Raw genomic sequence first — 72,089 nt, 5'->3', positions numbered from 1 at the left:
CTCCTCGCCGCGGGCAAGCAGTTGGAGCCGTATTTCGATACGTATGCAGTACACAAGTCAAAGTTAGCCATGGACATTATGGAAGATCTGCGAATCGGTAATCTGCATCCGGACGATATGAAAGTAGTGCAGAAGAAAGCGAGTGATGATCCGTGCTTTAACGATCCGCGACATCCAGCTTTGAAAGTCAACTCAGAAAAACCATTCAATGCTGAGTCACCAGCAGAACTTATAGCAGACAGCTATCTGACCCCAAATTCGCTATTCTTTGTTCGTAATCATCTTGCAGTGCCTAAGATTGACATGAAATCGTTTAAATTGACAGTAGACGGGGAAGGCTTGAAGCGTCCGATCAACTTCACAATAGCGGATTTAAAGAAAAAGTTCAAAATTCACACAATTACTTCAACGGTGCAGTGTGCAGGGAACAGGCGTAGTGAGATGGCAAGCACAAAACCTGTCAAGGGCCTCTCCTGGAGTACCAATGCCATCAGTACTGCAGAATGGACCGGAGTGAAGCTATCGGACGTCTTAGCATATGTAGGAGTTGCGGAAGACTCTGTCAATCATGTTCACATGCAAGGACTTGATAAAGATATGGAGGGTATGCCGTACGAAGCGTCAATACCGGCTGCGACCGCGTTTGATCCGCGTAAGGATGTCCTGTTGGCATGGGCGATGAATGGAGAAGACATCCCGCTTGATCACGGGTATCCACTACGAGCTGTGGTTCCGGGTGTAGTTGGTGCGCGTCAGGTGAAATGGTTATCGAAGATTGTATTGAGCAAAGAAGAAAGTCAAAGTCACTTTCAGCAGGGCGACTACAAAACTTTCAACCCGTCTATTGATTGGAACACTGTGGACTTCAGTAAATCTGTTGCTATTCAAGAATATCCTGTACAGTCGGCGATATACGAGCCACAGCACGGTACCACTTTAGAAGACTCGGAGACGAGGTAACGGTCAGAGGTTATGCTTGGAGCGGGGAGGTCGCGGCATCATACGCGTGAGAGCGTCTCCGTGAGACGGCGGTAACACTTGGGTAGATGCAGAACTAATTAAAGATGAAAAACAGCCTCTACATCGAGAGTGGGCTTGGACGCTGTGGGAAGTCACCGTACCTGTGCCTGAAGGTCATAAGGGAAAGTTGGAGATTGTGTGCAAGACGCTGGATACGTCTCATAATGTGCAACCAGACACACCGGCTGGGATATGGAATCTGAGAGGTTTAGTTCATAATGCATGGCATAGAATTCAAGTGAATGTTCCCAAGTAATAGATGTTCCCTGAAACAGGGATGCAAGTTTTCAGGCTTTTGCCTGAATTCAGGCTTTTCTGTAGTCCAGATTTACGTCAGGGATGAAATCAAAACTCGACCGGCGGTTCCGTCTGGTTGCCATTGTTTAGAACAATAGCTACCGGATGGAACCGGACGGAACCAGCGGTCAACCGTCGGTCGAGTTTTGATTCCATCCCTAATTTCTTTTATTATTAGCCCGTTTTAGGGCCATTCTGGTCATTGTCATACTGTTTTCAAGCTTTTTGTCTGAAGTGGACTTGCATCCCTGTTGAAAACGGGTTGATTTAGTGTCTTAAAGGCAGGCCAGGCTAGATTCTCGTAAATGAGTACACGGCAAAGTTCAGGTGAGACTGAGATATTCCAGTTGAAATCTATACACCCCTTTGGTGACCTAACAATGTAATCTCCCACACAGGGGATCTGGATTTCAAATGGAATCCCCCTGGAATCCAGGGAACCCAATATGAAATTCACATTGCCTTTTAAGGTCATGTCTTCCATATTGGGGTGTTTGGATTTCAACTGGAATAGCCCAATCGAACAACTAAGTGCAAAAATTTTGAGTTTTAATTCTCTCACCGTGCAATGAAATTTTAACCCTGGCAAATTATTTAGCAAATTTGGTATCATTGTTGCCTGTCCAACATTTGCATTTCAATGAAGAAAATCATTTTGGATCATGTTGATATTTAGTGCCTTCCAAGACCCCCTGCCGGGATCGCAAAATTGCAATTGTACCTTTTATTGGAGCCCCACCGTACGATTCAATGTGCAATGAAATTCTACCCCTGCCTGGCACATTCTGAGATTTTGAGTTCAAATTTTTTAGCAAATTTTGTTTCATTGTTGCCTGCCGAAAATACACATTTTAATGAAAAAAATCATTTTAGATCATGTTGTCATTTAGTGCCTTCCAAGACCCCCTGTCGGGATCGCAAAATTGCAATTACACTTTTTATTGGAGCCCCTCCCCCCCCCACACACACACCACTCCATGCATGTTTGAATGATCTGTATTCTGTAAGGTTGAGTTTGTTTATGTAATTGTAAATACAGTTGCTACCACGGAAAAACAGCACTGGCTGATGCGTGCGCCCTGTTTTAAATATCGTGTTAAAAGAACCAGGTCACGCTAGGGTCACATGATTCTACGCGACTTCGTTCAGCAAATTCGTAATGGAACTCAATCAGGGCCGTGTTTATGCTGCGCATGCTCAGTCTGAGAATGTCAACAAGTGCTGTTCTTCTCTGCAAGCAATTGTAACATGATGCCTGCAATATTGTGTATCCATGTTATGGTACTGTGTTTGATGAAGCTTGATTTTATCAGTCAACAGGTATTTTCACAGCAGCTTATAGGTGTAAAGTATTGTGAAACTATCCATAGCTCTTACTTTATGTTTTGTTTGTAATTGCTATGGAGCAAGCAGATAGACTGCAATGCATGATGGGATACCCCCTTCAGCTGCTGTGGGTATTGTATGAAACTTGATTTTAAATCAAATTTTGTTAGACTCGTCTTCCAATTTTGTGCAATATTTAAATGAAAATTATGTCCAAAGTGATGTTGATACTTTCTTTTTTTCTTTAAACACCTAAAATCAAGTTTCTAAAATTTGATAGGTGACATATGGTGTAGGCCTATATGTACTTATAAAGTTTAACCCACCATATTTGCATTTGGTAGGTACATACACAATGTATATTGAGTCAATATCGGCCTGTATACAATGTATATCAAGTCAATATTGACCTAAACTTTGTGCATAGAACAAAATAGTTTATTTTAGCACAGATTCTATAAGTATATTTTGGAAGGTTTATTGTACTTAGCCAATAAAATAATAGCTAGATCTGCCAATGAGATTGGCAATTGAAGGGAACAAAAACGAGATAAAAAGCAGAAACAAAAATTCTTTATACTGACAATGAGTTTAAAGATCCATTCAGTGATTCCAGCGCAAGTGTAAAAAAAAAAAAAAGTTTATAAATTGCTCAAAGTGAAGGATAAGTCATTCAAATTGTCATTTGGTATTTTTTTAATGAAAAATTGGGGCAAAAAACGAAAAAAACAGCAGCATTGACGAAGTTAATTGAAGCCCCATTCAAATATACATGTAGCTAATTTACATACTGGGCTTACTGGCAGTATATGAATTACAGATTACATGCAAATGCCTTATTTCATCTACTAAAATACACAGCTTTCGACTGAACCACTAGCAGGCTATGTTTTAGCACGTCTATGACATTTGAATTTTGATGATTTTTATGATCGTCCAGATTAGCAAATCACTGAATGAGCCTTTAAGTGTCACACAGGTATGTATTCATTTCACTAAAAACGTGCAGTCATATGTGACCATCCACCACAAACTGGTCGTAAAGTCGGCATTTACCATTTTGAGATACAATCAAAAACAATATATGGATTTCTATGTAAAATATATAAGAAATTTGATTTGATGAACCATAACTTCACTTCCAGATGTCAGATGAAGCTGGTGTCATTCTAAAGCTGAAAGTACATTGTTACAAAATCTGCAATAAACAGAAAATGGTCTAGAGCCGACTTTACTACCACTTTGTGGTGGGTGGTCACATATTGAATATATAGTTAGTATTAATTGATGTTTGATGGGATCATGTACATTGTAACCTGATGCAACTTGATTCTAAAAATACTCTCTGTGAGATAAAAACCCATAAAACAAAATCATACTGTTTTACTGTATTTGAAGCTCATCAACCAATCACTTGAGTGTAGACAAACAGAAGTATTACATCAAAGATCAACATTTAATTTGCATACAACTACTGTAACAGCAATATAATGTTGTTGGGCAGGAAAAACCTATGTGTTTGTGGCCCCTGAACATGTTTAAAACAAAACTGCCAACCAGTTACATACATATGTAAGGGGTTTTGCTTTAAAAAGATGTTCAGGGGCCAATGACACATGTTTATAACGACAAGGTTATTAAAGATGATAATATGTGACATGATCCAAGGGAATGAGTCACATGTCGACCCTGGTCGAAAATGAGTTTGACTTAAATGTTTCTAATGAAGACTTTTAAAGCTTTCAGAAACTGAAAACCCCATGTTGATACAACTTTTCTTTGTTAAAAGTTACGTCAATTTATCAATCGCTGAAAACAATATAAAAGTACAAAAGAATTTTAACACTTTCTTAATATCTCAAAATCAATATTAGCGACATCGGACTCATTTCCCTTGATCGTGTCACATATTGTTGCAAGATAAAGTGACTTTGACCCAAGTGGAGATCTAGACCATGTGAAATAACTAAGAATATTTCACTTTTACGTCATTTCATTGATGTTTAAAAAAAATTCAGTTCAGCAAAAGCGAACTGTTTTAAAATCTTTAAATCATTTTTTAAAATGCAGAAAGTTGGGAAAAAACTTTTTCAGGAATTCCAAAGTTACGGTTGGTAATTTGTTTCTGCATAAAAAACATAAAAAAACTACTCTTGTCTAGTTTTCAAATATGTTGCAGGTGGTGAAGGACAACTATATGACTGGGTTTTTGTTTTTTTATTTTTGTTTCCATTTTTGTTTCTTTTTTAAAAGTGAAGTGCACCTCATTTCACATACTTACGAGGTATAGTGCAAGAAGGCTGCATTGTCAATTTTAGCTGCCCTATAGACAATTGGATCATTTTTGCATTCTACATATTGTATGCATCTAAAAACTGACACATGGCAGCTATTGCATATGGGTCTCCTTGCACCAAACACCTAATATGATTCAGATAAAGTTAATTTTTTTTATTTCTTCTGTGGTAGAGGTACGCGTTGGTGTTCGGCGATCATGTAATGGCAAGTAGCGAGGTCTCCTCGCCTTTGGTAAATCCAATGGCTAAATCATCTTGTTGTCAAGACTACAACTCTGGCGGAAATTCGTTGCCACACCAGCATGTTCTGGTGTTAAAAGCACGCAATCGAAGCTAAATATGTGATAGTTCCGTATTATTTTGTATAATAGTTGCAAATGCACATTCAGATTACACTTGCCCCTTCCCCACCCCCCATTTTCCAATGTTGGGAGACTGTAATGTAGAAATGATGACGATTTTGTCCAAATCAACATTGCAATAGGGGAGCGGGGAAGGATGTTGGCCAATTAACGCTCAGGTGTGGCAACATTTTTCGCCAAGGTTGTAGTTGACCAGCCAGTCAGCATGATTATCGCCTGTGTGTTTACGCTCGTGTACGCGATACGCACAGCTCCGACCACGGAATAAATAACAAATTAAGTGTAATGTTATGAAATTGTGTTCAATATGTATACACTGTATGGCAGGAAATTTTCTTGGTGGTTTCATTTTCGCGTTCTTTGCTGTCAAACAGGTAGCCGCGAATGTTTACCCCGCAAAAATATTTATTACACATAGTACTTTATGTGAATATATTTGGAAATGTAAATTAAACACCACTGAACTGTCCAGAATTGATAATATCATGACAAATTAACCCAGCAAAAACATCCCACTACATACAGGCTTGGTCATCATAAACAAGTAAGTGGCAGCTATCTTCGGAAAACGTCCATGAAAATGTCTATTTACAATTTATTATAATTGTATGATTTGATTGTATAAGTGTATGTTTATTTTATAAAAGCATAGGTTAGACCGTAAAGAAATATTTTTTATATTTCTTTAAAAGAATTATTTCTTTTCTTTACGGTCTATAGCAGATTCATAACCTCATTAATATACGCAGCAAATTAAAAGAAGAAAATGTGACGTAACTTGGATTAAAAAAAAAGTGAAAAGTGACGGTTATGAATGAGGTTAATGACTTGGCATTAGTTATTTTTCGGGTATTGTGAAATATCTAAACATTGTGCTTTGGACCTCGGAATATCCCTCGGGGCTGCGCCCCTCGTGATATTCCTCGTTTCCAAAGCACATTGTTTAGATATTTCACAATACCTTCAAAACAACTGAAGCGCAATCATTAAGCAAAGATAGCAATATTTTGTTATATATTTGAATCTAAGTGATAATATCATGTATTCGATATCATGTATACAATATAATACATGCAAATGTGTGACCTATGTAGCAATGTTTGATTTAGGTGATTTAACTTCAACTTTATAACATGAGTGACAGGTGTGGTACAATAATAAATAGATGGGAATCAGTGTTATCAATATTAATGTTCAACAGCACCACCATATAATTCTGTCAATATCAGAGGTCAAAATACACAATAAGGCAAAGAGATAAAAAATATACCAACAAAAACCCCCACCTTGTTTTACAGGCCATACCTACGGTACACAATTTTTGCATTCTGAGGACTTTTTAAATCTTTGGTCGGAACATGCAACTACTTGTAAAAGCAGCTGTTTTTTTGGCTCAAAGCAGGAAATTTTTTAATGTGTTTGCAAAAATTTGTTTCAGATTTTTTCAAGATTTTTTAAGGTAATGTAATTAGCCTCTTTCAGGAAAAAAAGTCAAGAAAGAAAAATCCCGAGCGGCCATCGACCCTACTAACAAGTCCGTCCACCCGTAGAACTTTTCCACAACCTTACAAGGTGGAATGTATGCACAAGAAATAATTAATGTTAATATTTTAAATATTAATTATTTTTCACTCCGATAAAACAACGTTTCTAAATTAAAGGCCTTCTAGTTTTTGTGCTCTATGTAGAACCCTCAAGAAAAAAGGTTTGTTGATCTGAAAGCAGGGGCTTAACAAGAGCCTCTGGGGCCCATGGACAAGGAGCAGCACAGTGCCCTTTGAACAACTCATTTTCCCCCCTTATTTACCGTTTTAGGTTTTTAACATATGTGGCCGGGTTTAGAATACGTTTGGTTCAGGCCTCGAAGTAAGCCAGAATTTCTGAGGGCCATTTGGGCCCTTGATCTTAAATGTTTGAGGGCCCTCACAAATTTTTGTGGGCCCGAATTTGGGCCATTGGTTTTAACCTATGAACCCCACAAAATAGTGAGCAAATTGCCACAAATTTTGCGGGCCATTTGGGCCCGCCGGATATGTCTTTTGTGGACCCTCACTGATTTTTGGGGGCCTTGGGCCCTCCTTATTTCGAGCCCTGGTTTGGTTCCTTACAGAACAGTAGGGAACACATTTTAGAATCCCGGATTCAATTAGAATCCTTTGTTTTAGTGTACAGTTATTTGTGCTTTTAATGAAGAAAAATATATTTTATTTTGTACTCTTCACTTCCATTTCATGTGATCATCATAAAATGCTTGACACATTTTTTTAACACTTTTATTAAAATATTCGTATACATATTTATTTTCTTGGGATTAAATTCTAATATTGGTAACATTTCAGTTTATTTTTACTATGCAGATATATACATGATACATAATATAATTTAAATGATTAAGATACATAAGCATAGTGGGTAGACCATACAGAGCAATAGCTTGACTTAAATGGTAACTAGTTTATTTTGTTTTATATACTTCATTAATATATTCTTGTTCATTGATTGGTTAAAAGTGGATCATATGATCAAAAATAGTTCTACCATCGGTACTCCTATCTGTAAATAGTACCTCTAAGCCTTAAATAGTATTTTCAATGTCCCGGATGAGCCGTAAATAGTACCTCCAAGCCGTAAATAGTACTTTTGACCATGCCTTCCGCGTAGCCATAGCATGATTTCGCGCTGCTGTAATTGGTTAGCTCGATTTTATCCTATTCGATTTTTTTGAAGGGCAAAATATAGGTTGTGCTTAAATTGGTCGTGCTGTTCACTCAGGATAGAAGCTGGAGAGTCAAAACGTCAAATAAATTTCTTTTAACCAACCAATGAACAAAGAACATATTAATGAAGTATATAAAACAAATATATACTGCCTTTATTCGAAGTTCTGGTTAAAACTATGGTCCCTCGTTGAGATCAATTAATACTATTGATCTCACCTCGGGCCCATAGTTTTAACCAGAACCTCTCATGGCAGTATATATTTGTATAGTATTTACTAAAGGGGCATTCCATGTATTGCGCTAGCCCAGTTGAAATACATACCCCACCCAAGGAAGACATGACCTTCTACACAGGGAGTGCAAGTTTCAAATGGGGTTACCTGAATTGGTGACTCCAATTGAAATCTACACCCCCTGTGTGGGAGAATAAGGTCATGTCTTCATTGGTAGTGTATGGATTTCAACAGGAATAGACCATTACAAGACAGGGTGTATCAAAATGATCATTGTGACTTGATCTGATCCACTCAGACTAAAGTTGGAAATTATGACAATTGAGTAATTACCATTACTAATTTGCTCAGTGCCTAGAAGCTAAGTGGTACTGACATCTCTGGCATCCTTGGTTGAAAGGTACGGTAATTAACTGCTTATTTTTCTTTTTTCTCTTTTTTTTTTGCTCCATTTTTTTTTTCAATTTCATTAATGCCAACTTTGGGCTGATAGGATCAGATCAAGTCATTTATTTGAAATAAGTTTTCAAAATGTATAGTCATAATGGTGCATGAAGTTTATTTTCTAGATTAATTGTAAGTAACATGTATCTATTAATTTGTAATTTAACAAAAACTATTTGATGTTAAAAACATACACTTTTTAAATGTACTGCATACGTACATGTATTATTATTATTATGCACGTTTTAACCAACAATGGATTTCTTATCATCATCATCCTTCCATTTCAAGTATTTTATCTATAATTAGGCTAAAAAAAATTGTTATGTCTCAAAGCCCATGGCAGTTTCAAAAACGAATGCGTGGGCTTTTAGACATAACAATTTATTTTAGCCTTATTACATTCGGCTGATGACAGGCAAACTCAATAGTGAGTGGTTGAAAACTCTAAATTAAAGGGATGTCTCAACACAAACACACACGCACCACTGTGTTTGCCGACAACCGCGGACACTGTTTATTGCGGATGTGTGTGTGGTGTTTTCATCGCCTAATCATGGACTAAAATGGCAGATTTTTTTGTGTTCAATGTACGGGGGGATGTATTGGTTATAGTACAAGTGCATTGTGTCTAGTCTCTTATTGAAGAGCTCTGGTATGAGCATTTGGACAGTATTTTTTGTGGGACATGAGAGCACATCAGATATGTCGAATTGCACTCTGAATATGAAGAATGTTCTGATGTCAAATAATGTTGTTTTTTAAATTGCAATATAATACAAATTTTATGACAAATTATTAAAATTTCATGTTTTTTACATATTTTTCCCAAAGAGACCTAAATTTTTTTTGCTGTTTTGGGGAAAAAAATCGATATCTTCAATATGAAAGGTCAAAATGTTCAATTGATCGTCGGCTTTTCATCCCAGCTACATACACTTTATGTACATATCATATTTTTAGACTTATAAAGTTTACTTCGAGGACTGTTAAATATCAAAAATATCAATTTTTAATCATTTGCCATAAAATGTGTATTATATCGTGCAAGATATAGGATTATCTGCAAACATGGCTCGAAAAAGTGGAGAATTTGGGAAGCTTCTTCCCAGAATTTTAGGAAATGTTGATGTTTGGAGGGAAATTTTGGTAAGTGGAGGGAAATGGTGTCTTTTTAGTATATATAAAAACATGCTATAAATTCTGGGAAATTTCACTTGCTTGCCGGGAAATTAAAATTTTTTCAAGCTCTGTCTGCAAACCTGATTGAAAGTGTGTGATCATTTTGTCTTCTGCTTGTATATATTGTAGCAATAACATGGGCTAATTTAAGGCCAAGGCCACAAAAAACACCTGTTCTACGGCCCTGACCAAGCCAGATTTTGGGATATTTCTTAGAGCTGTATGAAATTAAAAACAGTTGTTTTTTGGGTGAATTACATTGATTTTGACTGAAAATTTTTGAAAAAAATTCAGAAAATAGTTGAAATATCAATTAGTAGGTTTTTTAGCGGGTTCATTGTCGGACAAGTTTAGAACTGTCAAGCTTTCGTCAGGAGTAGCTCTGACTTCTTCAGGACAAAGTACCTAAGAATGAGACATGTAGACCGCCCTTGTCTACTGATGACTCTGAAAAGAGCCGTTTGCTGAAGACTGCCCCTTGTCAACAGAAACTAGCAGATCTCGCCTATCTGCTGATTTTGTAAGTTTTGGTGGCTCTGAAAAGAAACGTTCAATGAAGACTGCCCCTTGTCTACAAAGAACTAGCAGATCTCGCCTATCTGCTAATATAAAGGTTTTGGTGGCTCTGAAAAGAGCCGTTTGCTGAAGACTGCCCTTGTCTACAGAAACAAGCAGATCTCGCCTATCTGCTGAATTTGTAAGTTTTGGTGGCTCTGAAAAGAGCCGTTTGCTGAAGACTGCCCCTTGTCAACAGAAACAAGCAGATCTCGCCTATCTGCTGATTTTGTAAGTTTTGGTGGCTCTGAAAAGAGCCGTTCACTGAAGACTGCCCCTTGTCAACAGAAAACAAGCAGACCTCGCCTATCTGCTAAATTAAAGGTTTGTTCGCTCTGAGGAAGAGCTGTTCAATGAAGACTGCCCCTTGTCAACAGAGAACATGTAGACTGCATATACTGTAATAGAAGTATACGGCTTACCAGGAACCGTTTGGCCACTCATGGACCAATTGATTGATTGTATGCACGATGAGCGTTTATATCACTTAATTGCGGACGTGGTACAGATTAGCGGCTCTGTGATTGGTTGTTTGAAAATAGAGAGCGCCACATACGATGTGATATGAGTAGCGGCGCTGTGATTGGTTGTTTGAAAATAGCGCCACATACGACTGATGTCTTTGCCGTCATTTCTATTGATAGTAGAAGTTTCATTAACTCTGATTTCCAACGCTTCACGGGTCAACCTCATCCCCAAGTGAGAAACTTGTGCCAGTTTTGTTGTTTCGTCCCACAGAGGTTCATGGCCTTCTTTGCAAGCATGTTCAGCTAATGCCGAGCCTTCTTCTTTCTTTTGTCTTGTGGCTCTTGATGTTCAGATATTCTGACCTTTAGTGGTCGGTTGGTTTGGCCTATGTATTGCTCACCACAACTGCAAGGTATAGAGTACACACATGGTGCACGATCCTTGGGCAGAGGATCTTTTGGGTGGCTTAGGATGTCTCTTAATTTGGCCGACCTAGAGTAGAATGTTTTGACCCCTGATCGGTTTAGAAACCGACAGATTTTGTCTGATACACCTTTGATATATGGCATGAAGGTAACGCCTTTGTGTTCATCGTCCACCAATTCTTCTGATCGTTCTCCTGTCTGTTTCTTGATTGCCTTGTGAATGAGGTTTGAGGGATAGCCATTCTTGTTCAACGCTTTTTCAATGTGTTTGAGTTCATCTTTTCGATGTTCTTCATCACACAGAGTCAGTGCTCTGTGAACCAGTGTATTGACAACACTGTTCTTGGCAGACATATGGTGACTAGAGTTAAAATGAAGATATTGATCAGTATGAGTGGGTTTTCGGTATATGGCGAAACTCAAGCTAGTGTCTGATCTCTGCACTTTGACATCAAGGAAAGGTATGCCACCCGCCTCTTCAATCTCCATTGTGAACTGGATACACTTGTGTTGATTGTTGAGATGACTTAGGAATTTGACCAGTTTGTCTTTGCCATGTCGCCAGACGACGAATGTGTCATCAACAAATCTGAACCAAGCAACGGGTTTCAAAGGATACGTATCTAGTGCTTTGGTTTCAAAGTGTTCCATGAAGATATTAGATGTTATTGGGGAGAGGGTGAACCCATTGCCTGACCCTCTTTTTGTTCATAGAATTTCCCTTGCCATTTGAACGGTTCTTTTCAGAGCCACCAAAACTTACAAAATCAGCAGATAGGCGAGATCTGCTAGTTTCTGTTGACAAGGGGCAGTCTTCAGCAAACGGCTCTTTTCAGAGTCATCAGTAGACAAGGGGCGGTCTACATGTCTCATTCTTAGGTACTTTGTCCTGAAGAAGTCAGAGCTACTCCTGACGAAAGCTTGACAGTTCTAAACTTGTCCGACGGCGAACCCGCGAAAAAACCCCACTAATTGTTATGAATTCCCGTCGTAAAAGCCTATCCCACAATTTAGTTGAAATATGTTTACAAAAAAAAAAATAAATAAATAAACGACTTGGCAATAGACCATGGGACAAGGCTTGCTAAGTGCTTCAGAAAGTAGTTTTCGTTCTCCCTTTCTGGGTAGAGGATGGTTTATACATGAAAATATAGCTATTATATCACTGATCAATAATATAACATTTCCCACTTTCAAAAGTTGCAAGTTACTGTGTCATTTAGGAGTTATTTGGGGTTAAAAATGTGTTTTTTTTTTTTTTTTTCCATTTTTGCCCAAAAATGTCAAATATTAAAATAGCTGTAACTTTAAAAAGAAATTGAGTAGAAATTTCATTTCTATTGTAGATGTTACATGTCATATGGATTTCCAACACTGGTGAATAAAAATGTCATAGCACAACTCTAAAATATAAAATAAATGGCAAAAACCATATTTTTGTGCTATTTTGGCCATTTTGACCTAAAAATGTAATTTTTGCATGGGGAAAGAAATAAATATAAATTTTATTGATTTAAAAAATATGTCATTATGTCAACCTAGTTATTCTGAACAAAAAAGTTAATGATGGTGAATGTCTGTGACCTATAGTTTTTGATCTATGGCCCTTTCAAATTCATATATGGACTAAAATAGCATGTTTTTGTTCAATATTTCCAATATTACGCCAAAAATGGTCTTTTATGGCCATTTTAACTAACTTGTTAGTTTTTGGAAAGTGGGAACTTCACTTAATAATATGAACATGTAATTGTACTTTAATGTTAAGCTATTTCAAGATCCACTAGTATGCCCACTACCGTGGTAGCAGCATTTTTATCTACTTTCAATGCAGTAAAATGATGACTAAAATGATTTTGCTGCATTGAAAGTAGTAAAATTGACGATATAATTGCTTCTGCCATGGAAACCGAGCTACCAGTGGATCTACAACTAGCTTAAAATGAAAGTACTATAATATATCCATAATATATGTGAAGTTCCCACTTTCCAAACACTGAAAATTTTGTTAAAATTACAAAAAAGTACCATTTTCAGCCTAATATTGGAAAAATTGACAAAAACATGCTATTTTAGTCCATATGTGAATTTGAAAGGGCCATAGATCAGAAACTATAGGTCACAGACAGTCACCATCATTAGCTTTTTTGTTCAGAATAACTAGGTTGATATAATGACATATTTTTTAATCAAGAAAATATATATTTATTTTTTTTCCCATGCAAAAATTACATTTTTAGGTCAAAATGGCCAAAATAGCACAAAAATATGGTTTTTGCCATTTTTTTATATTTTAAAGTTGTGCTATGACATTTTTATTCACCAGTGTTGGAAATCCATATGACATGTAACATCTACAATAGAAATGAAATTTCTACTCAATTTATTTTGAAAGTTACAGATATTTTAATATTTGACATTTTTGGGCAAAAATGGAAAAAAATCACTAAAAAACACATTTTTAACCCCAAATAACTCCTAAATGAGTAAAGTAAAACGTGGGAACTTTTTGGATATTAATTCAGACATATATTTACTCTTGATTTGTTATGTTTTTATGTTCTGCCCAAGAGTGGACTACGGAAGTGAAAGATAAATGCCCATGTCCCATAGTCTACAAGTCTGTCCGCTCGTAGGGCAGGTGTTTGTTTTCTTGGCTTGTAAGTGTGGCATGTGCAAGGAACCTTTGTAAGGGGCAAGCTTAAAGAACCATGTCCACTATGGTTTAATTTCTGGCCTTCTGATAAATGATAAGGTGCATTACTTTGGTTCCTTGGCATCACAGTCCAATATACTGTAAAAATTTACCTAATGATGCGCATGGCTCCCTTAATATAACTGGAATTTCAGGCACAAACTAAAAGTGCCCTCCCATAAAATTCCTGTACCAGCAAATAAGGACATGGATCCTACATTCTTGTTGGGATTTTCAGTGTAGGGTGCTCCCTATTTGTACGCGAAATTGACCCTATGAGGCAAAGGAGCCCATGTGCGGCATTAGGCGAATCTTTACAGTATAGTATTATTGAGGATTTAAGGGAACAACCCAAAAAATTGATGATGCACTATGAGATGAGGATCATCATTCATCTGATATGTGGGGTTTGCTGTAAATAGTCACTCTGTGCAGAGACACGCTCGAGTCCTGATGGGCCCCGGCTCAAACAGTATACTCGGTATTCTCAGTTTTTTGGTCAAAATAATGGAAATTGTAAATCCAATCTCAACTGCCGCTAATCATGCTGAGGTTTGTGTTAGGGGTTGTCATTGTCTTTGTGAGGGGGATCTCAAATTATGCAGGTCATAATTATTTGACGCTTTCCTTTACTTGCAAAAATAGGGGCTGTGCAATAATTGTGAGGGACAAGAATTTAGTGGCCAGCCAAAGGGGGGGGGCAGTTTTTGGCATGCAGAGAGGGGAGGGACAAGCGACTTTTGGCATACATTCACGGGGCGCCTTTTAAATAAAACACTTAAAAAAGGTTTAGGTAAATGGTGCAGAAACGCTTTAATATTTGCACACTCACTTTCATGCTCGCTGCTCTCGCAATATAAAATTATCTAGACCATTTAGGGTTTGCAAATTGGGATCCTAAATATTTGGCAAGGGGAAGGGGGACAAATATTTTGGCAGGACGAGGGGGAAGCATTATTTGATATTCTGCTTGGAAATTCCCCCTGGCTCATAATTATTGCACAGCCCCTTAAAATGAGTGCTAGAAGAACTCTCCTTGTGCCTTCAAAATGCCTAAAATGAGCTTTCAGGTGCTTTCCTCACTTGAAACAGCATCGTTTTGTTTTATATTGTGCTAAATGGGGATCATAAAAATTATTGATGTCAGTTGCGGATCACCAATCATTGACAGTGGTCACTGATATACTTTGGGACCCCAACCAAAGAAATGACAGTCCCCTTTATCAAACCCCTACTCTATTATCTACATGTATATATGAGTCTGAGATTCGTACAAAGTATTTGTTAGTTCAGCAAAAATATTTTTATCCGTCTTTATTTTACTATACTTATAATCAAACACAGATTTACAAACATGTAATGTTACTTAAAGGTTTAAAATATATTAAAGTGTTATATTATTATTTCATGATTTACAATGTGTCTTTTATTGTAATTGTTGTCTTAAGTAGAGCAGATGTTTTAAACCTCATGAGTGCTACATGCTGATTGGTTAAAAGAAGACTATTATGACTTATTGAGCCAATCAGCAACATGGTAAAAATGGTGGTAGGACTGAAGAGCTTTAACCCCATGAGTACTACCGGCCGGCTGATTGGCTCTCCAGCTGACTGGTAGTACTACAACAAAGAGCTGAAGAAACTTGACCAGTCAGAATGTCACAAAAGGTACCATTCTTACGTTAACAATATGACAAGAGCTTTAGCTCAAACTCCAAGACTCCTGGTCCAGATGGCATAACGTCAAGACTTTTAACTGAGGTTGCAGATGAGATTGCACCTGCACTGGTACTTCTTTTCCAAGCAACCCTGAATTAAGGTTGCATACCAGCTGTTTGGAAGGAGGGATTGATAACACCTATCTTTAAGAAAGGAGATCGTGGCACTGCATCAATATGCTGCAAAATTCAGGAGCACATCATCCATAGTAACATTATGGCCCATCTAGATACACACAAGATCTTACCAGATGATCAACATGGTTTTCGCAAGCGCCGCTCCTGCGAGACTCAGCTCATACTTACTCTGAACGACCTTGCAAACTCCAAACAGCAGATTGATGCAGTACTACTTGACTTTTCCAAGGCTTTTGACCGAGTTCCTCACCAACACCTACTTCTGAAGCTGCATTTCTAGTTTCTACGGTATCCGTGGCCAAGTATTCCTCTGGATCAGAGACTTTCTCACTGGCCGCACCCAGCATGTCCTAGTTGAGGGTCAGTCTTCAACCACTTCAAGTGTTACCTCTGGCGTACCACAGGGCACAGTCCTGGGCCCTCTGCTGTTTTTAGTCTTTATCAATGACCTCCCTTCGATGGCTTCATCTACTACCAGAATGTTTGCAGATGATTGCATTATGTATTGCACCATTCATGATACTTCTGATGCTGCAGCCATGCAAGCAGACTTGGACAACTTACAGAAGTGGGAGCAGGACTGGCTGATGGATTTCAACCCAAGTAAATGCGAAGTCATCACCATCTCCAACAAGAGAAACTGCATCTCATTTCTATATACCATTCACAATGAAACTCTCGAGAAAACAGACTGTGCCAAATACCTTGGTGTAAACATTACCAGCAACTGGTCTTGGAGCACCCATGTAGATAAAATCTGCAAGAAAGCCAACAAGCACTCAAGCATTTCTTCAGCGAAACATCAGAAGCTGCCCACAAAAGATCCAGATGTTATACTACACTTGTCAGGCCATTGCTTGAATTCTCCTCAGCTGCATGGGCTCCTCATAAATCTGACATCAATAAGCTGGAATCAGTTCAGAGGCGTGCAGCCCGTTTTGTGATGAGGGACTATCACCGCACGAGCAGTGTATCAAACATGCTCAGTCAGCTTAACTGGCCAACTCTCCAGCAACGCAGAGACACGTTCAAGCTTGTGATGTTGTACAAGAGCTACAATGCCACCTTGTGCTGCTCTCATCACGTACAAGAGGTCACAGCCTAAGATTTGTGATCCCTCAAGTCTCCATCTTGGTGTACCAACATGCATTCTTTCCCAGTACCATCCGGATGTGGAAGGCTCTTCCAGCTTCCTTGGTCACCGCTCCATCCTGTGAGGCATTCAGAGGAGGCCTGGCCAACATCATCCCTTAAGCATCGTGGGAGTTTTTAGCCGCACTGTACAGCACCTTCATCTATTTCCTGCACCTTTTGTGTTTTTCTGCACCACACTTGCTCCGTGGATGTGATAATACTCGGCCACCGAGGGATACATCTCACCACAAAGAAGAATACGAATAAGTAATGTCTTCTTTAACCAATCAGCCGGTAGTACTCATGGGGTTAAGCCTCTTTAGTCCTACTTACCAGTCTTAATGTCTTCCTTTAACCAATCAGCAGGTGTTACTCATCATGCTCATGGAGCTTAACCCCTCAATTTTGCCCTGGTCAAAACCGATAAATCGGCAGTACTTCGAAAAAATTGTGTCGCGCACATTGAATTATAATTTTCACAAAGGCAACATTGCATTTTGTTTTTGCATTGTCAACAAAAGAGTTTGCAGTACTCCTTTCCAGTGCCGCCGAGAGCCATTACGGGCCCGGGGGCCTTTGTCAGTGATGACGGTGCAGGACTTCTCAGGTGGGGTGTGTGTGGGGGAGTAAGGAAGTAGTAATAGTAGTAGTAGTAGTAGTAGTTTTTAAGCCAATTTGAAGCTAAGATGATCCTAGTATGAACCGTTGAATATTGAAACAAACTCCGTGCGAAGCGCGGAAAAATTGCCAATTTTAAGGTAAATAATAAACTGAAGGGCACCATGCGCGCGAAGCGCGTGAAAATTGTATTTTGTATTCCCACGATTAAGCTGCACTTCCCCGATTTCTCGAAGATTTCATTGTATCGACTTATCGAGGATGATCATTTTGGCAAAAGTAAACATGGTAAATTCAAGTGAAATATTTATTAGAGTGTGTGCTTCAAAGGCTATCTTGGTTTTTTTTTCTTTGTTTTTTACGGGCCCGCTACTTTTGTTTGCTTTTTATGGGCCGTAAAAGAGCAAAGAAAACAGACCTTATAATGGACCGGTAAAGGCAAAGAAAAGAGACCGTAGTGGTAGTGGGCCCGTAAAAAGCAACGAAAAGATACCATAGGCCCGTAAAGGAAAGAAAAGAGACCTTAGTGAGTGTGTAAAAAAGCTTAATAAGCAAAGACAATATACCTTAATGGACCCATAAAAAGAAAAAAAAAGAGACCTCGAAGGGCCCGTAAAAAGCAAAGAAGAGATACCTTAGGCCTAATGGACAAGAAAAGAGATCTTTGTTGGCCCGTATAGTAAAGCAAAGAAAATACGCCTTATTATAAGTTATCTTTTCTCTACCTTTTACGGGCCCCTGAGGTCCCTTTTCTTTGCTTTTACTGCCCCATAGTAAAGTATGTATTCTTCACTTTTTACGGGCCCCTATAGGACCCCGGGGTAACGCACCCGGTTACCCCCCCCCCCTTGTCGGCGGCACTGCTCCTTTCAATCTAATGGTAACACGGGCATTATTGAAAATGATGTAAAAATTAAAGTTCACAAGATTTGATCGTCATATTTTCCAGAATGAAACTTTATTAGGACTGCCTTTCATTCTTACCATGCTGCTGATTGGCTCAAGAAGTCATTCATGTCTTATTTCAACCAATCAGCCGGTAGTACTAATTGGGTTAAGCCTCTTCAGTCCTACCACCATTCTTACCATGTTGCTGATTGGTTCAATAAGTCATAATAGTCTTCTTTTAACCAATTAGGACTCAGGTAGTACTCATCATGCTCATGGGGGTTAAGAACAATCGGCAACATGGCAAGAATGGTGGTAGGGCTGAAGAGGCTTAACCCCATGACTACATCATGCTGATTGGGTAAAAGACTATTATGACTATTATGAGCCAATCAGCAACATGGTAAGAGTGAAATCTTTTTGAAATCTTACTTATTTTCATGTAAATTGCCAACATGTCGATCGTTTTGAATTAAGTGATCCACGAAAAAGCTTATTTCTAGAATTTCACTTGATTCGGACACTGACTTTCTGAGTGACGTATATTGCAATTCAATTACAGTTATCCACTGCCGGCAGATAACTCGAACCACTATATCTACTAGCTTTCACTAGAAAGGTACACACAAACCCGGACACAAACATGCAATCTTGGGTTTCTGATGCTATAAAAATCTCAAATTTATGAAGTAATTTGGGGAGGTGATTAGGCTGTGACTCACAAAGTGCATCTATAGTGTAACGACACTACCGGTATAGTTTATATAACCACATTGGTGGAGGCGGTTGATGATGTTACGATAGTCTCTTTAACCGACTTAGATGTACGCTTTTCTTTTTGAGATGACACTACAGACGCGATCGTATACAGATAGGGATTGATAGACGAGTTGATGGGTAAAATAAACACCACCGACCACGTGTACATTTGTAATGGTATTACAACAGCACCTGTTTGAGATAAAATTCCCATAAGGATAACCGGCACCCAACAACAAAAATCGGTACCGACTATGGCCGCCATTTTAAGCGCCATTTTGATGTCTTCATCAGCTACATCTGACCGGTTCACTTGTTTTTAGACTGTTTGACGGTCCAAAAGATCTTTACGTAGCACAGGAAAATAGCAACAAAACAAAATAAATTCAAACCGAGAAATATCGCAATTGAAAAATACCAAGCAGGTTTTGAATCATTTGGGACGGACAGAGAAAATGCGTCATCGGAGAGATGATTTCCGATATCGCTTTCTAGAATCTGGTAACTTGATGGACGTGTTATAAGAGGGAGACCAATACACACATCCGATAGATCATACAAATCAGATTCAGGACCAGCAAATATAACCGGTACAACACTGATAACTACCGCAATACACCACAATATACCCACGACAATCCTAGTAGTTGATAATCGCAAACGAAAACGACTGAATGGAAACTGGAGACAAATAAATCGATCGATAGTTATCAATGTGATTAAGAAAACCGATGCCTCACTTGAAAGGAGAGACAGGAATCCCGCAACTCTACAGGCAATACCAGAACGCCAGCCATCAGAATAGAGGAAATATTCTTCACCAAAATAAACATCAGCACCCGCAATCATGACCATATAAACACCCATCATAAAATCAGAAACCGCCAAATTGCCGATCAAAAAGACTGAATCGCTGCGACTTTAGATTTGGTTGTTTCTCGAAAGCGCCACAAACAAACGCCAACATTTCCAACGAGTGCGCTGATACCGAGAATCCACATAGACACTCGTAGAAGTGAATTCTGCATTAGACTGCCACACATAAAAAGCGGTGGTTGTGGTTCCAAAGTGATGCAATGCTCTAAGTTATGAAAATGACAGCACAAATGGTGATCGTCAACGTACCTGAAAAAAGGAGAGAAAGATAGAAATTCAGTCCAGGTCGCGGCAGCCACTCACCCATGTAGCGTGGAAACTTTCAATATTCTGCACACTGGGCATGCGGGCGATTCGCTTACAAAAGCGATCGAGTATAGAGCTGAACTATTACATTCGATCGCTTTGGCAGAAAAGAGAATTGCGCGCTGCTCAGTATGCACCAATGACGTCATTCGCTTTTCTGCCAAAAAAAAAAGAAGAAGAGCGAGTGGGCATTCATTCTGGGACCGGATCAGTGCATAGGACAATTGAATACCTGAGTGTAAGAAGGGCCCAACTCCAATTTTTACAAAAATGAGTTAGACCCATCATTTTATTGCCAGCAGACTGTTCTTCCTTGTGTGTGAAAGATGAGACAAAATACATGCTCTAAATAGTCTTCCAAGTACACTTAATCATGGAAGAAAGGCCCAACTCCATGGAGTAGGGCCCTTCTTCCACAAATATTGGGTTTAAAGATGAATTTTGTTCATCAATGAAATCTGCTTTTCACTACAATAAACTTTCTTGCTAACATCTGCTTACGGAACTGGTACTTGCAGTATATTAGTGGAAGAAGGGCCCAACTCCAGCTCGTATTAAGGCCTGTACCGTTGCCATGGAAACATCATATTTAATTTCGAATGTATGTAATATTGTATGTTCATGTATTGAAGGTGCCCTGAAGATGAAAACATTCTGTCTATAAAAAATTTCAAAATATTAAGTTTTTTCTTAATATCTCAAAAACAGTTTTGATGGAGTTGGGCCCTTCTTCCACTCAGGTATTCAATTCCCTCCATCAAGTCGTGACCTTGAATATTGCCTTACGCTTTACGGTGAAAACCGAGTATTCTTTGATGAAAGTGGTAGTGCTGAGGACATCTTGAAACAAATGCTCCGAAAGACTGTCACGCTTGTTTGATCAAGCATGTAAAACTACATAATTTTAAAGAAAAGTTGAACACTGATGGCGCTATTTATCTTGTTTTCATATCTACAGGGGGTAGACACTGGTAGAAAAAGAGTAACAAATAGCAACATTTTTTAATGTAAGGAATAACATATATTATTTGGCTAAATTAAATTTAAAATATATGTAAATAGCGCCCTCAATTTGCACACAAATATACAGTTTATGATAGTTGAAAAAGAAACGAAAACCTATGTTTAAAACAGCTGGAAATATATGTGTACATATTAGTGTGATAGTTGTTGGTATTGTCCAGGTCTAAAATTGATCATAATAAAATTTAATTGTGGTCACATTACAGAAACAATTGTATCTGAAAATATGGAGCTATATGGTAGCCTCTTAATATTATTCGTACGGCGTACTTACAGAATTTCAAGTGATTCGAGTGCGTCCACAGCCGTGTCTTCAATCATAAGTCTCTCTAAATCATCTTGATTGCGTACTAAGATACTAAAATACAAAATAAAAAAGCCTTTTTGTCGTACGATATTTGACATATTCCAAAGGAATATACCATAACTAAGCCTAATCATGATAATATACACTATTATATCGATTGAATTGTAACATCTTAAATCATAAAATATTTCATTTTGTTCAGTAAACTTAACATACACAAAGAACGAATACGGCTAAAACAGCGCTGAAAGATCCTTGATTTTGATAATTTCAGCTCTACGATACCCCCAATTGCCAATACCTCTAACCTTTAAGTTTTGTCAGGCGATTTTTAACCAGAAAAAAAAATCACCAACAAATCTCTGACAGTTATGCAAAGAAAACACATTCAAAAGTGATGATAGTTCATTTTGGTTACATCCAAGAAAGCAGTGTCATGATGGTATAGCAAAGATACAATGCTGGTTATCTTGGTTATTCAGTCTTCTGGTGTAATGCATCGTCATAAACGACGTCATTGATTTCGTACTTCCTCAACAAAATACTATGTTTATTGGCAAGTTCTATAATACTATACAATCAGTATGTTCTATGTATTACCATATAGCCTACTTACAGTGTTTTAAGCTGCTTCAAACCGACAAAAGCGTGTGATAGAATTCTCGTCAGTGGCATATCGTTCATGAATCTAAACAAAAAGTCAAGTGATCAGAAAGATTATTTACATGCGATATACATAAAAGCTGGGTGGAATCTCCAGGGTCGGATCTACCTTTTGGGGGGGGCCTGGTCCAGGACAAAATTTGGAGGCCCAAAACTCACCATCTGAGTAAGGTATGTGTACGAAGGTGGCCAAGTTTAGGTTTAAGTGTAAGATCGACAGTGGTGGCGGAAGCATTACAATTTAGAGGCAGATGAGCTTACACTTTACCTGTAAATTTGCGTGCGAAACGCGTGAAAAAATCTCAATTTCAGACTATTTAGCCCACAATGAAGCGCAAAATGTTGCAATTTTGCCCTATTTCGGCTCGTGAGTGACATGGTGTTTTTGGCTAAAATGATGCAGAGTGCAATTTTGGGGGCCCCAAAAATTTTGGGGCCCTGGGCCCGGGCCCATTTGGCCCAATGGTAAATCCGGCCATGTGAATCCCGTTTTCTCGTCATCAGTGGAGTGTAGGCTGGTTCTGAGAAAAATCCACTCATTTTGTGAATTTTAGTAGTAAATACTTTTTATGCAAAATGTTACTAATTTTCAATCAAGTTTAGAAGGTGTACTATACGGGCCAACAAATGTCTCTTTTCTTGTTCATTAGGCCTAAGGTATCTCTTCTTTACTTTTTACGGGCCCTCCGAGGTCTCTTTTTTCTTTTTATGGGTCCATTACGGTATCTTTTCTTTGCTATTAAGCTTTTTACATACTCACCATACTCACTAAGGTCTCTTTTCTTTCCTTTACGGGCCTATGGTAGGCTTTTCTTTGCTTTTTACGGGCCCACTACGGTCTCTTTTCTTTGCCTTTACGGGCCCGTTTACGGGTCCATTATAAGGTCTGTTTTCGTTGCTCTTTTACGGCCCATAAACAGCAAACAAAAAGTAGCGGGCCCGTAAAAACAAAGAAAAGATAGCCTTTGAAGCACACACTCTAATTAAATATTTGAATTTACTGTTTGCTTTTGCCAAATTGGTCATCCTCGATATAATGAAATCTTCGAGGAATCAGGGGAGTGCAGCTTAATCGTGGGAACACAAATTGTAAATTTTCGCGCTTCGCGCGCATTTGCCCTTCAGTTTATTATTTGATCATTTACCTTTAAATTGACAAATTTGTCTGCGCTTCGCGCGCACTGAGTTTGTTTCAATAGATCCAATCTGGGAGCAAAAGTCGCTAATTCGAATTACAAATTTTCGCACGCTTCGCGCGCATTTGTCAAATTCAACGGTTCATACTTGGATCATTTTAGCTTCAAATTGGCAAATTGTTTGCACTTCGCGTTGAAGCACACACTCTAATTAAATATTTGAATTTACTGTTTGCTTTTGCCAAATTGGTCATCCTCGATATAATGAAATCTTCGAGAAATCTTCGAGGAATCAGGGGAGTGCAGCTTAATCGTGGGAACACAAATAATTATTGCAAATTTTCGCGCGCATTTGCCCTTCAGTTTATTATTTGATCATTTACCTTTAAATTGCAAATTTTTCTGCGCTTCGCGCGCACTGAGTTTGTTTCAATAGATCCAATCTGGGAGCAAAAGTCGCTAATTCGAATTACAAATTTTCGCACGCTTCGCGCGCATTTGTCCAATTCAACGGTTCATACTTGGATCATTTTAGCTTCAAATTGGCAAATTGTTTGCACTTCGCGTTGAAGTTGTTAAGAGAAACTTAATCTGGGAGCAACATGCCGTTCAAATTGCAAATTTGTCCGCGCTTCGCGCGCATTTGTCTCCTTCAATTTCATATTTGATTATTGTTACTTTCGCTCCGCTGCAACATATGTTCAAGGATTTTACACCAACCTCCCTCCCCCATGTTACAAAGAAATTTATGCCACTGTTACCCCCCCCCCCCACACACACACACATCTGTGTCCTGCACCGTCATCACTGATCAAAGGGGCCCGTGCATTCACATTGCCCCCGGGCCCGTAATGGCTCTCGGCGGCACTGCGAAAGTGATCAAATTTTGCACGGTGATATTTTGCACGCAAGATGTATTCCATACTGACAAGCTATGTACTTTTTCGTTGCAGGTGTCAAATTTGCTCAGTTTTATCTGTCGCAACAATGGAGAGTCAGGTGCCTGCAAAACACAGTAGAGTAGTAAACTTACAAAGTTTCCAGCATCGCCAGTTCTTCAAACACACGATTTTCCAAAGTCGTAATATTGTTCTTGGACAAATCGCTGAAAAGATATAAAAAATGTTGAACTATTATAACAGCAACCACGGAGTGAATAACAAAACGTGATGAATAATGTCTGTGTCTAAATTTCATTCATTATGCGACTAAAAGAAACCCCTATTCCACGGGCGGTCGGACTTGCCAGTAGGGTCGGTCGGTCGGGATTGTTTTTTTTTTTCTGGAAGAAGCTAAATGACCCCCAAACAACTTGAAAAAACTAAAAAAAAAATCTGATATTCTCTTTTGCAACATTTTGACAATCTTGTGGATAAAAAATTCAGTCAAAATCAGTCCACTTTATCCAAAAACGGCTGATTAAATTTCATAAAAGTAAGGTTCGGTCGGGCACATATTTTCCGTTGCCTTAAGGGCTGGGGTATGAACGTTTGTACAGTATTTATTGTGGGACATCAGAGCACATCAGACATATCGAATTGCATTCGGAATACGAAGAATGTCTTTCTGATATCAAATAATTTTCATTTTTTGAAATTCGCAATGTAATACACATTTGATGGCAAATCATTACAAATTGATATTTTTGATATTTAACAGTACTCAAAGTAAACTTTTTAAATCTGATGATTTATACTTAAAGTGTATGTAGGTGGGATGAAAAGCCGACGATCAATTGAAAATTTTGACCTTTCATATTGAATATATGGATTTTTTTCCAAAAACACCCAAAAAAATTAGGTCTTTTTGGGAAAAAAATCCATATCTTCAATATGAAAGGTCACAATTTTCAATTGATTGTCGGCTTTTCCTTCCAGCTACATACACTTTAGGAATATATCATTAGATTTATATAATTTACTTCGAGGACTGTTATATATCAAAAATTTGAAAAATATCAAATTTTTATAATTTGTCATAAAATTTGTATTATATTGTGATTTTCAAAAATATAAAATTATTTGATATCAGAAAGACATGCTTCGTATTTAGAATGCAATTCGATAGGTCTGAGGTGCTCTCATCTCCCACAAAAAATACTGTCGAAACGCAATAAACGCTCATTCTAGATCCCTTAAGGGCTTGTTCACCTCTGCATAGTATTTTTTGTGGGACCTGAGAATAGACCAGACACACCAAATTACATTTTGAAAACTAGGTAGACTATATAAATCTAATGCTATGTACTTACAGTGAATGTAGCTGGGATAAAAAGCCGACCATCATATGCAAATTTTGACATTTAAAGCCATAATGTACGATCTTATAATATGAAATTGTTTTTTTTTATTGCATATTTGTAATGTGTAGGCCTATACACATGTCCCAACTCGCACCTAAATGGAATCGACCAAATGTGTTGTCTTTTTATAGGTCAACAGAGCAAAGCTCGACATAAAGTCATAAGTTCATGATAAAAGCCTCACTAACCGCTAAATAGGGGTATCCAACTAGACTGCCCCGCTGAGCAAGAAAGACCCACTAACCAATAAATAGTGATATCCAACTAGATTGCCCCGCAGGGCAACAAAGAACCAGCAACCGCGAAATTGTATACATCCAAGAAGATTAAAATATAAATAAGCCCCCGATAGAGGGCAGGGCTTCAAAGAATGAGGGAAATTAATTGTTGTAAAAGTAAATAGAATATATATATTCTATGTTGTCATGGCCTTGGATGTTTTTAATGGATATTGGGGCCTAGTATCAACTAAAAACATCAAGGCCGCATGGCCAGCAGGCCCGAGGCCGGAGACTCCCATACGACGACTAAACACTCCAAGTGAGTTCCAATATAAAAGGGTCCCGCAGGGCAAGAAAGCCCAATGACCTTGACAGACTTTTATTTTGTTATTGTCCTCACATTGTACATGTAGTATAGAATAATGTCCTCACATATTAGTTTCCAATTAGAAAGATAGGTGAATTAGTAGATCTACACTTACAGCCAAGTCAGGTTTAGTAATCCGTCGAATGTCCGGGTTCGAATCTCATTAATGCTATTTCCTGCAAGTGACCTGACATAAAAAGGAGAATGAGGAACATTTGGCATTTAGATTTGATTTTATTTCGTCACTAGTTAGTAGTTACGATAATTATTTTTTGAATAAAATTAATATCAAAATGTTTTTTAATCGTTTATTAATATAATTATCGTTCGTAATTACAATGTTTGAAGTCCAGCTAATCCTTTGAACATTCCTGGTGAGAGTGTGTTGTACTGACTTCCCGACAATGTTCTGAAAAACAACATGATAATATAATATTGTAGTTATCTATACTACTAAAATAATAGCCGTTGTCTGTGTGTCTGTCTGTCTGTCCGGCTATGCGTTCCGCCGCGCTTCGACGCATCGTTCCGATATTTCACACATAGATGGGTATCGGGCGTGCGCTGTTTACCGGGTAGTTTTGAAGGTCATCGGAGGTCAAGGTCAAAGGTCATGGGGAAAATACCCCACATGGATACAAAGCAGCAAGTGCACATGGATAAAAAGAATCCAGTAGACGATCTACAACAAGTTTCAAGCTGCCCAAGCCGGTGAACAAGGTCATTCATTCATAGATTCCATTCACCTTTTGGCTACATGCCCAATTTGAAATGCACTGTAAATGTCTACCCAGAATGCATTGCTCCAAATATGCTATAGTGTCTTCCCAGCATTCATTGCTGAAAATGATTTCTATAAGCGCCCCTACCCCAATAAGCGCCCCCCACATACCCCAATAAGTGCCCACATACCCCCTAATAGCTAAAGGGCTATTACAGCAACAGGCGCACTAGTATATACTAAATTAGAAGACTTTGTTTTAACTTTATCAACACTACTTACACTAGTGGAAATTTAAAATGAGAATTCGTTCAAAGCGATGAGAATTGGACAAAACTATATGAATCGAAACTTCGAAATATTAATTAATGTGTCAACAACCTGTCAAAAGTGTTAATTTGTCTCATTTAAAACAATGTGACAGGTGGTTGACACGTTAATTGGTATTTCTCATTCATTGGATGAGAAAGTTTCATAGAAATGAGACAATTTTCAAATGCTCATAATGTAGTGAATTAGCATAAAATGGCGGGACATTGCAAGTGCATTTCAGCCCTGGAGAATGCTAATTGCTAACAAAGTTTAGAAAATATCACCTCAAAGTCCAATAAATTTGATAATGACAGAAAATGCTGCATTAAGCATGTTAAGTCCGAAATTGTAGCGTAGCGTAAACATGGTAAAGCTTTACGCGCTTCGCGCGAAATCCAGCGCGGAATTATTCATTTACTCACAAGGTATGTGCTGTTCTTGCGAGATTACTAATAGTTTCATCGGTCCAGTCGCTTTGGCAGTTGACTTGAAAGACTGGTATTTGATCTTTATCACTTGTACCTGGAGTGCTGTACTTACATAGACAGTTTAATGGACAGCGTTTTATATCTAGAAGAACAAAGATCAACACAAATGTACGCATCATATCGGCATAAAAAATAATCATGTTCGAGAACTGTACATTTGAACAGTATGCTTCGACTATATTTGTAAATACGTATACAAATACGCACGTGACCCATGGGCACGACATACCAAGACCAGAAGAGTGACCAAATCCTCATGTCATTGTAAAGGATAGGAACTCTTTAGATAAATATTATCAAATTTAAAGGGGGGTAACCCTATCGGTTTAGGATATGGATTCTCTTCAAACTTACATACAATGTCAAATATTGTCCCCTTTATCCATCTATGTGAGAAAACGGGAACAATTTCAGCATAAATGTGAATAATTAGCATAATTAGCAAGCCAATACACTGGTACGCGTGAATTGCATTCTGGTCAGGCATTCCGAAACAACGGCCGAGCGCATGTCCCGGTGGAAACAGGAAGTGTTCGCCTTGGCACTGAAAACCGGCTCGCCCCTGTACACTTTTATACCCTCTATTCATACTGATTAATCTTAAAAAACATTACATATCACTGCGCTCATTATCATTCTTGACAAGATAGCCCATGCTGTATTTACTTCGCTTTTTTATTTCTTTATTTTTAGCTATATGATGCACATTTTCACATATTTATGATTTTTCTTTGTTTTCTTTTTAACTAATTTTTTAATGGGGGAGGTGCTCTCATAATTTTTTTCATATTCCTCGTATCATGCTTGACAATATAGGTCATGTTTCCGTATTTATTTCGCCTCTTATGTATTTCTTTATTTTTGTTTTTTGTTTTATATCATTATAGCGCCATCTATAGTTTGACATTAGGGGGCCATTTGATGTATTTTTGCGTACGAATTGGTACTGGGGTGAAGTCTTCCGAATCTATTCCGATTTCATTCTATGACTACCCAAAACTCCCGTGTCGTGTAAAATGCGAACAACTGGTAACCTGTAAAAACCGCTGTGTTTCATGATTTCTCCGGAAATACATCGACTTGGAGCGTCAAATTTCAGGATAGTAATGAGAAAAATAGTATCTATTATGTGATACCAAAACCTCATCAACAATGAAAAAAATCGGGGGATGATGCTGTCGATCGGGTTACGGACCTTTAAAGCCATATTATAACATTTCTTTAAAAATAGATTTGTATTTATTTTCCATAAAATGTTAGCTTTTACTGTCTGAGGGCAAAGGCGCGCCGTGATTGGTTGCCGACCTGCACAGTACGGCATTTTCTGTCTAGTTGTCAGAATTTCAGACGCGAATTAGTCTTTCTATCTCTGTCTTTCATTATATCAGCTCTTATGGCAGCGCAGACGTGGTCACGTGCGTATTTATAAATAAGTATTTATAAATATAGTCGAAGCATACTGCTGAATGACCATATTTGAAATCAGCATGAAAAATGAATTAAAATGAGTACTGACAAGCCTAGTATTGGTTCAATGGTTCTTTACTACTCCTCTTATTTATATTTTGTTTGTCGTTTATACCCGACTGACCTTAAAAAGGGAACTTTTTTCCAAAATCTGAAAAAATATGATAATCCTTTGACCAAACCGAATATAATTCATTTTATTGTGCATTTTTTCAAACGAAATACCAATTAAGGGCTTGCCCACCTTGAATATCAAAAGTACAAAAGTATTCAAATAATTCATTTACATTATTTTGCGATTTTATTTTAATCTTATTTTACCACATTCAGTCTCGTCGTCTCCCATTGGACAATCACGGTTACCATCACATACAGTTTCCATGTCAACACATTTCAAGGCTTCAGACAAATCATTGGAAACAGCACACTTATAGGAATCTGGACAATTGATGTTTTCTGTTTAAGAAAATATGTTAATGTATACGTAACTCTATTGTTGTAACGTGATTTCTTCTTAGGAAACTTGTCCAGCGAGGTACCGAGAATAATACGCCTGCACTATGGCCACAATGGCCTCGTCCCTATGGCATATAGTTCAATAATAACCCCAATAAACAATCATAGTGCAAAATTTGACCTCGAGTTGAAGAGTATGAGTTTTTGTACCCAAATTTTCAAAGGTCATTCAATGAATGTGTAAATGTATTGGGGTTAAAAAGAACTGTGCCTGCTAGATGCTAGTGCTAGTTTGGTAAATGTTACTCTCTTCTGTAGATCATCATCTTGATTGGTATTTACGCTAAAATCGCGTAAACGTCAAATCAATGAAAGATTCTGTGTTAGTGTTACCGAAGAGATTAAAAATAACCTAAAGCCTAACGCCCATATTCATACCAAGAGACAACGGTTTTAGTGTAAGATAAATTTGCTTTGACACAACAGAAACTAAAAACCCCATGTTGATACAACTTTTCTTTTCGAAGTTATGTCAATTTATTAATCGCTGAAAACAAAACTTTCTTTGCTAATATCTCAAAATCAATATTAGCGACATCCGACTCGTTCCTCTTGATCATGTTACGTGAGCGGGGAATTATAATAAATTCCCATTCTAAGGAGAAATTGCTTCTCTTTCTACATTTAAATCATGATAATCAAATACACGAGCTGGAGTGATACAAGATGGAGGAACGCCCAATTATTTGCACAATTAATATTCACATTAGCTCAATTATTTATGTAAATATGCATAATATTCTAAAAGGAAAGTCATTGATCTGAATATCGAATGATTTGGGGTGTACGTATTTTACTCACCGCATTGACTTTCCTCTGCCGAGTTCACACAATCATTAAAACCATTGCAACGGGCTTCGACGCTGACACATACTTTATTTCCACAGTCAATATCGTTTGGGTGACAAATTTCTGCGAATGGAATAAAGAACGTTCACTTTTATGTGATAGCCACAGCTAGTATCTCTGACGAATCAGTTGGATCGTTTGATTGCATGAGGCAGCTAAGAACGAAACCATTTAATATTGATCAGTATCAAGCGTAACTAACGCAGAACTGATCTCGACAACATCTATTCGGGCATTTTCTTCTTCATCGCCTTCATTTCCTTCGCCTTCTTCTCCGTACTCTTCTCCTCATATTCCTTCTTCCTTCTCCTTCTTTTCCTCTTTCTGTTTTCTACTCTTTTTCTGGTGGAACGGTCACCAGGTTCTATCGGTTCTCGGATATAGCGTGTTTATAAAAAGGCTCTACAGTAGGGGTACTGTCAATTACAAGGTCTTTCAGCTGAATTTAAGTTAAGAAGCTTTTTTAAAATTTATGTTTCAGTTAAGCTGAATTTATACTCCATCGCTGAGCGACGAGCGATTGATATTTGACCAATAAGGTAGCGCGATTTCCCAATGTAACAAATTATCTAAAAACCAATCGCTATCGCTCAGTAATGTAGAATAAATTCAGATTTACACGGGGATGTTTGTATCAATGTTGCAAATCGCAACCTCTTTTTATACGGCTGATCTCACACACAGTTCAATGGACAATCTGCAAGTATAAACCGCACGTATCGACGTTGTCAAATTTTCACACCACACTGTTGCTTTGATATAATGATTTCTTACAAACTAAAGTAAATGGATCATATTAATAATTAAGACTTTCCTCCGTATAAAATGTTCAATATCTTTTACTGTCTTTACTGTAAAACGGACAAAATTGTGAATTTTCTACGTTGCCCGTGCGTTTATTTTGTACGTGCAGAATATTCAATACCTGCAAAACAGGACGTGATTTTGAACAGTAAGACGGGCTTACGATCTCGGCGTATGGGAATCTCAACTTCTTTAATTAACTCTTCTTCGACTTCGAGTTAAAGCAAAAGTTTATCAGTCTATGGCAGGTATATTGTACAATAGAAGAGAACAACTTGTTTTTTCGCGCGATAAACCAGGTTTATCGGCGAAAAAACAAGTTTCTAGCTCGAGAAACCAAGTTCTTCAAAAACTGTGCTTTTCGAATCGACAATCCTGGTTTTGCAAATCGACGGACCGATAAACTAGGTTTATCAAAAACTTGTCGCATCGATAAACCTGGTTTTTCAATCGAAATACAAGGTTTATCAAATTCGATAAGCTGGTTGGTTTTTTTAAATGGTTTCTCGATTGAAAAAAAAAAACCAGGTTTCTCAACCAAGAAACCAAGTTTTTCAAAAAATGTTGCTTTTCAAATCGAGAAACTTGGTTGTCCGAATCGAGAAAGCAGGTTTATCGATCGAAAAACCTGGTTTATCACCGAAAACCAAGTTAAACAAACTTATGTTAGACGACAGACCTGCTGTATTCCAATCACGTAAATGGATGTCAAACCCACGCCTGGTTCCCGTTCTATCGCTGACGAATTTGATCCAAATTTGGTGCTCCAAAGAAACAATACGACGTACTTTGACCAGCCCAGTAAGAGTAGCAATAGAGGATTCGGCGTCCGATGGGTCTTCACCATCACCAATGATAAGAAAGTCATAATTTCTTTCTAAGTCGAAGTCCATGATATCAATTACTATTGGAGTACCTTCTACGCTCTCCACAAGATACGAGCAGAGAAGATCGGTGAGGTAGTTGCCAGGGTAATTTGCAGACGTCAAATTTTTCACATCACCATATTCTATGAATATGTTTCTGGCGCCACAGGTACCTGTTGATTTATGGGTAAAGGGAACTTTATCGAACCACATCGCACAATTATTGTTTGTGATGTCAAAATGTGTTCAATTAAAAGGTAAAATTAACATGTTATTAAAATATTGAAGCTATATTACGATGAGGAGGATGATGATTTAACAAATAAGATTATAATAATAATGACGGCAACAACATAAATACAACAACAACAACAACAACAATAATGATAATAATGATACTACTACTACTACTACTACTACTACTACTACTACTACTACTAATAATAATAATAATAATAATAATAATAATAATAATAATAATAATAATAATAATAATAATAACACTACTACTACTACTAATAATAATAATAATAATAATAATAACAATAATAATAATAATAATAACACTAATAATAATGAGACGGAGAAATAAAGTCAAACTATGTGGTAATTAAATATGAGAAAGGTTTTAACACAAGTCAACACAGACATAAATGACAGCCAGTGAAAAAATTTCACTGACCATCCAGGATTTGAACCTGGGACCTTCGAATCACCGGACCGATGCTCTACCAACTGAGCTAATGAGTCAGATGGAGAAGAGCACTGATGTTATTATCTATAGGCCTTCAGTTCAGTTCATTAGCTCAGTTGGTAGAGCATCGGTTTTTTTCACTGGCTGTCATTTATGTATGTGTTGACTTGTGTTAAAAACCTTTCTCATAACTAATAATAATAATAATAATAATAATAATAATAATAATAATTATAATAATAATAATAATAATAATAATAATAATAATAATAATAATAATAATAATTATAACACTAATAATAATAATAATAATAATAATAATAATAATAATAATAATTATAATAACTTAATACCGCAGTTTTTCTCGTCAGCTTGGTCTGGACAAATAGCACGTCCATCACATTTGCTCTCATCAAGAAGACAGAAAAGCGCCCTCTCGAGGTTGCAGGTAAATTCGCCCTGATCACAAGTAGCTGTTTGGCAAAATACAAATATTATGTACATTTTTCAATTTAGCTAAATATTGCAAAGAACTTTTTAAGATGAAGAATGTACTATGCTAGCGATGCATCATATTATAAATATTAAGAATATGCCGACATCGTACGCTGTACCACAAAAGACAGAATATTATTATTTGTAGAATAACTTTAAGGGTAGACTATAGGTATTTTCATTATCTAAATCAATATATTATTGAAAAATAACACTGATGTTTTTGCGAAAGTTCATTCTACAAATCATATAATTTAAAAACTTGCTTGATTTATTGTTGTGAATGTACGTTTTACAAAAGTGTTGTTGTTTCAGCCCTCTTTACAATAGAACTCAAGAACCACAGGACCTACAAGAGTATATCTGTGATATTCGAACTCTTCTACACACTCGCTAAGAAATGATCAATGCATTTTTTTCCAAAGCTCACTACCATTCGCAAGATATTGTGAACTACCAACTCGCAACAGTTTAAAATAGTTGCTAACCTTTAAATGATAACTAACCGTTCCTTTCTGTAGTTTTCACATAAGCGAAAAATCCTTCATCGTTCCAAGAAGTTGTGGAAATAAACGATAGCCACATTGTTGAATGGAGTACGATAACAGATTTGGGTATTTCCAACTCGGTGCCTGACATTTCTAGTATGGTAACATCGCCCTCACCGACCAATAAGAAGTCCTGGCCTTTCTCAACACGAAAGAATTCGAATTCGATCCGAATGCTACCGTCGATTGTTGTTATAGTCCACGTACAATCCATGGAATTTGGATATAACGCGGGGTATAACGGGGATGATATATTGATAGCTTGGTCGACGCCAATCTCGATCTCATCATTTCCACAAATGTCTATATGGAAGAAATTACAGACATGTAGTAAAGTCTATGAAAGTAAATTATTCACGTTTCGGCATAAAACAGTTATCATTTTATCCTTCAGATGAGCGCTCAGATGGATCAAAATTGAAGGCATTGACATTCTCAAATTCGAATATACTGTCGAAATTAGAATATCATTAAATTTGACATTCGAACAAGTCAGGTATCATACAGACGATGATTTAAGGAAGCCCCATCATGCACTGCAAACGTGTTATCACTAGATTTTCAACTGCCACTTTACTTTTCAAATCCAATTGAATTCTGTGCAAAAGATGTTGTTTAAGAATTGTGCGTGTGTCTTTATTACTTGGTCGATTTCAGAACAAAAGTATGTATGCATAAAGGATAATTCACACCTTCTGTAGGTAACATAAAATGTGAAATCGACTAGCATTTTGAATGCGTTTTTATTATAAATATATCAGTCCAAATTCAAATTTAACCATGCCCGTCAATGCAATGTGCGAGCAGTGGTGTCATGTTCACTCGCACAGCTGTGCTAACCGCAAGTCAACACAGTGGCGTGGTGGGAAGTGCTTAAATCATCATCTGGGTATCATATTTACCACCATGTTGACGAAATCCTTAATCACACCTTTACTCGGGAATATTAACCGGGTAGACAACCATTCCTTTTACAGAATATTTTTGTTTGTCCTGCAATCACGACATTATGCCTTATGTTAGAAAATAATTATCAAGAACGAATCACATGGTTTTATTTAAAACAAACTCATATTACCATAAAAAAACGAATAAAAATAGTCGTCTCTCAATACGCGATATTCAAGGGCAATGACGTCATGGTTATTTGTGCCTTCATTGTATTACTGGGACGTCATTGCATCAGACAATTTCGGCTGAATTTTGAATATCATTGAGACGCGGCTGTTTTTATTCGTTCTTATGGTCAATATGAGCTTGTTTAAAATAAAAAGCATGTGATTCGTGCTTGAGAATAATTTTCCTAACATATAGGTAAGACATAATGTTGTGATTGCCGGAGACAAAGTGAAATTCTTCGGTTGCTCAAATTTCGCTCTGACCATTGTGATGTGCCCTGAGTAATTTAATTTGATGATTTATCTTTGTTTACAATTAAAATCTATTTCATGAGACATTTTTAGGGATTCCCCTTTCTTGCATCAACTTGATCAAAAACAAATTGAATCATTTCTAATTTTGGATCATATGGGAATTCCCCTGAGATTGTAAAGTGAAGATGCCATCATATGGGATTCCCCTCAGGAAGTGATGTCATGGGATTCCCCTCAGGAAGTGATGTCACTACTGCCTGCCAGTGTTGTCGCAGAAGATCTAGAATACGTCAAAGAACGTACTTCTTACAAGAAAGGAATATATATTCTTCTGTCGACTTGCTGAAGTCTGGTTTTTTTGATACAACACATCTGTCAATATAAGTGGGGACAACTGCATCGCAGTCCTGCTTCCTGAAGATATTGTGTGAAAGGTGGGAATAGCACCATTTTTGGATAGAGCAGCGCAAGGGGTTATGCGTTTGGAGAAAGCAGCGCAAGGTGATAAGTGTTTGGTGAGGATTTTATTCGCAAGGATATTTATCAATGCAAGTGTACAATGGACTTCGCTGATTTTCGCAGGACAAATGAATAAGGATATATACATCAGCCGTCCAGAACATTGCAAGAACTCTATGTTACCATCAAGAAGAAGAATTCTGGCTATAGTACTGATTAGTTTAAATAATAATTATATTTGATTATTTTTGTATGTGCATTTGTTGTCATAATATTGTACCAATCATATCTTAATGTACTTTCAATTAAAGACTTAGATTTTGGTAGCTTAATTATACAGTGTATTTGAGTTGTGCATTCGTGTGAATTTGGGTAAAAGGTGATCTTGGTTTTGAATCAGTACGACTCGTAACACAATATATGACAGGTTTTTAAGCGGACATTTATATACATGAATCTGACAACATTATTTTAGCATTGGTTCAAAATAAATTCATACTTTCATAAGGTGTTACCGCAAGGCAAAGTGAAAAGAGGCAAAGTAAAAGTCACTAGAAATGTTGTATTAATGGCAAAATCCTGAGCAAGAAATTATTTAATGGATCTGCATAGACCTGTATTAATTTTATCAAAGATTTATGGAAGTCCTTAATTGAATTTTTCTGCAGAGAATGATAGCTAATTGAAGAAGATTTTGAACATATTATAACACAAAGAAACGATTAATTTAATTTGTCGCAGCACTTTCTCATGTTGACACGCCTAGGTAAAATCAGACGTAAGGTAGTAGAATCATAGAAGGACAAGGATGACATTAAGTCTACGAAGATAAATTGATTTGAAAAGCAATTATTGTATAATTCCGTGCGCATTATAGCAAGATGATAGCATTTTCACATGGATTAGAAAGTCATTTACCTTATAATTTGTTCAAATAGACAGGAATAGACATTATGATACACATCATCTTCATTTTAATACTCTGCGTGCTAGCCATAGGCATCAACATAAAAAGTTCCAGGTTTTGAGATATTTTCTCAAAATATCAAGATCAACCTTCAGAACCACTGAAGCAATACTAGGCTAGTTTGTACTCATTTTAAAGCATTTTTCATGCTGATTCCAAATATGGTCATGAAAATGTACAATTTTGAAATTTTTGAATTTTTAAAAGAAACTTGAAACTTATCGTCTGCAGTCGACACCCGCGTTCTGCGTGGAGAGAGTTAAGGATGATGTGATGTACGTATTCTGTTTAAGGCACTGTCCTCCCAGCAAACAAAAAACTGTTTGAAAACGTTGTAAACGTGTTTTTTTAACATGATGTAAACATGTTTTCTTTTTCAAAACGTTCAATAACATTTAAATGCTGGGTTACTCAAATGTCATGAAAACGCTTTGAAACGTTTCATATGAAAAACACTGCAACGACATTTTAAAAGATGTTGTTAGCATGTTATGGTAAAATATTTGGTGGCAAACATTACAGCGCATTACAAATCATGATGTACGTATACTTCTAAGGCACAAAAATGTTGTCTTATATTGTAAAATGAAGTTTTCTGTTCTTTCTGTATAATTTACTTGTTTCTCGTAATTATCAAAATTACAAAAATGACTTGAGCAGTCAAGTTAGCTCAATCGATACTGGGCGTTCGACTATGGTGCGAGAGGTTGCGGGTTCGAGCCCTGGCGGTGCCTTGTACGCTCTCGTGGAAAAATTGGGTTAGCTTGAAATTCCCCTGGACAAGGAACTTACTGCTAATTTGCCTCGTTGTAACCCGTATGAAACTCGGGGAGCTGATCCTGGTTGCGAAGGTTATGGAATGTCTAGGGTGTGCGCTTTTGAAGCAGATGTGGGGCCGTAGTCATGGTCAGCGACAATCTGTAAAGTATGCTGAAGCTTGTGGATCAACGTCTAGGTGTTGTGCTTGTGCATATAGCACACTATAGATCACTGCGCCTTTTTAAACATTGGCATAAGAAAATAATGTACTCTCTCAAAATATCACAAGAAATATTTTACCGCAATTATTTTCATCTGTATTATCCATGCACTGGCTGACTCCGTCACATTTCAGGCTTGCGTCAAGACATGCCATCGTTGAAAAACACCCAAACTCATTCTCTCTACAAACAACTATAAGAATATTTGTTATTAAACAAAAGCTATATTAATTTTAGGGCGTATCATTTGATTTCCAGGGGGGAGGGGAATGTATGAGAGTGTTTGTTTGAAAAAAACTTCTCCCAACACTAGTGAGACATGAGAGTGTTTGTTTGAAAAAAAATTCTCCCAACACTAGTGAGACGAAAACAAAAACCATTCCGCCCCACTGAGGAGTAAAATAATCCTCCCCACCTAACCATGCATAAAGGTATACTCGGTGTAAAAAATTTAAAAAATCCGCCCGAACAAAGTCCCATGCCCCCCCCCGAAAATCAAATGATGCGCCCCTTAAGGGATGGGGTATGAACGTTTGGACAGTATTTATTGTGCGACATTAGAGCACATCAGACATATCTAATTGCATTCTGAATACGAAAAATGTCCTTCTGATATCAAATAATTTTGATTTTTTGAAATTCGCAATATAATACACATTTTACGGCAAATGATTTAAAATTGATATTTTTGATATTTAACAGTACTCGAAGTAAACTTTATAAATCTGATGATTTATACTTAAAGGGTATGTAGATGGGATGAAAAGCCGACGATCAATTGAAAATTTTGACCTTTTGTATTGAAGATATGGATTTTTTTTCCCAAAACACCCACAAAAATAGGTCTTGGGAGGGGGAATCCATATCTTCAATATAAAAGGTCAAAATTTTCAATTGATCGTCGTCTTTTCCTCCAAACTACATACACTTTAAGAATATATCATTAGATTTATAAAATTTACTTCGAGGACTGTTATATATCAAAAGTTTAAAAAATATCAAATTTTAATAATTTGTCATAAAATTTGTATTATATCATGAATCTCAAAAAATGAAAATTATTTGATATCAGAAAGACATTATTTGTATTCAGTATGCAATTCGATATGTCTGATGTGCTCTCATGTCCCACAAAAAATACTGTCAAAACGCTCAAAACCCTCATTCCAATTCCCTTATGTAGTTTTATTTAATGCCATTTGACGTTTATGCACTTACAACTTTGTATGCGTCCAATTCACTTTCTTCGTGAAGTAAAGCCTACATGTAATCGTTAAAAACCAAACACAAACAACCAAACAACGAACCAGATATCTATTTCTTAGTTTTTATACACTCTTCAGTGTGGTAACGCTTTTGCACGTTTCACCGGGAAGTGGAAAGCGCAGGTTAATAGCAAACTTGTTACTTATTCGGCTAAAACTCTTTTTTATGTTATGTTTTTTAAACAATTAATAAGTTTTGGCGGGTTTTGACTAAATTGATAAATCCATCTGAGATGTCAAATTTGACCAACTTGTTGAAATTTAGGTGAATTTGTGTGTGCCCTTCTGTCTGTAATTGCTCTCGGCTCAGTATTGGAGATGTCAGTGGAAATCGTAGTGATGAGTGTTTTGGGTTGATGTTTATTAAAAGTCTTTAATCGATTGTCTATTTTGTTACTTTTGTTCGAAATCTAATAAGCTGCTTGATTTTATAATGCAATGTGATATAAATTAGGTCCAACTCACATAATTGTGCACGTTCAACCAGGAAGAGGAAAGCGTACATTAATAACAAACTTGTTACTTCATGCTTGTCATACAATGTCATAAATCATTTGAATCTATGTTTGAAGGTCATTAATAATAAAAGCAAATTTGTTTACGAAATCGACGCAAGCTGCAGATTCTATTGATTTCAACTATCGTCGAACACATTAATGTTCATGCTAGTAACCTAATAATGTCGCTAACAATCATAGCGACTCCCTTTTCCAGAAAAATACAGAAATAATGTTTTGGGATTAAAAAAATATTATCCTGTTTTGTCAAGTGAAACATAGCTTAATTCTAATCCTTATAGTTCTAACTGGCAATAAAAGTCAAATTTTAATATTTTTGCAATCTGATGGAAAACAGGCCAAAAACATGCATTTTTGCCCCGGATTTTTGCATGTTTTACAAATTTGGCCACAAAATATTAAGACTTCGCACAAGTCTAAGGAATCGACATCTTGAGTATTGGAGAAGAGTCCGCTCGTAATTTTAATATTGTATGTTATTTTTGATAATTGGTTAAGAAAAAGATTAGAAAATGTGTTTTTCCAAAATTTAGAATGCATAACTTGAAATTAGTCTTTGTACAAGTCTTTGGGCTTGATTGTCACAGCATATGGAAAACATATTTCCAAAAATTGACCAAATATTAAAATTTGACTTTCATTGCCACTTAGAACTAACTAACTAAAGGTAAAGGGTTTAGATTTAGCTATGTTAGTTTTGGCAAAACTGGATAATATTTTTTAACTAACAAAAATTAGTGCTGAACTTTTCTGGAATAGGGAGTAAATAACATTCAGTATCTAATTTTACGAATGTCCAAAAATTAGTAATAACTAATAAGTAAAAATTATTTATATTAAATCAAGCATTAGTTTTTATGCAAAAGCAGCAATCTCGTTTTACCTAAGGTGGTGGTCAAATAAAAAATACATTATCCAGGAAAGTGGAAAGCACACATTAGTTATACAGTTGTAAACTTGTTACTTATACGCGACTTCCCTATCAGTGGTTGACTGAAATCAAAAATTCTAAAAATCACCAAAAAAACGTTTGCTTTTTAAAATATGTGTAGACGTGCCAACATATCCTGCAATTGATATGACTATATATCCTTAAGGGGGTACTACACCCTGCCCAATTTTGTGCCTATTTTTGCATTTTTCTCAATAATTATAGCACATTGGTGACAAGTAAGATATGTATATTAAAGGGGCAAGGACTACAACTACTGTACTGAAAATTCAGAACCTCAAAGCAAGTAGTTATTGATTTATTGATCAAATATTGGTTTTCCCTCATTTTTGACTGTAACTCCGCAACTATTGTCTGTGCTGAAACAAAATTTCCAGCGTAGTAGTTGTAGTCCTTGCCCCTATAATATACATATCTTACTTGTCCCCAATGCGCTATATTTTTTGAGAAAAATGCAAAAATGGGCACAAAATTGGGCAGGGGTATAGTACCCCCTTAAACGCCAGCTACGGTGACGATATATTCAAATATTGTTTCAACCTGTTGCTATGGTAGCTAATCCTGTTACATCATCACACGGCGAATATTCAAAAGGTCTGATGCTATATAATAATACAAGGGTATCAAGTTCAATGGATATCGATATGATATGTTCAACTGCCGTTATACAAAAATATATAAAAAACAACATGGTTCAATGACAATCTTTGTAAAGTTTCAGTATGCAATTTAACAAAACAAACATCATCTCTATACAGACCTAAACAATAACGAAATTAAATTATTTATTAAACTTTTAAGTTTAATAATTAATTTAATTTAATTTAATTTAATTTAATAAACATAAAGTAAGGTTATTAAATAAAGAAATATCTTAAAAGATATTTCTCTTTATTTAATAACCTTACTTTATGTTTTATAATAAATATTCAAAATCATCATCTTCATACAGACCTACGCAATAACAATATTAGATTATTCCAAGGATTAATTGCTATTTTCTTTTGAATATTATTTATGTTTTATATATACATTATGACTTGGTCAAATTGACACTCCGGGATTGCACGTTCACCCGGGAAATGGAAAGCTCACGTCAATGGCAAACTTATCGGATTAAGCCATTCGAAGTCATATTCACAGATTCTGTGGGGTAGACGACTTGATAGTTTAGAATGTCAATATTTTGACTTCATGATGTAATATATTCCTAGTTTGAACATGAATACCGAATACTGAATAAAAGTTGCAAGAACATATTTATACTTGAAAAAAAAAAAAAAAAAAAAACAGGGACCCCCTAAAACGAAGTTGTAGATGAAATGCTATATAATATAATATATACAGCATTTTTGGGATTGGATTGATACAAAACACTAATTTTTGTCTCCAAAGTAAAGTAAACATTTGTATTATCGGTAAAATTTTAAATAAATTTTCATTATGAAAAAAGTTTTTCGAGACAAACCTGGATCTAAACTCCATTCGATTTCCATCCACACTCCCGGTTCCCCGTATCTCCTATCGGATGTAAATTGAATCCACATCTGGAAACCAGCGACGCTTACTTTGTTTGGAGCATCGCTCCCAGAAAATCGGTGCTCCGTACTATTACCCGTGACAACGGGTCCGGAACCGATGTTTATGAAATCGTAATAAAATTCGGTATCGAAGGCGAGAAAGGTTACTATGATGTGTCCGTTGTCTGATGCCGAAATGACCCATTGGCAGTCCATGTAGTCTGGGTACGTACGAGGGTATAACGGTGTCGACAGGTTATATTTACTGTCTTTGCGTAAGATTTTGATATCAGAATCACAAACGTCTGTTAAAAAAGATTGAACATGAAATATGTTTGCCATATGTCATCATCATCATCATCACCATCATCATCATCATCATTATCATCATCATCATCATCATCACCCATACTATTCTTGAAAAATGGGTATATTGATGGGTCCACTTTCAAATTCTCAGCGGTACACCCCTACCAAAACCAAACTTGGGTACCTCCCCCGGGCCCTGCTCAGACCCTAGGCGAGGGTTTGGCCGATATATTGGGCCACTAATATACAGTTTATATTGATTGTTCTGAGACTGCACTTTAAATTGCGATGAAACTGTACCACAACTTTCAAAATAGGGTGCACCCCAAGGTAAAAAATACTTGAACACTGAAATTGCACCCAACCTTCTCAATTGCAATTCTAAATGTAAATATCCTAAATAAATGTAAATATTAAATAAAACATTTAAAATATCAGTACCGCAAAAAGACGGTGACCTCGAAAGACGGTGACCGCGAAAGGCGGGTGACCGCTAGTATACATACCACACTGTTCATCTGTTGCATCTAAACACAGTGCTGTACCATCACATACTGTGTCCTCATGCAGGCATCCAACCCCAGACTCGCACACGAACTGCCCATCATTACATAGTGGATCTAGCGAGTAAACATGTTATTTCATCATTAAAATCATTCAGCAAAAATAGACATTTGTTATTACATGTAATATCTGTGACTTTCAATCATTTAAAATGTAAGAGGGAGTACCGCGGTTGTTTCATGTGAATCATGTGATCATTTATTAAATTGTCTAACAAAACATTATATAATGTTCAATTCTAGATTGTTTATTTCCAGCTCTTTTAACATATATTTTCGCTTCTGTTCAACTTATTGATCACTTTCTGCTTTTGTGTGGTATTTTTATTTTATAAACTGTATATTTGTGTCCAAATTGAGGGCGCTATTTACATTATTTGAAATTTAATTTAGCCAAATAATATAAGTTATTCCTTATATTTTAAAAAATCGTTGCTATTTGTTATTTTAATGCCATTATACCAGTGTCTACCCCTTGTAGAGATGGAAACACGATTTAAGATAAATAGCGCCATCAGTGTTGACCTTTTCTTTAAAAAGACATGATTGTACATGCTATCAAACAACCGTGTCGAGTACTGAAGTATTACATGTATATAGAGGCTTTCCTGCCAGAATAACCAGTATCCATATATTACCAAGTGCTATATAGCGTATACCGGGAGCGTATAGGCCTAATTATTGGGTTGTTCCTGTTGAAATCCACTATCCCGTATGAAGACGTATCTTTAATCTTCCATACAAGTAAAGTGGTGTGAATCTACAACCTCTGTGTGAGAGATGAAGGTCACGTCTTTCATTGGGGGTGTATGGATTTCAACTGGAATAGCCCATTGGTTGCGAGTCTAACAAACCTGTATTGGGTTGTAGAGTAAGTCCTATAACAAACCCACGATACGTGCTCCAACCTTCTGATACGAATTGTATCCACACATGTTCCTCATTGGGTATTACAACTGTCTCAGGAGGGTACTCTCCACCAAATTCTATCGCCAGATTTTCATTCAAATCGCTACCAAACCTTCGTAATAAAAGTAAAATTAGCTGCTTCATTCGATATTCCCTAGAGAGTCCTTACCCTCATTTGCATATTGGAGAATATTGAACGAATCATGTACGAAATTGAACTTTTGAGTATATAATGGGACATATGCTGCAGGTGCTGTTTGACTAAATTAGTTACTTTAAACTATCAATTTGGCAGAAAGTTCGATGCAATGTTACGAATATTTTAAGAGACTTGTAACGTAATGATCTTTTTTGCAGTTTCTTAGAGATTTTATATTTGATGGAGTAGCGTCATATTGGAAGAGGGAGTAGTATGTGCCCCCAATCGGATTCAAGGTTTCAAAATTTGATAGAATAAATACCCCTCAATCAGACCCAGTACCCCTTAAATCAGTCCCGGTGGGCCACACAGAGGTCTACTATAACATCTTTGCCCTACATACGTCACGCCGATGCGCACCTTGTCACTGCGCAATTCACCATGCGCAGAACCGATTCACAAATGATCTGCGCATCGGCGTCACGTGTATAAGGCTAAGCCGCAAAGGTTTATGGGATTTCCCGAAAAGGTGAATTTACCCAAGTGTCAGATTATCGAAGTACAACTCTGTCCTGAAGTCAAAGAATGATATCTTGATGCTGCTATCTGCTACATTGTTGGTTACATGCCAAACACATCGCAACATGTTAGGATACTCGTCAGGATATCTGGGCGTTGTCACCGTAACGTTGCTTGTCCACTGATCTAGGCGAATGTCACGTTTTCCGCAAAACTCTAGGAAAATGATGAATAATGATGAAAACGCTTGATAAGTTATAACTTCATGATTAACTTCCTATTAACTGAGGGGTCGGGAATGCTCATTCAATAATAATGGTTTCGTTAGAAGCACACGCTTCCCTAAAACGGCATTTTCTTTATGCAATACGTTAGTTCTACCGTGAATATTATCATGATTATCATAATATTATGTGGGCAGATCCCAACAATTATAACTTAAATAATTATGTTATTAGTTAAACAAAAACGTATTATTATGTCTAAATTCCACTAGGCTCGCTCATAGACCTCCGTTATTTTTCAGCTCATACTTTAAATATTTATGATATCCACAAATTACATGTATTTCAAGCTGTTTATGTATAATTTCAATATCAAAAACTGTCCTCAAAATTTTTGTAATTATTTTGTGAAAAATCTGGCCGGTCATTCACCTACTCGTTCGTCTGAGTTGATTCGCCCTTCAATAATGAAATATGATTTGGCTCGAAGCTTTTTAGTAGATAGGGCTCACTACTTTGGAATTATATTCCTGTTGATATTACAACGTCCTTGTCTCCAAATGCTTTATGTTGTATTAACTCTATTTCAATTATCAGGTAATCTTTTGCTGCTGTTTGCCATTGCCGCTGAACGTCTTTGGGTGTCTCTACTAGTCATGCCGGTCTGCGTTTGCACTTAACCATCTGTCCTTATATTTCGTAGAGACGTCTTTAAGTTTTTCACTTAGGCCAGTCGCGTTTCTCGATTTTGAGCTTGTGATCGTCCTATACCACCATTGAGAATGAACTTGAGAAAATAAACTTAGGAAAGCAATCGCCGGTTCGCCAGGGTGTCGCACAGTGTCATCGCCCCGATATCTTCATGGCAGAAATCGCCATGGTAGGTTGAATCCACAGCCACGCATGACCATTTTGTTCCGACCTGTTTAATAGTTTTGAGAAGCATAATGGGTCGAGGGACATCCGACTAAGGCTATTGACAATAACCTGGTGACTGACCTCTGTGTGTGTGAGTGAGCATGGTATACGCCATGAGGTCATCTGCTTTTAAACTGCCTCCACGAGTAGCCTACGCTGCGCTATAGTTCGGCACATATAAAATCAGATTTTTTGTCAGTTTTTGAGCTCAATAGCACGGTTCATTCTCAATACGCAAGCTAACGACTATCATATCCTTTCAACACATATGTTCAAGTGCAAGGAAAAAATATGGCTTCTTTAGAATAAAAAAAATTACGGGAGATATTCATCATTTTCTACCCCGGTATCGTTTATCGTCTGAATATCAAATGTGCATAGCACATTCACGTGTATCGATCCCAGGTATTGATTTTAGTGTCTCTGCTTATTAACCAGGCGATGTCGGTGTGTATCGGTCGACTAGCGGTTGGGTTCTGTAATCATCCCTTAGTTGCCACGCCTTTAACGAAACACGTGCGTTAACAGGAGTGAGATACTTTTTGTCTGTGACAACCTCGATGTTACCGACACTCATCGATAAACGTTTGAAATCTGGCTCCAAAGATTGACAATGCAAACCCCGATTCCAAATCCGGACTTGAATATTTTCCGGGTGTCTTTTTCAAGAATAAACTGGCAGTTGTTCCTTTTTCTTTGGTTCTATAAGATACTTTCCCTCGTAACCGTAATATTTTTTCCAGGTAAAATTCCGGTACAATTACCGAATAGGGTGCAATTTGCTAGACTTGAGTCCAGTACTCGTTTACGGAGTTAATAGGGTTAGGGTTTAGGGTTGGGGTAGTGCAGTCTTGTAATAAGACTAGTAGAGTTGCACCCTATTCGGTATTCGATCCCGAAAATTCCTTCCGTTTGCCAAAAAAAATACCAATGTGTGTGTTACATACCACACGATTCTTCATCCTTTTGGTCAAGGCAATTAGGGTAGCCATTGCATACTAAATGAGTTGATAAACACACCAAGTTGTGTCCCAACTGGCATTGAAAATGATCTGAATTGCAAGACTCTGAGAACAAACAAACAAACAAAATATAAACAAAAAACAAAACATCATTATCATGACATAAACGGGAGAAGATACGAGGGGCGGTCAATAAGTTCGTAGAACAAGGTACTTGAAAGAGTACTAGTCAAATTATTTCTATCTCACTTTTGAACATGGTCATTGCATACCTTAATGCACCCATCTCAATTTTCCTTGAAACATTCTATGTCATCTAAATAGAAGTCTTCAGATTGCTCCATGAGCCATTCTTCAGTGAAGGCTCACCAGCATTGATCACCTCCAAACCTGATATTATGAAGGTAGGACTTAAAATTGTTTCGCTAACTGGGGGCCATGCCTAGACCATAATATGGTTGTTTTAGTTATCTGACCTCTTTGGTCAGCTTGACAAACTGAGAATAATGCGCAGGACACAATCCGAGAACAGACCCATTCCTACCATCAACCTTCTTCACTTGATGGCTTGCCTCAATTTTGCTATCAAAATTGTATGATATGTGCCTATTATTATACATTTGACAAATGATCTGTCTTCAAGACTCTCCCTGATTCTCAGAAAGCAGCGATGAAGAGCTTGACCTATGTGACCGAGTGATGATCTTCTTAGGGGTGGGAGCTCCAGGTGCTTCCACTCAATGGACTCATAATTCCAGTGATTAATATATGTGTTATCACCTTTAGCTAAATATATATGAAACTTGTGTCGGTCCTCATTCTAGGTGTATAGCAGGTGTGGACCCGATTAAGTCAACTGGCATCATTTTTTTGAATGAAGATTCAAGGACCTCCATCTAGAAGACACCATGGAACACCCAAATGTTAATCGATTTTATTTAACACACTTTCATCAGAGTTGTTATACTTTGTGGCTATTTCATCTTTCTTGTTTGGCTCTTTAGTTATTACCAATGTCACTGTACCAACACGTATATCAATAATGGTGACGTCAGCAAGTCTTTTGGACCTTGGGTGATCTTCAAGGACGCTCATTCCATTCTTGAACTCTAAGAACCATTTTGTTGCTGCCGTATATCAAGGACTTCATTACCATTTACAGCAACTGTACATTGTTAAATTTCATCTGAGTTTTCACCACCGTCCGGAGGAATTTCCATGATGACCCTGTATTCACTTCTGGTAGTACCTGTGAATTCATGGAGGCAGGCTTCCTCTGAAGAGTGTCCTGCCCATATACAGTGGTGCAAAAATCTAATATCTTTGCAGTAATGTTTTGAATGAACAAGCTTTCAAATGAGACCAAACTCAATACCGTGCGACAAAGTAACATACCGAGTTCTACTAACTTTTTGACCGGCCCTCGTAGTAAAGCAGTCAGTAAGCCCGGTTCATTCTTTTACTCGACGTCGAATACTTGATGCAACAAATTACAGGTTACTAAATGCGTATCATTTGTGATAGAAATTGTACAAAATACTAAGATGTCATAGAATTTTTAGACCAAATATAGGGGGGTTATATATATTTTTTTACACCAAAAATAGGAGGGTTATAGAATTATTAAGGGTTGGAGAATCAAAAAAATTTTCTCGCATTCTGTTAACTTACAATCAAAATGTGCGCACAATTTTTAGTTATATAATGCAAATTTTTTTGCGCGCTCCAGATCAGATGTTAGCCTTTGTTCCAGCCGCCTTGTTCTGATTCGTACGTTTTGAACGTCGTATAAACGCACGGTCCACGCAGCACGTACGGAGCAATGCAAACTCTCTAATTTCTATGGGTGAGGCAACTTAAAACTTACCATTAACACCCGTCCACTGCATGTCAAGTGAGAATCCACGTTTTTCGTAACCGCGATCCGAAACGAACCGAACCCAGATAACCGTTTCTTCTTTAAATACCATTTTGTTTGGCCCTTGATAACCACTCATCGTCGCCACCGTCGTCGACTCATCGCTAGCGTTCCCTCCATGACCAATGCTAACGTAATCATAGAAATTCTCCGTATCTATCTCCAAGATATTAATGATAATTGAGCCATTGGCGAAAGGAGTATGAATATACCAGATGCAATTGGCATAGTTGATGTAAATCTTGGGGTAATTCGGTGACGCCAAGTACACGGGACTGCCATCTGTTTCAAGTTGCAGCAAGTGGTCCGAGTACGGATCTGTAAAATTTAAAAACAATAGAATTTTTTTTGGTCAGGAATGCGGAAAAGTATTATGTAGGAGAGACTAAAGAGCTTTGGGGGCATGATTCACCCCGATCATGGGGCCAAAATAGTGCAAAATACCATATTTGTTTCATTATTGGAAGCTCAAAGACTCTACTTGTACAGTCTTTAAAATAATAAGTATATACCGTAAAGATTCGCCTAATGGCGCGCACGTACTCCTTCGCCTTAGAGTAAATTTCACGTACAAATAGAGAGCTCCTTCCCCTGTATTTCATACAGATTAGAGAATTACGGTATATAAAAAGAGTCATAACACTAACAGTAAAAAATTGTTTGGGTTACTTAAATTTACGCTGCGACATCAACATGATCAATGTTGAGACCATTGCAACAAATGAGGTGTTATAATGCGCAGAAAAAAATTCTGATTTTGACTGCATATCCCAAATTTGGCATAAAATCAACCGTTTTAGGAATATGGCCATTATTTAAGGGGGGTATAGATGTTTACTAAAAGAAACTATAACTAGGAATAACCATCAAAATTTCATGTTGCCCCTATTGCTACAAAATATTGTTTTCTGGATAGAACTCATCAACAGAAGTATTTTGGTGGTTAAATGATCAAAATCGGTCAAACATTTTTCGAATTATGAATTATCAAAGTTGCCCATTCTGACCGGTCATTGGAACGAAATAAAAAAGACAAGGTCCAAAAATAGCAATTGGGAGCAAAATTGGCATAAGCATATATTTACCTTTATATATTTCTTTATTTTAACATATATGCAAACATGAAACAAGCGTATTGTGAAAGTATCAGAGGTTTCTTATGAAATGGCACTTTACTAGTCAATGGCATAAATTATTTTTTCAAACCGAGGCATGGAAATCATGCATTTAGAGAACATTTGCCAAAAATCATCCAAGATGGCCGATATGGCACAAAATCAAAATTGCACTAAGTCCAGGTGAACTTTTTTTCACAACCAAGAATTTCAATGTTATTGGGTTTAATATAACCAATTAGTAGGTGTATGCAAACAAAATCTTAAGTGCCATTGAAGGTCATTGACTCATTCACAACAATAGAGGTTATCCACTTCACTCATCATGCTCATGTGTGACTTCTAACATGGAAGAAAGAGATGAGAAGGAACCACAACGACTTCGATCGGCCAAGTTTTAATCCGCTTATCCATTGACGCATGAGAAGAATAGCTATCAATGGTACTTACTTTCATGTATGATCCATTTACCGCGATCGATGCTTGGCGAAATCATTCCTGGAAAAAACTATAACAAACCCATCCAAGAACAAACAAACGCTACCCAGAAGTAAGATTATGGAATTTCACTGATGCTCTGAACATGTATAGTAGCTTTGTTTTGGGATCTACAGTCAAACTGTTTTCTTGATCGTGTTGTGTAGAAAATGTCCTTTAACACATCGAAAATGTCATCAAAATCGGCCGTTTATTTGCTGAGTTTCATCTTTAGCAAATAAGGTAAGATTTTGGTGACTTTTTCGATGAAAAATAGATGCAAAATGTTCTTAAATAATGCACAATGTTCCGGTTGAGTCCGGTACATGAAACCTGTTTAATTTAATAGTTTATATGTGTATAATCGTAACTAGCTAACTCGTTTCAGTGCCAAAGACTGCCAACTCTGAGAAAAAAGTCATCAAAGTTCGGGAAAATTGGGCGAAATGGAAGAAAAAGATGTAGGCCATCAATGACCGATGATCACGTCACCAGAGAAAATCCTATAGAGTGCTTGCACGGAAGGTCATTAGTTCAAATCATCCTTCAGACACGCTCCAGAAGACATGCAAATACATAGAGTACAATACCAATCACCTATTTAACGCGGGGTATTGATCAAAGTAAATCCTCATGAATAACAATGTCAATTAAATGTCGGTAAAGGGAGTGGACAAAGTGAATGTGTTCGTTGTGGTTCCTTCTTATCTCTTTCTTCCATGCTTCTAACAAAAGGCGCTGGTTCCAGTAGTATTCTTCATTCAAACCAATTCAATGCATGACCTCGGAGTTACCTGCATGACTTTCGCGGGCTATTTTGAAACAGTTATGGTTGCACATTCAGGTACTTCTTTTGAAAGTCCTAAACAAGGTATAGCCAGCAGCAAGTTGTAGATGGTATAGGCCTAAATATAAGAAAACGTTTAGGGTTGAGATCAGGTGAAAAATACATCGAATGAGCACGAAACTTCACATTTATGTTCAGAAAGGTGTCTTCTTAACATGATTCACCAGCTTCCAAAGTTTTGTTGGTGTTTTACTTTGTAACTCGAGATCTACATGTTCAATTTTTTAACCTTTTTACAGAGGGTATGATAGAGGTATTACTGGCAACTCTGCCAAATTACAGCTCAGTAGGCCTCGTTTTTCACCTGATCTCATCTTACTGATCTGAATATTTTGTGCCATTCTTGAGCAGTGCTGAACTCAGCCACTGGCAATTAAGCGCACTGGACATGGACCAAGTTTGACTCGCACTTACAGGAAAACGAAATAAGTTATGTTGCTGTACATCTTATACATATTGTGATTGATTTTTTTTTATCGTTTGAAAGTAAGTGGGGTGGGGCTGTTGATTTGGTTTTGCAAAAGAAAGTGAAGTAAAACAAATGCTTGAAGGTCAATGGGCCGCTATAGACTCCAAGTATTCGACGTAGAATATTTGATGTAACATAATATCCACGTTATTTAATCTAGCCCTATTCAATTTCCAATAATGTTTAAGATCTAACGAATATTTGATGACGTAAAATCGATAATATGTTACGTAGAATATATGGTAGAAATATAGAATTGGAATAGATTAAATAACGTAGATATGTTACATCGAATATTCTACGCCGAATAAAAAAGCCTATAGAGTCACTACTGCCATAGAGGTATTACAAAGACTAAATTAATGCTCAACTTGAGGATACTGACCATAATCTGGATTTCCTACTGAACAATAGGTGACAGTATTATTCGTATCTAAACGCATGAAAATAATTGATTTATACATATAAAATGAAGCGTATATCTATTAAGTTAAAATGATTACTCGATGCAATTTGACCCGCATTCATACTTAAACAATACACACTTGAAATTGACTTCGTGCATTTTAATTGAACATTAATCTAGTCGTTAGGCATATGACATTAGATATCACGTGTAATGGCATTCAAATCAAGTAAGTGTTTTTGAAGCGAGTAGGCCTATTTGGGCGAATGGGATAGCAGGAGCAATATTTGTCTAGTTTTAGCCATTTAAGTCATTTTTAAGAAAAGTTGAACAATGATGGCGCTATTTATTAAAATCCTGTTTGCATTTTTACAAGGGGTAGACACTTGTAAAATGATATTAAAGCATCAGCAAACAAACTAACAAATGACAAGGGAATTTTCAAAAAACTTTTTATCATGAAATGTAAGGTAGAATTCATATTATTTGGATAATTTAAATTTAAAATATATGTAAATAGCGCACTCAATTTGGACAGAAATGCACAATTTATAGAATTAAAATTACCACAAAAAGCAGAAAAAGATATATAATTTGATATAGAAATCCATGTTAAAAATTGCTACAAATATATACAGTTTATTAGTGTGATAGTTGTTGGTATTATTCAGGTCTGGAACAGAGGATGTTTAAAGACATTCCCACAACCCAATGGGGTTTCTGACCTTGTATGTCTGGCTTTTGTACACATGTAGTACAGTTGAGCATACCTTGCATTGGAATTGTGTGCAAATATCTGGTGTTTTCATCCTATTATTTAACATTCAAAACATCGAGACTTAGGAATAAAATTAATGCAGTGGGACAATATGAATGTTTCCTGTAAGAAAATCAAATATCATTCCTAAGTCTCAACTATTAGTTCGTTGGCTGCAGTTTAAAAATTACCATTTTGTGTGTGTGGCAATGGGGACTTTGCCTTTAAAATTAGGTTATATTGATCAAATTTCCCAATCATAGTGCATTGTAGGAATGCCTTTAAGCCTCCTCTGGGTCTGGAATGGAACATTATAATAATGTTTTGTTAGAAATAATAATAAATGATCACATCAAACAACCGTAAACAAACTGCAGCGACGTTCTTAGTATTAATACATTGATCCTAAAGGAAATGAGTCTAGGAGGTCAATAATTGCATTTTATATTTCCATAAATGTTGGGATCCTTGAGATAAAGGAAGTCCCCGGCAACTACAACATAATGCCTGATATGTTGAGACTCCCGGGCTCCGAAATTGTCTGGTGCAATGACGTCTCAGTAATACAATGAAGGCTGGCGACAGTTGAGCACAAATACCCATGACGTCATTGCCCTACACAATTTCGGCGCGGAAATTTTGAATATCGTGTGTTGGGAGGCGACTGATTTTATTCGTTTTTTATGGTCAATATGAGTTTGATGTAAATAAAACCACGTGATTCGTACTTGGTAATTATTTTTCTAACATATAAGGCCATACTGCAGTTACTGTCCGTTTTCCTATACACAATACACAGTGCTCTCACCATTGACGCGTGACCCCTACAAATGATGTATGTTGGGAGAATGGACACTTGCCTAGTTAACATCACTGTGTGAAAAATAACCAGCCAATATTTTATTTATTCTCCAAAACTTCTAGCAAATATATTTCTCTAACATGACCTAAAATTACAGCTAGGTTAGATGTTCAGAAATGGTCGTACTTTTGTAAAATATGAGTGAGGGCAAGGCATAGCTAGCCAACTCCCCGTGTTATTTGAATGGAGATTTGACCGAAAATATTGGTATCGGACCGCTCACTTCTGAAGGATGCCACAAAAAACCGGTAAAAGCTACATTTAAATTATTCTAAATAGGTTCTAGAAAATAAAGTTTTGTAACATGTCCTAAATTTTTAGCTAATTTAGGTGTTTGGAGAGGGTCGTACTTTTGTGTTTTAGGAAGGACATGTAAACGACAGATAACACCAAAAATATGAAGAAATTATTTCTAAACCGTGTTAAGTCAAAAATCATTATGTTGCTCATTTTCAAGAATGCTGGTTTACAAAAAGCACGACATTGTCTGATTTCGTGAACAAAGCCACACATAACATTGTTTCTTTTCGTTTCCTTTGTAATCGGTTACCCAACTGAAGCTATGAATACCAGCTTTATTGCGATATCGCACATGAAAACAGTCACTTGTGCACAACCAGAGAAGATCCGATTTAATCAGTTGAGCTGTTTCAATGAGTGTTATCTTGGTTTAATAGCTTTTAATGGGGTTAAGTCCTGCAAAGGTCGAGATGAATTCTACTGTAGACATGACTGCATCATGCATAATCTTGTGATTGGTTAATTATATCAAATCGAAAGGGTTGGTCGTTTTCCCCGTCTCGAGAAAAATCATGCACATGGGTCAGAATAAACCAGAAATGATGACCTTTATTTTAAGCCATTTGATCTCCTTTATAGAATCCATACCATTCCGCTTGTGTGTCAGCTATATTTGTCTCAATATTTGAGTGCAAACATCGCTCCCCTCCGACTCGAACATAAGATATTGTTTTTAAAAATTTACGGTATGCGAGGGATTGGTATGGAGTGTCTATTATAGATTATTTTTAAACCCACAATTTTGTTTTCTACGCTCTAAATTACAAGGATTTAAAAATAAATCCTTAAGGTTGCAATTAGGGACCAATCAATTATAGGTTTTAAAATGAATCTTATAGATATGAATTTTAAATCTGTAAGATTAACCAGGAACGCAATTTTCATGCTGAGAATGTTATGTGAGAGGGCGATAGAAATGAAGCAAGACCTGTATATGTGTTTTATTGATTACACCAAGGCATTTGACACCGTAAAACATGAGGAACTGTTGAATATTTTGAGTAAGATTAATATTGATGGAAAAGACCTGAGAATTATCAGAAATTTGTATTGGAACCAGACAGCAGCAATCAGAGTGGGCAATGATGTAGGGGAGTTTGTTGAAATCAAGAAAGGAGTGCGGCAAGGATGTGTTTTTTCGCCAGATTTATTCAATTTGTACAGCGAATGGATACTAAGAGAACTGGAGGATCTACCAGGAGTGAAGATTGGTGGGACAAATATTAACAATCTAAGGTACGCAGATGACACTGTCCTGATAGCTACATCTGAGTCAGATCTTCAACAAATAGTCAACAAAGTTGTGACTGAAAGTGAGAAGAAAGGACTGTTCATCAACTGCAAGAAAACTGAGTGTCTGGTAGTTACAAAGCAAAATGATGTTCCTATCTGCAACATTAAAATCCATGAGGGTAATCTGAAGCAAGTTGATGGGTTTAGCTATCTGGGAAGCTGGATCACAACAGATGGGAGGTGTGACAGAGAAATCAATAGGAGAATTGCAATGGCAAAAGAGACTTTCACAAGGATGAGGACCCTCCTTTGTAATTTGAATATCACCATGAATACAAGACTCAGGGTCTTAGATTGCTATGTACTACCAATTCTGAAATATGGTTGCGAGAGCTGGCTAGTCTCAAAGGCAATGGAAGATCGATTGCAAGCAACGGAAATGTGGTTCCTCAGACGAATGTTGAGGATCCCTTGGACTAGTCACACCACAAATGAAACAGTATTGCATAGAGCTGGCAGGCAACGGATGCTCCTGAGGAAGATCCGGAAACTGCAACTTGATTTCCTGGGCCACTGTATGAGGAAAGATGATCTTGAGTGTTTGTTTCTTACGGGGAAGATTAATGGAAGGAGAGACAGAGGGCGCCAGAGGACAACATATCTTCAGATATCGCAGCCTGGACGGGTGTGGATAACATCAAGCTGTTGAGATTGGCAAAGAACAGGATGGATTGGCTTTCCATGGTCGCCCACGTCACTGGATATGGCACATAGAGAGAGAGAGAGAGAAGATTTAATTTTATATCTGTAAGATTTAATTTTAATTTTAAATCCTTGAAATTATATATAGTGTGTTTCAAAAAATGTAGGCAATTTTTTTTTTGTAAATTGTCTCCAAAATTGTTGTTTTTACACTAAATTCTGAGAGTCACTATGCATGACGAACGCAGAAATGTGAAAGTTGAATGTATGTTGGATGAGAGTGGATTGAAGTCATTAATGGTTGCTTTATATCCCTGCTCTGATGAATGGGATCAATGTCTCCAATAAGAAACCCTTATAAAGGAACCAAGGAAAATTATGTCAGTCATGTGCATAACTGTGATTGGGTTTACAGACTGTAGTTGCTTAAACAAAAGTGACAATAAACATAATGAATATTAGAATTAATCGTATATGGGGGAATTAAGGAGGTACCTGGAGTAGTTGCATTTAATAAATTAAACTATTATGTCTCGTAATGGCCTAAAGCGATTTCTGTTCATCTCAAATTCACGGTTATTGACTTCTGAACAATAAATAAATGCTAGAATTAATTGTAGATGCAGTATCTATAGAAGACATCGAGCGCCGTTGTATTTATTACAAAAATTGAAATAATGACCTCGTGTCTAAAAGCGATTTGTTCATTCGAATTGGTCGGCGATATATTCAAAATTGTATTCATCTATTGCTATGGTAATTAATCATGTTACATAATCGGTTCGATAGCGAAAAAAAACAAAACCCCATAACATTACACTCGATAGATATCCCGCACTGCTATAAAGGAATTGTGATTATACATATAGGGTCCACAACTTACAAGTTCCCCCTAAATACTTTTTAGAATAAATCGAAAAATATTTGATGAAATGTAAACGTGTAAAACGATATGGGTAGCCTTATTTGTTTTACACATATGGGCCAAATTACAGCGTCACACGTCATTGCATTCAGTCACAATGGTAAGAAAAGAGACCAGTTTAAACAGTCTTAAAAGTTGCATCTGAGTCCATAGGAGTTAATTCTCAAACAATACAGTTGGGCAAGTCTATTCATGTGATTGTTAAAGAAAACCTGATTGCAATGGACTCAGGTGCAACTTTTAAAACTGCATCTTTTCTTACACAATTAACCATTGCATTTGAACGCAATGACGTGTGACGCTATAAATTGGTCCACATGTGTAAAACAAATAGGGTTATACATACCTTTTTACATAAATAACATTTTGTGGAATATTTTCGACTTATTTTTAAATGTATTAGGGGGGAACTTATAAGTTGTGGACCCTATTTAGTGATTGATTTTTTTTATCATTTGAAAGTAAGTGGGGTGTGGCTGTTAATCTGGTTTTGCAAAAGACAGTGATATAGTCTATGAGCTGGGACTCAGCGAAAAACGTTTCGTTGGAGGTCTCCAGAATCAATTTTTGTTGCATATCATAGGGACATATGCTGTCTGATCGCAGGACAACCGATTCTTTTGTTATGCATAGTCGAGCTAAAAGTCGATCGATACATTTTAAAATCAGCACAATTCAGAGATACACCTTTTTGCTATGAAATTAGTTTTCTCGGTCAAATATAAAGCAATTTTTTTTTTCTTCAGTAATGTCAGTTTAAAACATAGTGCTTGGATATACATTTTTTTTTAAATCCTGGTGTTAAAATTAGGCGTGAAATTGTGTCGTTTAGTGTACGATTTTTTTATTTTTATAGGCCCTACATCCGTCCGCTAGCTTCATTTTTTAGCGTTTCAAACTAATATAATTCGCTAAAGAAAGATATTTCCCACCTCTATAAAGCACATCGTGTGGGTCTATCTATTATAGTTATAGGGTTAAGTGACCACTTTTGAAACTCAGTATAGGCTTACTTAACCCTAACACGCCCAAGAACTACAAAATACTACTTGATATATGCGTTGTTCGTGCGTGCATCCCACGTGGCGTGATGACGCAATCGCCCTAAGTGATATATAGGCACGGTTTCGCTGGCCAGCGAAGCCCAAGACCCGTGGCAGAGTGTCGCCGACCTAGTGCTTGGCTAGTCTCAGTCCCAGCCGATTTGTGCTCCTTCGTCACTAAACAAACCGTCTGGCGACAACCTCATAGTACGTCTTTCCTGATTGGCTGAATTAACTCAGTAAAATATTGGGTTGCTAAATAGGCAAGTTGGTGGACAGCCATGCGTTGATATAAATCCCCGTATTAATCAACACAATGTATGTGAGTATGCGTTGCGAGTCGCTGACATGAAAGGCGATATCAGACGATTGGCGCCTCAGTGGCTGCAAGCTAGCGTACATTTTGCGTTTGCGGTATCTAAAAAGTACGATGTTTGTGTCACTTATACAAGTCAAGCCATAATTCATCAGCCATAGCCAATTGAAAACCTTTTTATTTAGAAATTCATTAACCAATCAGCAATCATCATTTCGGGGTTGTCGCCAGACGGTTTGTTTAGTGACGGAGGAACACAAACCGGCTGACCGAGACAAGTGCTTGGCATGCGAGGGGTCTCGGGTTCGAATTCCACCCGGAGCAAAACAACTTCACAACGTTTCGCGAAATTGATTGCCTATTTCTTTAAATTCGACGTCTAATGGTGAAATTGAAACATTCGAGAACGAAATTGAATTCACAATAATGAATTGTTCTGATCATACATTAATTTGATTGAACTAAAATTAAATCGATTGCTCATAATGCGAAAAAGAAATCTGGATTCGTTGCGATCCAGTACGACAGCAACTTCGTGACCTCTTTTGTTCGATAGAAAAATTTTACGGGTTGGTGAATTGTGGTTTGATAGACCTAGACCAGTGGACTTCGGTTATATAAGCGCTTTTATAAATGCGCACGTGACCAGATGGCCAGCCTCATATTTGCATTATATCACTGTCAATCACTGAAATGGCGACCATGCAAGGATAAATCATGGATATCGAAGGATAAACAATAGATTACGTAACGCATTCCTGTGATGCCGATTTGATTTCTCTACGGCCTCATGATTATTGCTCAGCATCCCCCCATGTACATAACTAATTTTTATTTATAGGTTTTCCTGGTCAATTTCGCAGCTTGTGCGTTCGATTTAATAAAAGTGTCATTCGTTTTCGCGCAAGATTGAATGATCCAGTACGACAGCAACTTAGCTCACTTCCGGTAATTTTTACCGGCGTGACCTCTGCTGTTACGTAACGTAATGTTGAAAATCAGGTGGCAAATACAGTTTTTCAGAAAACATCAAAAAAATGGAATACACGAGTCGTTTCTCCCTTCATTTCCATATTGAGCCCATAGATAAGATATGAAACATGAGTATAAGGCAAACAGTAACGTGTAAAAGTCCAATTATTGTGGAGAAAATGAATGTTTATTGTGCGCGAAGTAGCCTAAAAAATGAGAAAAAATGCATGTCACGATCACCAAAATGGCTATATCTGCAACTATGAGCCAACGCCGCCCGGCAACGCCGTTCGTATGCTTTTCTGTAATGATAGATATTAGCTAACTTGAGCTTGTAGTGTTAAAACGTTTCCATTACCTTTATATAACCCGATATTTAATGTTATTAAAATGTTTTTATCTAAATAAAAAACCCAAAATATAATACGTTTAAAACATTTTGAAAACATTTTTGTGTTTGCTGGGTTCCTCTGACAATCCCAACAACAAATAAAGGTCCGTGCCCTTATTTGCTTGTGGGATTTTTACGGAAGGGCACTTTCAATTTCTTCATAAAATTCCAGTTATAAGGTATCCATTGGCGCCGTTAGGCGAATCTTTGCGGTGTATCCCCGGGATTTATCCCACCGATAATACCGTGTCAACTCAAAATGATGAAACCGGGAAATTGTTTCGTCTTTGCTCCCGAATGTCTTATTTACCCGGTTTATTTTGCTCCCCAGCCAAGAAAGCTGGGTACGCCCTACATGTTTACACATACCAGTACGCGAGACGTGTGTCGCCTAAAATCAGTTTACTTTAATATTTTTGCCTTGATGCAGTATGCCAATAGTTTACTCCAAGGACTGTTTAATATCAAATATATCAATTTTTAATAATTTGCATAAAATTTAATATGAACAAACGAAAAATCAAGAGAACCTTTTTCAATTCCAACATGTCCCAATGCTGGTTTATTTCCAACTGTGAAAATCTATCTTCCGGTTGTGGTGGTAGCTGTCGTCGATAAAGCATCGTAAGTCTTGCTCACAGTCTCGGCGACGCACACACTTAAACTAAGTGTTATACCCGATAAAATGACGTACTTTATAATATAATTTCCTACTTTCAAATGTCTCCGATTGAAATTCATTGTGATTTTTGATTTGATTTGATTTGTTCGGGTTTTGACAACCCTGGATAACCCAAGAAAGCATCTATTGAAGCTTATTTCCATTGGGGTCCATTTGAACACCGGGACGGGTTGGGAACAGTCAGGGGTTAACACCCTACTCTTTTCGAAACTGGCTGCGAGATACACGTACAGGTATGGCTCTCTGTACACATTTAACCTGAGTCTGAACTAACCAACATATTGGTTAAAATATTCATAGTGTTTAACAAACTATTGGTTATATTTTGCCCAATATGTTTTGCCCAAATGGTTGGTTACCGTAATGTTAACCAGTAGTTGGTTAATGTTTTTAACCAACCTGTGGTTATATTGTTAACCAACCCAGGTTTTGCTCTGGTTGATCTGGATTTGCAAAAGACTGCACAAAATTTGATTCGGGTATTCTTGATATTATTACACGACATTAGACAATTGGGATATCAAAATGCGCGTAAATACACCATCCTTCATAGCTCCTTCATTCTATGTCAAAACATTGTGAATACAATTAATCCCGCAATTAATAGTTCTGAAGCTACAGGTGTATTTATATCGGCTGCGTTACTCTTTGTGTAGTCTTTAGAACAAATACTTGAAGGTCAATTATAAATATCAACAGTATTGTTCGTATCTAGACGCATGAAAATAATTGATTTATACATAAAGTAAAGCGTACATCTATTAAGTTAAAATTAGTCAATGCAATTGTCCCACATTCTAAACAATTAATCTGGTCGTTATAGGCATAGGGCATTAGATATAACGCGTAATGGCATTGAAATCAAGTAAGTGCTTATGAAGCGAGTATTTTGGCAAAGGGGATAGCGGGAGTAATATTTTTCACAGTTTTCTGCCAAAAATATCAAGGTATCATTTACAAAATTATGCATATCTTGAAAAGTATTGGTGCTATTTATATAATTTTGGTATCATATTAAAGCTTATTGTTTAGTGCTTACATTTTTTACAAGTCATGAAATGTCAAAAATGTGACTTGTTCCTGCGGGTCACAAATTTGGCAAGAGTTAAAAAATTAAAAAAATTCTGGGAGTAACAAATGACGAGAACCTGACATGGAAAAATCATGTCGCAAAACATTGCAAAAAATATGTCCAAGCACTCCAAGGGTATAGGAATCATTAATAAAATTAAACATATCGTACATGAGCATATGTGACCGTACACTACGAATCATCCATAAAGTCGGCCCCGGTCAATTTTGCTTTATTTCGTGTTTAGAAAATATATATCATAAGCTTTAAAATAGTATATCATTTGACTTCAAACGATATTCAGAAGCGGGGTTATGATTTGTTGAAGAACTCTGCTCCTTCAACAAAATGGTACCTTTTTCGGTTCTACACGTGTCTCTTTTTCCACATTGCTTGTAATAAAGTCATAATTGGCGGTCATTTCAAATCATCCCCAAGTCAACGAGGTTCAGGAATGTCCTCTCATTGTCATTGTTGGTTATACATACCTAGACAAAATACAATGCAATTGTAACCCACCACTTGAACAGGATATAGCCAAAGCAAACAAAGACTAGATCTATTTAATGATTCTATATGTAGAAGATTAGTATCCTTTTCAGCAATAGGATTATTGATTAGTTTAAACTCAAACGAGAAATATGTCGCGCCTAATTGAGACACCTATGAATACGACCTTCACGTACATTTTGCACTGTATCTCAGAATACTATTTGCCGAGTTTACGGCTCATTCGTAGTGTCCACTCACATATTCTATATATTCGTTATATTATACAAGGTTACTTCCTTAGGTTAATTACGCTATTATAGCATGGGCAGTACTTGTAAAACATACTAAGACAAGCTTTTCAAGCTGCAAAAAAGGGCACTTCTAATTGTATAGTCATTACCTAAGTCATTCAGCTCCTCTCTTTAAGAACTATAAAGTACTTAAGGTTAGCAACTATTTTAAACTCAGGTATTTGGTAGTTCGCAGCATCTTGCGAATGGTAGGGAGCTGTGGAAAAAATTGCATTGATCATTTCATAGCGAGTGTGAAGAAGAAATCAAATATCGCAGATATACTTTTGTAGGTCCTGGTGTTCTTGAGTTATGCTGTAAAGAGGGCTGGAACAATAACGCTTTTGTAAAACGTACATTACTCTTTAACAACAATAAATCAAGCAAGTTTTCCTAGTATATGATTTGTAGAATGAACTTTTGCAAAACACCAAAGTGTTTTGTTTTTGACAGGGTATAAAGGGGGGAGGCTGTATGTTGACATTTTGCAGTATATTTTGCTGTTCTGGTTGTTGTTGTTGTTGTTGTTGATATTATTTGAAACTTAATTTAGGTTAGGCCAGGGGGTTCTTAATACCCCTTCTGAGAACCTCCTTATTCAATGTATGTGTTTGTTATTGTGCTGTTATATTTTATATTTGAATGAAATAAAGATGAATGAATGAATGAATGAATGAATGAATGAATGAATGAATGAATGAATAAATGAATGTTTAGCCAATACAACACGCTATACGTGTGCTGCCTTTTAAATTTGTACTACCCTACTTATCCAATATACCAAGCTATACATGTGCTACAATTTTTTTTAAATTGTGGCCCTTAAAATATTCGCGCTACCCTTGTAAAATAAAATGCTACCCTTGTCCATAGAACCAAATTACATGTGCTTCCCTTATGAAAATTGTGCTACCTTTGTCCAATATAGCAAGCTATACATGTGCTGCCCCTTAAAAAATAATGTGCTACGCTTGTCTTGTCCAATATAGCACGGTAATCGCGCAATACATGTGCTGCCCTTAAAATGTTATGCAACCCTTACCCAATGTAGCACGCTATACATGTGCTGGCCCTTAATTGTGCTACCCTTTTCCAATATTCCACGCGTTTCTTGTTCTGCCTTAAGGGATCTAAAATGAGCGTTTATTGCTTTTCGACAGTATTTTTTGTGGGACATGAGAGCACCTCAGACCTATCGAATTGCATTCTGAATACAAAGCATGTCTTTCTGATATAAAATAATTTTCATTATTTGAAAATCACAATATAATACAAATTATGAAAATTATTAAAATTTGATATTTTTTAAATTTTTGATATATAACAGTCCTCGAAGTAAATTATATAAATCTAATGATATATTCTTAAAGTGTATGTAGCAGGGAGGAAAAAGCCGACGGTCAATTCAAAATTTTGACCTTTCATATGAAGATATGGAATTTTTTTTCCAAAAAGACCTAATTTTTGTTTGGTGTTTTGGGAAAAAAAATCATATTTTCAATATGAAAGGTCAAAATTTTCAATTGAACGTCGGCTTTTCATCCCACATACATACACTTTAAGTATAAATTATCAGATTTATAAAGTTTACTTCAAGTACTGTTAAATATCAAAATATCAATTTTAATGATTTGCCATAAAATGTGTATTAAATTGCGAATTTCAAAAATCAAAAATTATTTGATATCAGATGGACATTCTTCGTATTCAGAATGCGATTCGATATGTCTGATGTGCTCTAATGTCCCAAAATAAATACTGTCCAAACGTTCATACCCCACCCCTTAAGGTGTGCTACCCTTTTTTAATACTCACGCTATGCATTGTCCAATATAGCATATAGCCATAAAAATATTGTGCTACCCTTCAGTCAGAATTAATAGGTAAATTTTCACGGGAAAATTTTCTGGACACGTGACACCCATGGGCGCAGACATATTATCATTATGGAATGTGACCCCGAGCACAGCGGGTGTTCTTCCAATGTATTTGAATAGGAACAATTCTTCCTTTGAGGCAAAATAAGTTACTTGTCGCAAGTTAATAATGTTATGGTAAGAGTTTCCGTAGATAAATATTTTTTTCCGTAGATAGATATTTTTGAAATTACGTTTTGATGATATTGTGAAAAATTAAGATAACATAATATTCAATAAATTTGCAATGCACAAATTTCTATCAAAATTGCGGTCAAAATACTATTCCAATTCAAAAATTACTAAGACTTGAATAGCGAGGTCACCGCCGGGGGTCAGAGATCAGGCTCGAGGTTACACTCACATTGATATGCATTGGTCACGTGTCCAGAAAATTTTCCCGTGAAAATTTACCTATTATTGTTGACTGCCCTTTACCATATTCCACGCTCTTCATGTGCTGCCCTTAAAATAATGTGTGCTACCCTTTTTTAATATTGTTGGATGAGAGTTGGTTGAAGTCCCATTCAGTGATCCCAGTGCAAGTGTAAGAAAATTAAAATTGTTTATATTATTGCTTTTAAGGGAAGAATAAGTCATTTAAATTGTCAGTTGGTATTTTTGAAATTTGTCGAAAAGCGAAGAAACAGCAGTATTGACGAAGTCGAAGCCCGATTCAAATACATCTATAATAAATTACCGAGTTGCAAAACTTTTCGTGATAAAAACTCGAACGGTGTTGATGCAACTGCAAATTTCACTTTTGCAAACCTAATCATTCACCGAGTTACGCTGCATATTCACCTCATTTTGTTCAATCCCGGTGATTAAAGGCTAAAAATGAGCAAAAATACCTTAAAAGATATCCAGGGACCTCAAAATAGTGAGCATCAGTTACTAACAACTACATCGCGTCAAACAAAAAAATCTTGCGTCTTCGCGTATCAACACGCCGCGTCAAACAAATAAAAAACGCGACATCATTTAGTTCACGTTATCTCGCGACATCGCGTGTCAACACGCTGCCTCTAAAGCAAGTGGGAATAATAAACACGGGAAAATCGAAATGAGTGAGGAGAGTGCACGGGTGCCATGGGTTGGCGATATTATTTAACAATCCGCGATGCATGGGTGAAAAAATACAAATTAATAGCCGTTATAATTTTTTTGAGCATTGGACTTACTTATACTGACGGTACTGACCTAAAAATTTTACATTTTATGTTTCAGATTCACAAATTTTTAGAAGTTGACTAGGAAGAAGTACTAAAACCATGATACTAGGGACAGATAAGAGGAAGAGCGGATATGAAGAGGGATGTGAGCTAAAGGGGGAACAGTGGAAAGAACGGGATGATAGGGGACAGCACGGTGGGGGGGGGGTGAGAAAGAAGAAGTTGATTGAAATGAATTAACTAAAACGACTGATCAATCAGTAATAAATTAGGGAGTTGGTAAAACTTTTCGCAATAAAAACACGGAGGATTTTTTGTAAAATTGCATTTATTTACGAACCGCGAAAGACGGGTGACCGCTAGTGTAGCTAATTTATGACAATGACAAAGGTACCAAAATCTGAATTTGAATTATTTTTACGATTGTCCTGATGAGCAAATCACTGAATGGGCCTTTAATGGTTGCTTTGATGAATGAGATCGATGTCTCCAAAAAGAAACCCATAAGACACCAAGCAAAATATGTTAGCCATGAGCATACATGCATGTGATTGGGTTTTATAGACTGTAGTTGCTTAAACAATAATGACAATCTTACTATAAATAGGGAAAGGTTATATGTATGTGGGTATGAAGATTGAAAGGCTCCGTCAGTTTCGATCCCAATGTTGCTAAATTTATACGGGAGGTAGAAGAAAATAAGGGGCATGCATTGCACATTATTTGGTTGAAAACTTGGCCTTAAAATCAGTAAAAATGAGTTTTCGAGCAAATTTATATATAGCGGCTGTTTGTTTACGGGCTATGCCAACCAACGCGTCCACATCTGTAGCAGAAATTAGCGGATCGGCGTACACTCCGCGTGCCACTTGACGCACGCACGGGTGCGCATAACCAACCTGCGTATCCGTTATGGTATATGTATACGGGATGGGATAACGGTATTAGTCCTACGAAGACTAATACCGTAAGGGTTCGGTAGGAAGGAAGAAAGCAAGCGCGGGTGTCACGCTAGTAAACATATGAATTAGAATTAATCGTATCTGGGGGAATTAAGGAGGTATACCGGGAGTATGTATACTCTGATCAGCTCGTAATAGGCGGGACTCATAACATCGTGGATTGATATAGAATGGCGTACACAAAGCTGAGCGCAGCACCTACGCGAACTGCGCTTTGCGTATTGCGTGAATGACGCGCGCTTTTGTGTGAATTTACTGTGTAAATTGGAACTTTATTGACTCGCGCAGTAACAAAAACCGAATAATTCCCGCCTATTAAGAGCTGATCATAGTATAGTTGCATTTTATAAATTAAACTATTATGTCTCGTAATGGCCTAAAGCGATTTCTGTTCATCTCAAATTCACGGTTATTGACTTCTGAACAAAACATAAATGTTATAATGTAGATACAGTACAGAAGACACCGAGCGTCGTTGCCTTTATTACAAAAAATGAAATAATGGATTAACCAACTGCAAATTTCACTTTTGCAAACCTAATCATTCACCGAGTTACGCTGCATATTCACCTCATTTTGTTCAATCCCGGTGATTAAAGGCTAAAAATGAGCAAAAATACCTTAAAAGATATCCAGGGACCTCAAAATAGTGAGCATCAGTTACTAACAACTACATCGCGTCAAACAAAAAAAAAATCTTGCGTCTTCGCGTATCAACACGCCGCGTCAAACAAATAAAAAACGCGACATCATTTAGTTCACGTTATCTCGCGACATCGCGTGTCAACACGCTGCCTCTAAAGCAAGTGGGAATAATAAACACGGGAAAATCGAAATGAGTGAGGAGAGTGCACGGTGCCATGGGTTGGCGATATTATTTAACAATCCGCGATGCATGGGTGAAAAAATACAAATTAATAGCCGTTATAATTTTTTTGAGCATTGGACTTACTTATACTGACGGTACTGACCTAAAAATTGTACATTTTATGTTTCAGATTCACAAATTTTTAGAAGTTAACTAGGAAGAAGTACTAAAACCATGATACTAGGGACAGATAAGAGGAAGAGCGGATAGAAGAGGGATGTGAGCTAAAGGGGGAACGGTGGAAAGAACGGGATGATAGGGGACAGCACGCGGGGGGTTACAAAGAAGAAGTTGATTGAAATGAATTAACTAAAACGACTGATCAATCAGTAATAAATTAGGGAGTTGGTAAAACTTTTCGCAATAAAAACACGGAGGATTTTTTGTAAAATTGCATTTATTTACGAACCGCGAAAGACGGGTGACCGCTAGTGTAGCTAATTTATGACAATGACAAAGGTACCAAAATCTGAATTTGAATTATTTTTACGATTGTCCTGACGAGCAAATCACTGAATGGGCCTTTAATGGTTGCTTTGATGAATGAGATCGATGTCTCCAAAAAGAAACCCATAAGACACCAAGCAAAATATGTTAGCCATGAGTATACATGCATGTGATTGGGTTTTATAGACTGTAGTTGCTTAAACAATAATGACAATCTTACTATAAATAGGGAAAGGTTATATGTATGTGGGTATGAAGATTGAAAGGCTCCGTCAGTTTCGATCCCAATGTTGCTAAATTTATACGGGAGGTAGAAGAAAATAAGGGGAATGCATTGCACTTTATTTGGTTGAAAACTTGGCCTTAAAATCAGTAAAAAATGAGTTTTTCGAGCAAATTTATATATAGCGGCTGTTTGTTTACGGGCTATGCCAACCAACGCGTCCACATCTCTAGCACCTCGTTAGCGGATCGGCGTACACTCCGCGCGCCACTTGACGCACGCACGGGTGCGCATAACCAACCTGCGTATCCGTTATGGTATATGTATACGGGATGGGATAACGGTATTAGTCCTACGAAGACTAATATCGTAAGGGTTCGGTAGGAAGGAAGAAAGCAAGCGCGGGTGTCACGCTAGTAAACATATGAATTAGAATTAATCGTATCTGGGGGAATTAAGGAGGTATACCGGGAGTATGTATACTCTGATCAGCTCGTAATAGGCGGGACTCATAACATCGTGGATTGATATAGAATGGCGTACACAAAGCTGAGCGCAGCACCTACGCGAACTGCGCTTTGCGTATTGCGTGAATGACGCGCGCTTTTGTGTGAATTTACTGTGTAAATTGGAACTTTATTGACTCGCGCAGTAACAAAAACCGAATAATTCCCGCCTATTAAGAGCTGATCATAGTATAGTTGCATTTAATAAATTAAACTATTATGTCTCGTAATGGCCTAAAGCGATTTCTGTTCATTTCAAATTCACGGTTATTGACTTCTGAACAAAACATAAATGTTATAATGTAGATGCAGTACAGAAGACACCGAGCGTCGTTGCATTTATTACAAAAAATGAAATAATGGATTAAAGCCGCTTAAAATTCGATGTTAGATTCTTTTGTGTTGTAAAGTGTCATCATTCTTTTGTCTACGTGTAACACGGGTGATAGAATGCAGTTTAAAATACCCTCCAAGGCCGCATCATTTCACATTTTAGGTGAGATGGAGCTGACGGGGACCCAAATATGGCTGCCTTTGAGGTGTAGGAATGCGTGAAATTGGATTCGTCTATAGAGACGCATGGAAACAGGATATTCCAGTTAGAATCCATACACCCCCTATGGAAGACATGGCCTTCATCTCCCACACATGGGATGTATAGTTCATTCACGTAACCATAACAGTAGAGAGAACATTTGAAAGTCAAACCCCCTGTGTGGAAGATTATGGTCACGTCTCTCATAAGGGTGTATGGATATCAACTGGAATACACTTTAATTTCACACTGTACGAAATTAGAGTGTATGATCGATCTCTACTACCTTCATGATCTGTGTAAATAGAGTAATCGAGACATGATGCAGTCATGTCTACAGTAGAATTCATCTCGACCTTTGCAGGACTTAACCCCATTAAAAGCTATTAAACCAAGATAACACTCATTGAAACAGCTCAACTGATTAAATCGGATCTTCTCTGGCTGTGCACATGTGACTGTTTTCATGTGCGATATCGCAATAAAGTTTGTATTAAAGCTTCAGTTGGGTAACCGATTATAAAGGAAACGAAAGGAAACAATGGTATGTGTACCATTGTTCACGAAATGAGACAATGGCGTGCTTTTTGTAAACCAGCATTCTTGAAAATGAGCAACATAATGATTGTTGACTTAACACGGTTTGGAAATAATTTCTTCATATTTTTGGTGTTATCTGTCGTTTACATATCCTTCCTAAAACACAAAAGTACGACCCTCTCCAAACACCTAAATTAGCTAAAAATTTAGGACATGTTACAAAACTATATTGTCTAGAATTTTAGAAGAGTACTTTTAATATTGGCCGGTTATTTTTCACACAGCGACGTTAACTAGTCATATCCCCATACTGTTAACGTAGGGCTATTTGTAGGGGTCACGCGTCAATGGGAAAGAGCACTGTGTATTGTGTATAGGAAAACGGACAGTAACTGCAGTATGACATTTATGATTGAATGAAGTTTGGTGCGATTTAAAAAGTGGTGCAAATTTGGGACGATTTGAAAAGATGCAAATTTGGGACGATTTGAAAAGATGCAATATGAGATGCTTTGAAAAGATGCAAATTAAAACAGATCACTCGGTGTAAATGGTATAGCCTATTTTATGTAACCTGCTACCACGAAATGAGCGTAAAGTCACACGTTTGTAAATTCGAGACGCACTGGCTACTGCGTTTGTGTTCTTTGTTTGCCGCGCACCTGTTTAAGCCAGTAGTATGTCCGTATGTCCATTCACGAAGGTTGGTACACACCTATGGCGTCGCGCTATTCTTCTAATCAAGGAGGTTAGAGATAGAAAGGAGCGGCAATAGATTACGTAATGCTTTGTTCCATTGATGCCGATTTGATTTGATTCGATTTGAGGTTATTCATAAAAGTGGTACCATTGTTTCGAACAAAGGGGTTCCGCCAATAAATCCGATATAATTAGTCACTGATCCGGCATCATATTAACGCTTTACACAACAGGCGGGTATCAATAAGTGACCACAATACAGTCATGTGTAAGGGCAGTCATGTATAAAGTCCTATCTTAAGAACCACTGAACCAATGCAAGGCTTGTTTGTACTCATTTTAATGCATTTTATATGGTTTTTTTTTAAATATGGTGATGAAAATATTTGAATTCTGAAATGTTTGAATTTATATTGGTGCTTTTCTGATGTGTTTAAAGCGTGATTGTATTTCTTTAAATGTCCGAAAGGTTTTTTCATTAAGTTAAAATAATTGGTGGATGCACTTGCAATTACGTTATATAACTGTAGCGGGTTAAGCGTTGACATTTTAAGATACGACGCCTAATGGCATTGACTTCAAGTTAAATGCTTTTTAAGTAATTCTATCTATTTGATAAATTAAAAATATAATCTTTTTTAAAAACTTAATTTGCTACATAAATCGTGCTATTATTTATATTGTCAGAAATCATTGAGCATACCATTTGAAATCTACCATAACCCTGTGGATGATTCAAGAATAGTCTTCGATAGAGGGAGTATGTTTATCAAATGTAATTGGGTGGGGTTAATTAATTTGAAACCCATATCCTCTTTGTGTTATTTGTGATTGAATACTTCTAATGAATACCTAACCGAATACCAGTGTACTTTGGTTATATCTATAAATGCGCACATGACCCATGGGTACGACATACCAAGACCACCAAGCTACTCTCTTCGTTGTTTTACTTGCAGTTTTATTTTGAATTGAGAATGAAAATGTTACAGATTTTAAAGTTTTAAGATTTTTATCTTAAGGGCTGGGGTATGAACGTTTGGACAGTATTTATTTTGGGACATTAGAGCACATCAGACATATCGAATTGCATTCTGAATACGAAGAATGTCATTCTGATATCAAATAATTTTGATTTTTGAAATTCGCAATTTAATACACATTTTATGGCAAATCATTAAAATTGATATTTTTGATATTTAACAGTACTTGAAGTAAACTTTATAAATCTGATGATTTATACTTAAAGTGTATGTAGGTGGGATGAAAAGCCGACGATCAATTGAAAATTTTGACCTTTCGTATTGAAGATATGGATTTTTTTTTCCCAAAAACACCAAAAAAAATTAGGTCTTTTTGGGAAAAAAAAATTTCAATTGACCGTCGGCTTTTCCTCCCTGCTACATACACTTTAAGAATATATCATTAAATTTATATAATTTACTTCGAGGACTGTTATATATCAAAAATTTGACAAATATCAATTTTTTATACTTTGTCATAAAATTTGTATTATATTGTGATTTTAAAAACATGAAAATTATTTGATATCAGAAAGACATGCTTCGTATTCAGAATGCAATTCGATAGGTCTGAGATGCTCTCATGTCCCACAAAAATACTGTCGAAACGCAATAAACGCTCATTTTGGATCCTTAAGAATTCCAAGAAGAATGGGACTTCTTGTAGTACAAATGGTACAGGGTGAGTAAAAAAAAAGTGCAATAGAGAAAAGAATCCATTTTTATTTAAGGACCAAGTTGAACTGTTTATGTTTTAAAACATTTTATATATGGTATATCCATCAGCGACCTTGTGTGAAAAGATTAAGGAATTAGCATTTATCGTTTTGTTTTTATGACACATTTTATAACGCTACCCAATTTTAATGTTTGTCCAAGAGACATCTAAAATTTAAACGTCGGCCCACTCTGTGTAAGGTAGATTTGGAACAACTGTCATTTGCTTAAACCTCATTGGCATTGAAATAAAATGGAGCACCCAAAGTGTTATTGCCCTTGGTCTTGTTTAAGGAGAAGTAATATTATTTGTTGTTATTTTCATTTTACTTTTACTTTAAAGATGTTTATTCACGATTAAAAGCGGGTTTTTAAAATGTCAAAATGAAATGCG

At 36.9% G+C, this 72,089-nt stretch overlaps 1 protein-coding gene and 2 long non-coding RNA genes across 3 annotated transcripts in view; 1 reads left to right on the top strand and 2 right to left on the bottom strand.

Moving 5' to 3' along the window:
- LOC140146766 (sulfite oxidase-like) overlaps positions 1 to 2,266 on the top strand; it is a 10,990-nt gene extending 8,724 nt beyond the window's left edge. The window contains 3 exon segments of the mRNA XM_072168643.1: positions 1 to 949; positions 952 to 981; positions 984 to 2,266. The exon segment at positions 1 to 949 is cut by the window's left edge and continues 224 nt beyond it. Of these exon segments, the coding sequence (XP_072024744.1) occupies positions 1 to 949; positions 952 to 981; positions 984 to 1,276 (1,272 nt within the window). The 3' untranslated portion in view covers positions 1,277 to 2,266.
- Positions 2,267 to 34,480: 32,214 nt separating this feature from the next.
- LOC140146768 (uncharacterized) lies at positions 34,481 to 42,268 on the bottom strand. Its single transcript, XR_011858302.1, has 3 exons — positions 42,222 to 42,268; positions 38,098 to 38,211; positions 34,481 to 34,542 (listed from the first exon to the last, which is right to left on the bottom strand). It is a non-coding gene; the product is annotated as an uncharacterized lncRNA (long non-coding RNA).
- A 1,783-nt stretch (positions 42,269 to 44,051) lies between these two features.
- On the bottom strand, positions 44,052 to 46,903 carry LOC140146769 (uncharacterized). Its single transcript, XR_011858303.1, has 3 exons — positions 46,802 to 46,903; positions 44,733 to 44,928; positions 44,052 to 44,166 (listed from the first exon to the last, which is right to left on the bottom strand). It is a non-coding gene; the product is annotated as an uncharacterized lncRNA (long non-coding RNA).
- Between the last annotated feature and the right edge of the window lie 25,186 nt (positions 46,904 to 72,089).

This window comes from Amphiura filiformis, chromosome 2 (genome assembly GCF_039555335.1).
Source record: "Amphiura filiformis chromosome 2, Afil_fr2py, whole genome shotgun sequence".
In the NCBI taxonomy this organism is placed as follows: domain Eukaryota; kingdom Metazoa; phylum Echinodermata; class Ophiuroidea; order Amphilepidida; family Amphiuridae; genus Amphiura; species Amphiura filiformis.
The sequence above is the reverse complement of the archived record's forward strand: the minus strand, read 5'-3'. Positions and strand labels throughout refer to the sequence as shown.